The sequence below is a fragment of the Anopheles marshallii genome, chromosome 3, assembly GCF_943734725.1.
Source record: "Anopheles marshallii chromosome 3, idAnoMarsDA_429_01, whole genome shotgun sequence".
In the NCBI taxonomy this organism is placed as follows: domain Eukaryota; kingdom Metazoa; phylum Arthropoda; class Insecta; order Diptera; family Culicidae; genus Anopheles; species Anopheles marshallii.
Genome location: NC_071327.1, coordinates 33,114,659 through 33,186,747, shown reverse-complemented (window position 1 = coordinate 33,186,747; position 72,089 = coordinate 33,114,659). Strand labels below are relative to the sequence as shown.

Sequence of the window (72,089 nt, the reverse complement as noted above, 5' to 3'; positions counted from 1 at the left end):
TTACCGGCTGTTGGGCTGTCGAAACCCCCCATTCCTGCGGGCGCCATAGTGATGACCGAAATGGCTTACGGTGATTTCAATGGAAAGTGAAAACTGTCTGTGGCTTGGGTTTTTTTGTAGTTGTTGTTACAGAGCTGTTTGATTTCGCTGTACGTGCCGGCCATCAGTTTGCAATAACACCATACTGACATTTCAGTGATAATGGGCTGCTGACCACTTTTGGCCAATGTATGTATCCAGCCAATGTATGGATATGCCTTTTTTCGTTTCTTGTATGCGTTTCTTTGAGGATTATTTTTTGTGTCTTCATTACCTTGCTTTGTTTTGTAACGATCAATCACGTATTGCAAAAAGGAAGATTTTATTTTTTCCACTATTCTTCCACACTTCTTTCAAGGTGTCAAACCTGTTACAGCTGAACGCACAAGTTCAGCTTCTTTGTTTAGTACGTGAAAGGGAGTTATGGTGAATGTTTCGGAGAAATTTCCCTTAATTATCCCATCCCGCAATGGGATGAGGAACAAAACCGTAGAATTAATCACAATTGTTCGTTTTATCAGCGTGAATGATTGTATTAACCCCCGTTTACGTCACAATATTCACAACCAGTTTGAAACACAGTGTCTCATCAACCTCTCACCATCCAAATCATGCTATTTAAGAAATTCGCTTGCATGGGTTTGGAGATGTTGAAAAGTGTAAAGTGTTTGTAGCTCCCTGAACTGGCATTTTTTTATTGGTTCGCGTTAAAACCGGTTCATTCTTAAGCTCTGCAACAATCACATCCACCTTCAAGACTCGGAGATGCCTGAGCATGTGCTTCGTGAATGTCCTGTTTCTTATGAAAGTATGTGCCTTTTTGTTGTTTTACTGGAGAAAGTTGTACCAAAACAACGTGGAACGAATCCAATCTAGACATGACTTGCCGGTTAACATTTACAATGGGCAAAACTGCAACGTAACGAGTGCTTTGCATGTTCCTGGACCGTTCTCGAAGCATGTTGGATTAATACCGACAATCAAGTGGCCTTCACAACAGCGGACAGCATCGAATTTATCGTCCGGAGTGGGATATGAACAGTAAACAGTAATAGAGAATAAAGATGGAACAGACCCAACTTCTAGCAAAAGGGGATGCACCATTGATATCGGTTTTATTACTCTTTGATAAACCTGTCTTGGTTTATTGCTTACAAAACGGGCGCTGCCTTGTGGTGTTCGAGAGTTCACCGAATTTGTTCCTGAATGTAATGTAGCGAAGCACAAAGCAAGAAAATCAAGAAATTGAGATTATACAACTTTATTACTTTCGATTTGGGACGCATTCCTGCAGTTCAATGTAGGCACACTCTTGAACTGTTAGTAATGAGTGTTTCTTAGAATTTTTTTAGGTTTTTTTGCGAGACAATGGCAACATTCGGCAAGGAAACCATTGAAACGCGCATTTCGTTTAGGGTCTAAGTTGTTCATCCCTCCAATGAATTTCCCTTTCATTACTCGCTCTCTAACGAGCAAACGAAGGAATCATCCACTCTTACACCACTCACTCGCACATACCAACACTAAGCTCTACGTCTGAGCTTTCCCGAGCAACTTGTCACAGATCTCCGCTGGGACGTAAATAAAACTCCAAAAGGCAACGGCCTCTAAACACACCCACCGTATGCCTCTCCTACCAATTGTTTCACTAACCTACATCACCACACTAGTCGACGCGGCGTGGATGACCGAAATCATAAACCGTCAAATCCACCCCAAGACCGAATTTTCGTGCCAAACAAAACGCACCAGCCCCAGAAGATGGTGGAAGAGGGAGAACGAACAACGAAACATTAAACGGATCCGCGTCGCGCGACCCGCTGACACGCCGGCTAACTCCATACGTCGGGTTCGTTGTCTGCACCGCTTTCGGTGACCGGATTGGTTAGGAAACCGGAAAACAACCAATTCAAGGTAGCGAGTGTTTTAAAAGTCGGAAAAGACAAAGAAAAACCATCGACCATCGTCAAAACTGGGGTCTCGTGATGTCCGACCTAGGCTTGAAGCCATCCGCAATCGTGAGCACTGGGTGATTTGAGGGAACCGATGCAACCGACGGATTTTTCCAGTTTTAGCACGGTCGAGGCCACCGGGTATAAACCGGGTCGAGGTTACGGAAGCACCGATTGCTGCTATGAAAAACATTAAAAATTTTATGCCATGACATGAAGTTTGTCCAGTAGGGCAGTTGTCATGTTTTGGGCACTATTGCTGTACCATTTTTGCCACTTCCTTCCTTACAACACAACGGTATGGCTGTAGGGTAGACGGTTATGAGTTTTTCTGTTGTTAGACTTCTTTCGAGCACTGATTGCACCACAGTTGATTTTTACAGCCAGCAAATGAGCTTTTTCCCACCAATGGAACGGTACCGAATGCCTCACTAGGTCCATCAAAACCGCAGCAAAAACGATCAAACGCGTCATTCGCTACTGCAGAGAGCTTTTTATTGTGTACGTTTTGGCACGTTTTGAGTAGGTAATCGATTTGTTTGTCACGTCAAATTTATTAGAACGCTTTGTTCGCAATTTCATTTAATGAGATCATAAAAAGCATACTTACAGCACTCAATTCTTGAAGGATTGCATCTACCATTTCTACCATGTTTTTGTTGAAGCTGTTGAAGCTGCGGGTGATGAATTCAACTAAATCTCATTTTCGGGATTTCCAAGCATCTTCAACGGAGGGAAACGGTCTCATTAAGACCTTAGACTTCTTATCAAATGAAATTGTAATTAATTTAAATGTATACCTAATTAAGTACTACTTTCAGTGGAAAGTAAGGCACTAGCTTTACTTCCTCTTTATGACCGTGATCGATTTGTGATCGAATTTCTCCTCACTATCTTCCATCAAATGTTGTCCAACGTACAAGGACGTGTGATGGGTATAGGAGAAAAGAAGTAGATACCTAATTTAGCTTTGCCCCAATTCTGTCAGCTCTTCGACGAAAAACGAAAAAGAAAATTCACTTTTCTCCTAACGTTACGGTTCGCAGTGCACATCTATTTTCACACCGCCACTAGCATGAAAGTGAACAAAACTATACTGGGTCTCGTGATCGTGTTCACCCCCAGAAGCAAGATAGTTTTAATACTACAAATCCTTTCGGATTGTTCTTTCGCACCAGTAATGCGCGCACCGTAACGCTTTCTAACGTTGAAAGGAAAATTAAAAGTATCTCACAGCCGTTCAGAAAATCGAGGTTATTCTGACATAGTATTGGCGAAGAAGGATAGACATAGAAAACGTTCCAAACGAATGGATTTTCCCACAAAACTACAGCGATTGCTTTTCCTTTCATTTCGTCGATGTTCTTATCGTTCTCGCATGATTTCATTTTCCTTTGTCCAAGCTTATTCCAATCAAAACTATTCCATGCCGAGTGCTTTGGGTTCCAAAATATCATAAACCGAAATTATGTTAATCATTAATTGTGACAGCTTTCGACAGTCGATGCTGCGCAGTGTCCAGCGCTTCAGTATTTCTGCATCCGGTCGGAAAACTGTTCGCTTGAATGAAAAACGCTAAACAAACATAGCCCACCGGAGCGTGGGTTGCGATCCCCGGGTTTTGTTTTTCCTTTGCCCAGTGAAGCGGTTGTAAAATTAGCAACCGGTCAATTTCCGTCTCTTTATGAGTTTGCTATTTTCGGAAAATAACACCATTCCACTTGGCATCCGTCGTAGGGTTTATCGCGAGAGGGAAAGTTTGTTTTTTTTTGGGGGGGGGTTCAACAAAATTTGGGGTTTTTAGGAAGTTTCGCTTCGAGCTGCTATTTATGCTGTGCACCTGACCAAATCTGTGCTCATTTCGCATTCACCGGTCACCTGGGGGGTGGGGGGGGGGGGGGGGGGATGGCTGATGAACAAAAAAAAGTGCAGGCGTTGCGGTGCTGTTTCACAAACGCTTGCTCTATATCGACTTCCAGTCGGGACCGAGATACGATACTGATGATGGATATTATTTTGCTACGGTCTCATTGCTCTTTTAAGAGTTAAAGTGATTGCAGGTGTCCATTTTCTCATCACTCTTTTCGGTACCAGAAGATGGCGTTTTAGTCTCTTTGCGCTTTTGTTTTTCGAACCGTCCCCGCATGCATCTCCCACACCAAAACTCCTTCCTCCTCCTTCGCTTTTGACTAATTCGTCGCATGATCGTAAAAGCAAATTTCGGACCCTACATTCAACCGGTCCAGACACTGTTGATACAGTACCAAAATGGAACGATGACGTCGTTCCTTGCCGTAGCAAATTTGCCATTTTGTGCACAAGCTGCGCAACAAAAGTATGAAATCAATCATAACGGACCGACTACTACCAGTGCGTCACGTTAACGAACGGCATAATAACACCGGCAAAGAGATGACCGCCACCTTTGTTCACGGATAACATTTGGCTTGGATCTCACGAATCGTGGCTAAAACTGGTGTTTTCTCCAAGCGAGTAATCTGAAGAATGCTGCTAATAGAAACAAGAAAACCGCTGTGAAGCGAATGCTAAAATACAAGTTGGTTGTTTGACTTCATTCTTTGAGAACAAACCTTTAATATCGAGCTCTCAAAAACATTACATGTTCATCAATATTGGGTTTGGTTACAACCAATACAATCTCAATTCATGTTAATAAATCTGCATAAAATATTGATAAACGAGAAATGCAAACGTTCACACTATAAACATTTTTATTATTTGTTCTTCTACTTTCAGGTGAGATCATAACCATTGAAGGTATTTCGATAGCAAAGAACCTTTTACACTAACTCAGATGCATATTCTGTGAGTATTCTTAACGACAATATGACCACCGTTCTGCGAAAGCGTCGTTCTGGTGTAAGCTACCAAGAACTCTCTTAGAATACGAATCGACATTTAACGCCAGACAGCTCCGTGTAACTCCGGTGAACTCTAGCGTCCAGAAGCCAATGAAAACGCTTAGGAAATATGCAATTAAACCAGCCAAGAATATGATGCTAATTTAAATGGACAACGGTGGCTCTTGGAAACCCTAGCAATTGAGTGCGCTGTAGAAAGGTTGGCTACCACCCCGTTCCTCCAAACGAATCTGTATTCATTACAGTGTAGAACTGGACTTTGTCCAGACATCTATCTACTCGAGTAAAACATGTCCAGGACACTTCGGGTTGCATCCCATCTAGACGGGTCGCAATCAATCACGTCCGGGATTCTCTTCACTTTACGCTGACCGGACTCGCAACTTGTGGTGATGGATGCAACCAAGCACCGAGACGCTTGCACTGGTCTGCGTGCCTAGAATATATCGAAGCCACCAAAACGCCAACATCAATGTGAGCCACCGTTTGTCGCACGGCACGCAAACGCATTTGCAGCTAACAGTGGATATATGGCGCACTTGCGCCGTTTGCCAACGAAAGCCCCGCGCAGTCCCGCCCGAGCACCGGATTGTCCCACATTTGACCGTTTGGCTCGAGCGAAAACCGGGCAGAGGAATCCAGGACATAACGGGAATAACGAGTCGGGCAAGCTCGGTGTGTATGCTCCCCGGGACCGTGTGCGTGTTAGTGCCCGCATGCAGCACCCCGGCTGACGACCATACACATATGCGCCCGTCCGATGCGCATCGAACGTGCTGAACGGTTTGACAAACTATCACCTTTCCCTGTTGCGTACGGTGACGTTCGTACCATGTCCGGCTCTTCCCACCTGCTGGACGCGTCGTCGCTTATCGGGTTGCTATCATTCGAAATTGAAATCCATTCAAAAAAAAAAACACTCCCAATAATGTCTGCAGGGTTACTCGGTTGTATAAACAATTGAGCTATCAGCTGCAGCTAAATTATGTAAAGCTATGCCCTTACTTGGATTTGCTTGGAGGTTTGTCAGCAGAATCAGTTAGGCAGATTAATTAAGCGATCAGCAACTACTATACATTCTAGAAACATTTGATTCTAATGTGTATAATATGTGTAATTTGACAGTTTTCATGAGGACACTGCTCTTGAATGCTTGTAACCGTAGCTTTTCTTTTTTTTCCTTTTTTGGTATGGCTTAGCTGGATTCGTTGGTATGACTAGAAAATTCTGCTTCTGGGTAATTGCTATGTTACTCTTCTGTACGGACAAATAAGTGCTCAACAACATTTAGAACTAGCATAGATTCTGAACTACTAGCTATACCTATAGGTCTGGCATCTAATATGCATATGTCCTATCATTTTCAATATAAAAACATAGGCATGTAACAAACATTACCCAGGAATTGAACGCAAACATCTCAGGATTACATATTAGAACTTTGAAATAATCATTCAGTCAAACCCAAAGAAATAAACGCCATTAAACCTAATAGGCAACGAGCATAATCTAATGCTCCCAGTTTCTACCATGAATCCAAAGTATGACGATCTTCTTTCGTCTGAAGTAAAATTCTTCAATTAGCGTTACTATTATATATCATAATAAAACACAAACAAAAGAGTGATTTATTGACCCTTCCTGCACATCAAATACGTAATTCATTACCTAATTTAAACGATCTGATGCATATTTTAGTACAAAAATATATTGACTTGCCATCAAGATCATACCCGAAACCACTGCATCATCATCATCATTCATCCCATGCAAACCAACAGACGGTCAAACTAAACAGGTTGCTGTTCGCACGGTATCGTGGACCATCTCTTACTCACCTAGAGCAATTAATTTACATATCTACAATCGAAGTGAGTGAATTTACCGAGATTCAACATCCAAAACCCATCTATCGATTCCCAAAATGGTAAAAGTGGAAACAATACTTGTGCTTCTCTTTCCTAAGCAATTCAAGCACAATTGAAGCTCATTCTTGATAATTTCTTACACGTTGGCACGGTTCAAATCGTTCTCTTCAAAAAGTTATTCTACCTCTCCAGAATCGGGTCAAGACGGATGATGATTGCCGGGAACGGGGCAGATAAGTTTTCCACCCAATTATTCCACCTGCCACGGAATGCAGCTCTATTTATAGTTCGATTCTACCGTTTTGTTTTATGTGGCTCTCCACAATCGGGCCGATTGTTTTGTTTAATATTTAAAATGCAGTGAAGATTTCCTTCCACGCTACGTTTTCCCCTTCCAGCATCTTCGGGTGGAATTTATGTTTCGAAGAAATTCTTTTATCGCTTCCCAACTAGCACACGCGCTCAGCACATGCCCGCTACACACGATCTCCGGCTTTCCATCCAATATGTCATCAAATTCCCGTTTCGATTCAATGATATTCACTTTCAGCAGCTCAGACAGGCTGGGAGGGGTGACCTAGAAAGGAAAGCAACCCGAATCGAACCCTCCCCCCAACCCCCCGGGAGGGTAGGGTTGACTTAACAATTTTCTAATTCACGCCAAACCACCCATTTCTTTCAGACCGGTAGAAATGGACCGATGAGCTGTTGTGCAAATTATCACACCCAATTCGTCTACCCTCCCTGTCTCTGCCCAATTCTGCCCAGGATGTTCTCGGTTGACCTAGTTTCTTGCGTACTTTTCTATGCTTGCGTAGAGCAGGGATCGATTTACGATCTCTCCCCCTTTTGCATAGAGTCGCATTATTCTAATCGCTTTTCTGCCAGAGTTTTGCAACGGTAAAACCCTAGAACCTCCCTCATTTTGCAATCTTCTCGCTTTGAGTTCTCGGAAAATTAAAGATGATAGCCCAAAGCTGCTCTCATGGCAAGTTCGCCCATACGCCTGAAATGGTTCACCATAATTTTAACGCTAAATTTTCACATAACTCACTCATTAGGGACTTCACCGGTCGGATCCCAAGTTCTGTTCGTGCTCAGTATTGCAAACCCACCCTATCCGGTGTGAAAAGCCATCCAGCCCGCAATATTATACATACCGATCGATCGTTCACCATCGAACATACAGTTAACTTCTGGGCTAAGGAAAAAGTTTCGCTACGCTTGCCGGGCAGAACATTTTTGGGGTTGCAATTTTGAAGATTAGTTGGCAACATTTAACCGAATATTCCACATCACTGGTGCGTTACTAAATGCAGCAATTTAGTTAAGAGATGGCGCTAATGAAGCATGAACGACTGCCCGACTCGCGATCACTTCATTATGCTGCCCGGAATATAAAACATGGCGCTTGGAATTGGGATCAAAAGAAATTGGAGAAGAATATCTTATATGGAGAAGAATTTTGTAATTATTATTTCAAAAGAGTTTATCTCGCATACTATCAGCAAACACCGTTTTGCCATGAGTAAACCGATTCAATTGCTCTGTTTTGAAGTGCCGAAACCGATTCATCTGTTGGTTGATGGCCTTAAACAGTTTATCGGTTCATCGGTATCAGTACGATACCGCTAACTGGTCGGTATAATCTTCTTTCCACACAATCAACGATCATGATAATCCCGTAGAACGAACCTTTCCTCCAAATCAAACTCAAACTGGGATACCGTTGTGATAACACTACTGCAAGAATAACATCCTTCTTTATCGACGGAAAGCACGTGGAAGAATTTAAAATTTGGACCTACAAAGATTAAACGCACGTGACCCAGTAACGGATGGTGCATCGAACTGGGTCAGTGGATTGACGTGGCGAACGTTCTAGCCGCGGTGTGATGTAATCGCTCCGGTACGTAATGGATCAATTTTATGGGAGATATAAAGCTGCGTGATGCACAATACGCTCATCAGAAACTACTGTTACTAGCAGCACTCTTTTACGATGTGTACGTTTTTTTTTCTCCCGCTGTTGTTATGCCATTCGATCGCACTTCCCAAAGCAGGAAGGGTGAATAATCGTTCTATTTCTTCGTGTGTGAAGATTTATTTTGTTGAACACAATTTAAACTGGACCACGTGTGAATGAAGTGCGGTGTTATTAACAGCTTCATTAGGCCTGATAACAATGGTGGCTAGTTAAAACAAAATTAGGCAAAGCGTTTAGCCCCAAACATTATAATTCCTCGTCAAATCAAGCCATACGCACGAGGTTTCCTTGATTAAGATTTTTAAGCAATTAAGCGACGGATAAAGATAAAGGTTTATTTTAAACAACAAGTTTAGTTTTGATCGATTAGTAATTGAAAAACAAGAAATAAAGAGAAATAATATTGATTTCTCAGTGGAAGTTTTTTTCATATCTTCAATTTTCTAACTTTTATTTTGAAGAATTTAAAATTTTAAACATGTGTTTTTTGCGAAAAAAGAACAAAATTAATTCCCAACCGTTTCGCTTCGTACATTTTTCAACAACGTTCACTCTCATCATTCACTAACGAATCCAAGCAGTTGTATTCACTTCAGTAGCAATTAGGTGAACATATGTTCGAAAAATTCATTACCAACCCCCTTCAACAAGCTCACCAGAAAGGTGTCAAACATTATGCCACTGCGGATTATTTAAGTGAAGATGATGATAATAGGTCCCACCTCATACCCCAACAAAGGTTTGAGAAGGACGAAATTATGCTTAAACTATTCAGACATCCGACTGAAGATGGCATATCTCTCTTCCTTCTTCACTCTCTTTCTCTCTTTCTCTTCCTAAAACTCATTCCCCAATTAGCCATCCAACTCACACAGCGGACACTATGTCCACTCTATTCCGGACCGACCCGGTTCCACGCACGCATGCCGCGTGTGAGTGTTGTGATAACTCGGTCACCGGCCGGCGTGTGAGCTATTCCACTTCTTCTGACCAAATGTTGACCCCAATAGTGTACGATGCGCGCCGCCTGGGTTGCCTCGAGCATCGTAAATTAGTTACTCTAAAGTAACCGATCCGTCCGAGTGGCTTCAGATAAGGGGTGCGATATGCTCCAGAAGCTTCACGCAAACGTTCGACGAAGGTGCAAAACCTCAAGATCAAGATTATCACACCTGCACAGAGACGAATGATCGTTTCGTTTGGAATTCTTCGACGGAGAACATCAGCAAACGTTGGCGTTAAATTTGGCACCAGCGACTTCCTGTTTCCGGTTTGTACGATCGTTAGTGAGCGATAACTACCCATCGCCTCACCTTCTCTCTGGACACCCAACGAGACAAACGTACGTCAAAAGAATTCGAATATTTAACCAAACCACCAACGATGATCAAAATACTGCACAACACGATGTATAATTCCTCAGTTTGGTCCACTTTATTTATGACTTCCGATCACACTGTCTAGATAGCCCACGGGGTCAGTCAGTCAGCTGCACGCACAGGTTATCCTAAACTCTGCCTAGATTAATTTTCCACAAAGACATCAAATCGCGATCATCACGCAACGCTTATCATCAATTATGCTTTCATGCACCGTACATGGCCGCAGGTTTTTCAATTCGTAACCCGTCGCGTCTAGTGGGCAGTCGATCGGCGATGATCTTTTCCTCCTCGGCTTTTTTTTTTTGACGGACAGGTAACGACCCCTGCTTTAGCTTCTGTACAGTGGGTGGAAGGTTTTCTTTTGATTTCATGACAAAACACACTCCCGCTCGATTGTTCGGGACCGGCAATCGAAACACGGATGGCCGAAGATGGAAAGCAAAATAAACAGAGCAAGAAATGACGGCAAAAGAGAAAGCCGCTAAAAAAACTAACAGTTGTACGAGTGGTTTGAGTGCGTAGAAGCTTTGCTATGGTGGGGATGCGTTCGGGATACGGTTGGGGGTTCAGTTTTCGATGGTGACCGTCAAGGTTGCGCTTCTGATCGCCCAATTGACTGGCGGTGACGAGCCTGGATAAGCGTGATGAATGTGAGGAATGTGACTGCGTTCCTTTCTGTTCCAGTCAGCTGCTTGTTTTAGGTCGAGAGCTTTACCACACGATTCTGAGAGCACGTTGGAGTTCAACAGTAACAGTATATGGTTTTGTTTTGATTGACTGTTAAAATTTATATTCACTATTTCAAACTTGTTCCATCAACCGAGAACTCCAAACAACAAAAGAATTCCTATCTTGAAGACCAATTAAACAACTTATTAAATGGTTAATCAAGCGACAAATCTAATATGATTGCCATCAGATTCATTTGTTGAAATATTATTTAAGGTTCTCTTCAAAATAAACAATGCATCCTGGCTAATCTTTCAAGGTTATCTACTAGCCACCAATTACAAACCCATTCTCTGTTGAAAGCATACCCAACAATAATAAAACTCAGAGCAGCGCAGTTTCAGCGCACAAATAGCGTTTATGCGACAGTAAACGATGCAACAGTGCAAACATTTATTTTTAGCCAGCCGTCGACGATTAATTTCGTCTGCCCAACCGCTCAGCACCACATTAATTTTCAACGTGACTAAGCCTCTGTTCGAGTAATGGTTGGAAAAATGGTGTTTCTCTTAGACCCTACTTGCTTAAAAAACAATGGCGAAGAAGCAAAGGTCATACTAAGGGAAAGAACAAACCAAACACCTTCGAAATAGAATGGCTCTCACACGAAGCACTGTAATTTTCCGCATCATCTTACCACGATTCGAACGATGCGGAGGTATAAAAGCGTCCTTACTTCATTTGCTTTACACCAGGCCCAGGGGACTACGAGTTGAGAATGGTAGATAAAGAAGCATTAAATGAAAATTTGAAAAGGTCCTCCGTTTTATGCTGACTTCGTTTGCTGGTGGAAATCTCTTCTGAATTGTTTTTACAAACTGCTTGTTTCGGTAGCTTGTTTCTTGTAAAGAAAAATGATTCGTCTTCCAGAACTGCTACAATGACCCCAAGGACAGGAGATAAAACAATTTTCTGCTTATTCAAACAAAAGAATAATCATCACCTAACCTTCGAGATGTACGATTAGATTTTGTTCGTTCAAAAAAAAAACTGATGTCCAACTAAAACAGCTAATCAAAACAATTTTTCTTTGGACCACCAGAACACACCTGCCAGATGGCTAGAGTTTATCCCATAACTGGGGAACACAAATAACACGGATTACTACAACTCATCCCCCACAGACACCTACACTAAACCTCGAGCATCTCTTTCAACCTTCCAAGGATGATGGTGCAGTTTTCGCATCTGTTTTGCCGACTCCGTTTTTAAAGCTCAATGTGTCCCCCGGTGGCTACCGGTGTGGGCCCGAACAAACAAAATACAAATGCACCATTCTGGTAGGTGATACGTACGCCTGGACGGCCCCGAAAACGCTTCCGAGGCGATGGCCGGCCCCGAAGAATGGGACCGATTTTTCAACCTGTGAACCCTTGGCCCAATTACTCGGGTGATTAATGAACCTCCGGCAGACTAAAACCGTCCACCCAAACACTGGCCCTGCCCAGGATCAACGCATGCCCGTACGATACAGTGCTTTAAGTGGATCGTTTTGGAAGAGACTTATTATAAATTTGCTACACCCAGCGATAGAAGCTGTGGGAGGGATTGAAATAAGACCAACTGTTTGATTTATTGTTGCTTCTTTTGTAACATTTTTCGTAATATCTTTATATCGGACAGTACCTACCTTCGGACCCTAATTACTTACTCCATTGCCATTGCAAGGTTGCTGCTGAATCGTTCTCGAGAAGTGAAATGATTAATAGACCCCAGGTACGGTACGAATGTTACGTCTCTAGGAGGTCCGTTCGGGTGATTGGGAGAGATTTTGAGATTGATTTCTATCACTTTCCGATGATTCGTCTCACCTTCCATCGAGAATATTAGAACCGAGTGCATTTTTTTATTTCCCTTTATTAGATGCACAGTTTCTAGGAGTACGTGGAGAGGGAAGGAAGTGAAATTAAATCCCTTATCAATGACCAAATCTCAATTCCAAGGAAAAGTTCCAAAAGAATAGCAACAACAGCTGCTCTGGGCAAAAGTTCAATAGCAAAATGAGTTTACCAGCCGGAAACGATTTATTGTCGACAACATGAAAAGCATCCATTATGTAATTTCCCCAGTAAAATCTAATTTAAATCATTCATTATTTCTCGGTTTCTTATCATAATATTCGACGTAACACAATAAAAAAATAATAATTGGCTTCAAAAATATGTTGCAACCAAACCGTTTATCCACTTTATCTTCGTCCCAATAATCAACGGCTCACCCGTAACGCAAAAGCGTCAACCGGAAAAGGCGGGATAATTTGCTTTTAAACGAGCGACCATATCTCCCGGTAAGGACCCTCTCTAGCATTTATATGCATTGCACAAGCAAATCGTTTCCTCAACGACAGGCAGGAGGCGCTTCTGGGTAAATTGTTTTGGCACCGTGCCAATCGCGGAAAGCCGTTTGATCCTGCTTTGACTTCGACTTCGACCCAACTTTCCCGGCTTGGAGTTTTGTACACGCAAAACGTTCAAGCTGTCTCATTAACAGCCACTTTTGCTACTTGGTTCACCAGAACGAAATTTATACCTGTACAGTTGCAGGGGAAAATATTTATTCATGAAAGCCAAACGATTATCGTTAGGCTACGTTTATCAAACCACCTAGCAAAGCGATAGCCGTACCCGTCCCAGCTATGGTTCCATCGTTCGTTTTCCATGGAACGACGGTACCAACAGTAACTTTTCCTCTATTTTGCAAACAGATTACCACGAAACATTTTGCCTGACATTTGCTCGTAGACGAGAACACACCGGTTACGGCACAAATTTTGGATTATACGGTAGGGATTTGCAGATGAAGACAGATCGGAATGGCATTTAAACGTGTGTAAGGAAGGTATTTCATCCCCAGGGCCGTCGGGTGTAGCTTGGCACAGCACTACCAACAACAGCACCAACCTGACTGTGGATCAAAATTAGATCAACACCGCAAAACACTGCAGAGGCTCAGCTGGTTCCTCCGCAATTCGGTGCGAGCGTTCGTATCGGTGTAGGTGTAGGATGATTGGGCTGAAAGGACAATCGAAAAGCTCTACCTGGTGCACACGAGTGCCGGCAATGGATGCAGGCAATCGAGATAATGAAAGCAAATTCAGGTCACCACAGGAGGGACTACCGGGCTGCCAGTATCCTCCGCTAGTTTCATTTATGTCTCGGACAATGTGCCATTGGGGACTGTTTCTCGCTGGGTTAGTTTAACGGAGCTTCTATGGAAATTTGCTGCCATTTTAAGGTGATAATCATGCTTTTGAATGTCATTTTGTGGGAGTTTTAATGAATTAATTATAGTTGTTCAATATTAGAATATCCATGGCGATGTGATATGCAACCGGATTTTTATAAAGATGTCATCGTTTGTCTGCCAAATAAGATACGAATTCTTTTTTATTGCTGCAAACATTATCTAAATAAAGTTTATGATGTTAGATTTATTAACTCTGGAGTAAACTCTTTTCAAGATGAACTGCTATGTTTTCAGATAGATATTGAATTGTTCCCACTTTCTGGAACTTTGGCAAGATAAAACCTATTTTGTTCTAAGTTTTCACTACTAACTCCAACAAAGCTTTCCAATGGTCTGAAATAAGAAAAAAATGCAAAGCATTCCAAAGCAACCTCGACAACTCGACATTCGCAACTACCAGGACGAATTTCAGAAATTGAACTCTGGAACTACCTGGAAACTCCGGAACTATTCCAAAAGTTGCTCAGGATTTACCACTCGAAAATCCTACAACATCTGAGACTGACATGTTTTCTGGTTTATGCTTTCGGTGGCACTAAGCGCTTAGTATTTATACCTGCCAGAATACCTTTATACCTGCAAATAAAACACCAAAACACTCTAAACCGGCAATCAGTTTTTGCATCCATAATCTAACGCTCCCAATGATTACGCCTCAGATGGGAACAAACTATTCATTACACGAAATCCGTGTAAGCTTCCCATTTCACTTTCGTACGAGATTTCACTTTTCACCCTCGCGCGTCCACACGTATATAAAACAAAGAATGTACATTGAAATTAATGATGCGCAGCACTCGCTACGACATTGCGACCCGCTGCTGCTGCTGCTGCAGACACATTCCTGCAATTCCAGCATATCAACGTTACTCCGAGATGCTCCGACATTCCTTCCCTCATGATCTCTCCCACTGCCTGGCTTCAGGGTCAGGCCCGGGTGCTTTTATTTTTGCATGGCAAAAGTCAAAAATTCACACCGTTGCGACGGTGCGCGTACAAGTGACGAACATTAACGATGTGGCCAAAGCACACCCTACCATTGCGAGGTTTGCTCGCTCCAAGCTTTCCCACTTTACCGAGGGGTGCAGAATTTACACTCCACTTACGCGGTGTACGCGAGTGAAATGAAGCGAACGCAATACGACCCCGAGAGGGGAAAGAAAATTAATTGCCTACGCCCTCTGGCACGCGATTAAATGTGTTTGCAGGCGTCAACGGGCAAGCGCCTTGGGTTGATCGATACCATCTGCCTCTCGGAAGCGGGAGGCCAAACCCAAACCTCCGGAGCTGGTTGGGAAGTTGCTTCATTGGCCGCAAAACATCATGCGTCACACACATTGACGATTTATTAATATTTTCGTACGATTCTGATACGGGAGGCACCGACACGGAAGAAAGTAAATCCATTTCAAGGCTCAAGTTATGCCAATATTTAACAAACCATCAAGAAGCGATTCAAAAAAAATAATAAAAATCAACAGCACTTTCCAAGTCCCTGTTCAATTTACATCATATTCTAGGCAAACGACCATCTTCGTGTGGAATTAATCTTGCGCCACATCAACACTAACGTATGCACGCCATGACGTCAAAGCACACGTGTCTAGAGTAGACTGGTGTGTGCGAGTATGTGTGTGTCTGTGAAAGTTGTTCGTTGATTGTAATTCTTTTACCACTGGATCACCTATTCCACCCTTGACGACGCCCACTCAAACAGGGCGAGGTCATGCCCGTTCTTGGCAAACATTTACCTTTGCCATTTCCGGTTCCGTTTTTTTCCTTTTGGGGCGAGAGCGTCAGTGACGAGAGGAGGGAGGGGGGCATAAAAAGGGTAGAATAAAATAAATACGCAACGCATATCGTTTGAATTACGCCGGGGATCACGACATTCGCCAGCAGGTGGTACCGGGCGGGTGACTTGTTATGCCCGACAAGAATCGCTGTCCGAAAAGCACCACCCAGCGCTGTTGCCATTTTATTACACGGTTGGCGAGCGGTTTATTAATATAGAACGGTGTTGGCACGATCTTGACACGTACTGCAAACGTTGGGTGGAACAGTAAAACACGACTCGAAGGAAAGTAAGGTTAAATATTGCACGCATTTCCGCCCATTGTACGATTGATTGGGAAAACGGTAAATGGTTTTCCGCTTCCAGGTCCGATAGGATGGTAATGATAACGGTTTTGTGAAGGATGTCTACCCACGAAACAAGTCATTTGTTACTTTTTGTTATTTCATCACGATAAAACGAACAGTTTGCTGTTGTTCCTCCATTTTATTGTTTCCTTTTTGTGGCAACAGCGTTTAATTTACTTTCACTTAATTAAAAAGACACACTGTTTAATTTCATTTTAACTACAGAAATTGATCGTACTCTAGTGCGTGCCATTGCTCGCACTGTAATCTGGTCGTCCATACAGCATACAACTACCGTGAAACGTGCAAAATGCTTAACTCCCCCCCGAAAAAGCTTCCGGACGTGATTGGAGCAATCACCGATTTTTCGCCCACGCTTTGCCTCGACTACGGTGCCCGCAAGCATGGTGCAATATTCTACGTGACCATGTCGGCATCAGAAATTGTGCTGTGGCATTACACTACGCCCTGAGAACAACCGAACACACGACCTATACGCTCTACACATGAACCAACCAAATGCCCAAGAGGTGAAAACCCGAGTTTCCCGGGTGCCGGCATCGATCGAACCTTTTGCCACCCGCTGAGTTAATGGTGGCATTTGAGTTTTGGTCCGTAAGTTGTGTTGCTCGTTTAGTTTCACTTCTTCAACATACCGATTTCAAAACCGGTCACCAAACCGTAACAAATGCAATCCGATCCTTCCCAACCCAGTGCTTTTCTGACGCCCACGAAAAATCGATACTTTTTTTTCAAGAACACAGACGCTGGAAGATAAACGCCACTGACGAGCTTGCGAAAACGGTGCTGCAAGTGGGATGCTGCGCACACAGGAAGCAGCATAGTACATTTCGTGCCGTGTTGAGAAAATGGGCGCCGTGTATGTGTATGCATGGAGCCACCTTCTCGCACCTTGTTTCCTTTTTGGGTGAATAAAAAACTGGGCAGTAAAATTTACTGTTTACCCAGCGCTGCACCAAAACACACTGCAGATAGAATGGCAAAGAACTTGTGCTAGATTCGGCTCGTTTCAGGTCACGTACCTTTTTCCCGCCTGTCTCAATCCAAAAGCGACCCTTACCATTTCTCTTCCGTTCCTAGCGTTGTGACAGCTTTTCAACATCCCAAGCGTTGGAGTGCAACGAGTTTTATTCTTTATATCTTCTATTCGTTCCCGTTTTTTTTTTTTAACCACCTTTTTCCCGTCTTCTCTTGTCTCGCCCCAAAACAGAGAGCCGAAAACTTTTCGGTGGATACCGAATTACGCCAAAGTTCTGCAATGCTACGCGGTCGCTACTAAAACGTGAGCCAGGAAGACGTGGTCCAACGATCTGCATGTTCAATCACGAATGTTTCCAGCGCCAGGGTGAAGTTGTGGGTGCCTGTATGGATGGGTTTCTGTTTGGGACCTGCTGTGAGTTACCCCTCACCAAGGATACCCTTGCCACCGACACACTGATGGAGCAAATCAACACCACCGAGCAGACGGCCCAATCGTCACTTAGTTCGGCTATTGCAAGTCAGTACGAAAAATTCGGCAGTCAGATTTCGAGCGGTGGCTATGGCGAAGGAGTGGTGCATATGGAGCAGAGCGCTTCAAAGCCGGATTCGCTGGAAACCGACACAAGTGGAGGATATACGGCGAGCAGTGAGAAAATAAAGCCACTGTTCACTAAAATCCAGAACAACAATTACATCGTGAATGACGACCTGGACGAGGACATCGTGCTGAACAGCATCAGCGCCAACAAGTACGATGTGGCTAGCGATGCGGTGTCTGTTTATTCGCCCTCCACCAACAAGATTAAAACCGAAAGCGATGAGATGCCTGCATCTTCGCTCGGATATCCTTCCACAACGGAATCGGATGAAACGCACTACGTACAGGTGAACAAGGATAATGTCTACAGCGCGGAGATCCCTTCATTGCTCAGCGCGTACGGTGAAACCAGCTCGAGCGAAGCGAGCGGCACCGGTGCATCCGCCATTTCGACGGAAACGAGCACCGATATTACTGCGACCGGTGTCCAGCAAATTGCCAATCAAATCTTCCAGGAAAACAGCCAGTTCTTCGATCACAGTGACATTACACATCCTGCCGCCGAAACGGATCTCCTGAACGAGCACGGCGCTGTGGACCAGAGCTATGCAAACCCGAATGACTTTTCCGGTGTACCACAGGCATCTCAAGCAGTGCCCCAACCATCCACACCTACGGTAAAGCCTGTCAAGGTGACCTATCCTAAACCTCAGTTTAAACCACGTCCAAAACCAACGCAACCGAGTTCCAATGAATCTGGAAGCAGTGGCCAGTACGTTCTGGTGCAAACAATCTCAAATGACACTAAAAATGACACCCAGGCAAAGCCGACCGTTTCCATGAACAACATACCCTCGATCGAGTCGATCATTCTTATGCTGAACGATTCCAATGTTGGCCCTCAGTACGAAACCGATGATGCGAATGCAACGAAAGCTTCGTTTGAGGCTTCTACCGTCCCGTCCACTTACGGTACGGCTTCGATCGACTACGACAAGTATGGACCGACCAGTTTCTACATCACAAAACCTCAGAAGACTGAGGCACCTACGGTTACTCACACCACAAGCAATGTTCCATCGACGAGCTACGTCTACAGTCCGAAGCCTACAAAGCGGCCAACTTTAGCACCGGTTGTAGTACAGGCCACACTGTTGACTAACAGTGCCGTCTCCTACGGAGGATCTGCTGTTCCGCAAGGTGAACCTCAGCCTTCTTCGACGCATCGACCACCACCGACAAAGATCATAGTATCTTCGAGTACCTCTAAGCGACCTGTGCTCATCACAACCGATACACTTGCTAGCAGTGGCTATTACACAGGTCCGACGAGACCAGGCTCAACTGTGGCCATATCTTCCGTACAACCGACGAAGAAGATCACAACAATCGCCACTAAACGTCCAATTGCCACAACGATCAAGCTTCCAGAGTACATCGTACAATCGTCTACTCTATCCCACCAGAACCCATCGACATTAGCCAACGTCAACTACATTCAGATTGCAAGTGCCTCTGATAATCCTTCGCCTACGGTACACATCACGCCGAAGCCTGTAGTTGGCTTGGTTACGTCTTCCACGTGGAACAACAACAAACTGGGCTCGTCGGTAGCACCGAGCAGTTCGCGGCCCGGTTTCTACGAGAACACACCGCCCGTGTATATGTCCTCGATTGCTGATTTCGAAGACGAAGGGTACTTCGGATCGACTAACCGTCCGGCCTTAGACAATACTGTTACCTCTACCGCCATCTACACACTAGTGGACAACAACAACAACAAGATCAGTAACTTCGCGTCCTCCACATACGCTCCGTATGGACCGACAGCTTCATATGGTTCCACTCCAACATACCCGGTCGCAAACCGTGTCCCACCGAATCAACCAAGCATGCAAACGTATGGACCACCGTCTGTTGTAGAGGCATCCACACTCAAGAACGAACTCTACACGACACCTGATGACATCAACAACTTCCCGCCGGTGCGCAATCCTAACCTCAACCTAACGGACCCAACCACCATGTCAAACATTACGAAGATCGAAAACGGGCTTTACGGTACGCCGGCCAGCGAAGAGGATAAGGTAAACATGCTGGTCAACAAGATTGTGCAGACATTCAATGGAAACTTTGAGGAGTTGGAACAGATTCTTAAGGAACGTAAAAACCTAACAGTCACCAGTACGGCTGGATCTCTGGGCGCAACCACTGTGGTGGGTCCTTCATCGGGTTTGTCCACCAGTGACGGATCCACTTCTACCTCCAGTACAACTCCAAAGCCGAAAAAGAAGAAGAAGCGTCCCAGTGGCAACCGAAAGCCTTCCAACGGCACTACCTCAAGCTCCGGAACCTCGACGAAGAAACCCACCGCTAAACCTACGACACTTGCTGACAGTGCCGTCAGTAACGGAACCTCCGTCAAACCATCGTCTCGCCCTTCGAAGAAACCAACCAAGGTACGACGACCAAGTAACTCCACCAAACCAACCACCGGTTCCAAACCTACCACTGCGACCACGCTCACTAAACCGATCGCCAGCGATACTCCCTCGAAACCGGCTAAACCATCCAGCACGAAACCGAAACCTTCCACATCCGCCAGCAGTGGCAGCACTGCAGCAGGTTCACGCCCAAAGCCTTCCACGTCTCCAAAACCATCGTCCGCTGCCAACACAACCAAGAAACCGGTTCGCACGTCAACTACCAAGCGACCAACGCGTAAACCCAGCACCCGGCCCACACTGGCCGATGCCGACCTGACCACAACCCAGCTGACGACGACGCGCAAACCCACCAAAGTAGGTTCGATTACCAACTAGGCATGCATGATAAAAAATTAGCAACTCCATTTTTTATCAGTTGAAAAAACCACTCTTATAGGTCACGAAGCGCCCCACCAAACGCCCATCCTCGACGACGACCACCACCGCCGCCCCACCGGAAGACGAAACGATCGACGAGGAGGAAAACGCCGTGGACGGTGAGGACGAGGAGGAGGAAGAGGACGAGGACGTTGGTGAGGAGACAAACGAGACGGTGGACCAGCAGCCGGCAGGAGGAAGAAAGATTCGTAAGCATGCGAGACACTAAGTGTAACCAGGGGGGGGTTTGGGTAACATTGGGGGAGGGTTGGGAGGAACGAAGTTCAGACGGCGTGATGATGATTCTGATACACCTTTCCTTTTATAGTTTGTGGCCAGCGGCCGTTGATGAAGAGTGGACGCGTGGTAGGCGGTAAGGCATCGAAGTTTGGCGAATGGCCCTGGCAGGTGCTTGTACGTGAGTCGACCTGGCTCGGACTTTTCACCAAGAACAAGTGCGGTGGTGTGCTGATCACGAACGAATACGTCATCACTGCTGCTCACTGTCAGCCTGGGTAGGTAGTGCGATTTAGATGAAATAATATCCCTAAGTACCACAGAGAAGCTTTTAACTGGGTTTAAAGAAGCGAACAAACGCAACACACTGCAATAAATGCGTTATGGGTTAAAAGCATGTCAAGAAGCATCTCAAGGAATTCCCAGGAATTGAAGAATTTCGTCAAGCAACGAAATGCATCAAGAAAACAATATTTCCTCCCCAAATAAGCTTTGATGATGGTACTATTTCACGTAATTGATTCATTTTTCAAAAGGTTCGCAATAAAACACGAGTGTCCTTCCATTCCGCAGCTTCCTTGCCTCGTTGGTGGCCGTGTTCGGAGAGTTCGATATCTCCAGCGACCTAGAAACGAAGCGTTCCGTCACGAAGAACGTAAAACGTGTCATCGTCCACCGGCAGTACGATGCAGCCACCTTCGAGAACGATCTGGCCATCCTGGAGCTCGAGAATCCCATCCATTACGACGTTCATATAGGTGAGCTTCCTGCTTCTTGCGTGTCACGTCCCATTCTTCCCCCAGCTTAGTTAGCCTCGATCGGAAAGTTGTGTTCTTCGGTTAAGTGGTTTCGTTTCGTGGAAATGTCAAATACGTACCTCGTTGGTATGCAGGACGGTGAAACTCCGGTCTTCATAATCAAGTTTCCCTATCAGGACGCCTACACAGTAGGACTGCTCCTCGTAAGAAACTATTCTCCCCACACAACCGGGATGCGTTCTCACTACTTCCAACCTTTACATAATCAGCTTAATCCACTCCATTACGTGGGCAAATCACAGCAACTGCCAGCCATTCGGTCGTTACTGATTGCTGCAACCATTAGCCAGGCAAGGAAAACTCCCCTTTACGTTCCAGTCTTACCCATTGACCCATCGCTATTCGAAAGCGGTGCGTTTTCTCGCTTGTCTAATGCCTACTCTCATTCTCACCCGCACAGTGCCAATCTGTATGCCAGGTGATGAGGCCGACTTTACTGGGCGCATGGCAACCGTGACGGGATGGGGTCGGCTGACCTACGGTGGCGGTGTACCCTCCGTCCTCCAGGAAGTTCAGGTAATTAAACATTAAATCATCTCATTCGCAAACAACAACTCGCATTACAACTAATGAGATTTTCTTTTCCTCCTCCCGTTTCTGTGCTCCACGTCTCAATCCATCCATCGGTACCATAATTTGCATACCGGGTCTGGCGTCGGTGTCGACAACGGAAATGAACTGACTCGGAAATGGTGTTCCAATCGTGGCCCTCCTCCACCGTTCAGGTGCCGGTCATCGAGAACAGCGTCTGCCAGGAGATGTTCCACATGGCCGGACACAACAAGAAGATCCTACCATCGTTCGTCTGTGCCGGTTACGCAAACGGCAAGCGAGATTCCTGCGAGGTACGCTGTTTGGGAATTCCTGCCGGGACCACGTCTCACGATTTGATGCATTCCCCCATACCCTTAACAACTCGCCTTGTTCACTGGGTACACCGGGGAGCTCAGTATTATTGATTGGGAGCTTCGGTTAATTAATTTCCATCATCTTCTGAAAGTATTTCATTAGCATAATCAACAAAAATTGCTAGCGCTTTTGTTGAATGGTACCACGCCGGATAGAATACGTTCCCAGGAACCGTGGGAACTTGCGATGTACGTGCTCTCTTGGTTCGGAAGTATACTTCCAACAAGCTCCGGCACAATGTGCTGATGCGAGCACCACCAAAGGATTTGCCACGAATGACTAATTTATGCGGTTGCAGTCGTGTGCTTGCTTTGTATGAATTTAATGGCACAAATAATGTTTCAACAATTATTTGCTTTAGAGCTTATATAATTTGTGAGCAATGCTATGTTGCTAAAAAAAAATATAATTACATTCGAATAGAAAACTTATTTGTGTTGGAAAAGGTTCAAGGAAATACGATGAAATGTAATCCATCCTCATTTCCTTTAAATTGTGATACAATGGTTGCTATAAAACGCGATTTAACGGCATGATGGCTTTAACGCATATTCACAAAAACCTTCCGCTTGTACCTGAACAATGTTGTGTTGCGCTTCAAAATAGATCCAATTACCTCTTCATAATGCGCCATCGTTATTCTGCTCTAATATGATTCCGGTGCACCTAGAGCCTCTAATTACCCAAATAGACACCCAAAACTATTGCGACATTTTGGAACTTCATCCCACACAAACACGCGCGAAGCATGGCGCGATAAAAATGTCATTATGCTTATAATTAAAACGAATCGATCGTCAGCTGCAGCAGGCGGCGCACCGTAAAGGGGAAACAAAACTTTAATGTAATTAAATACGTACCTTTCTCCTTTCTCCGCGCACAGGGTGACAGTGGTGGTCCGCTAGTCCTGCAGCGTCCCGATGGCCGGTACGAGCTGGTCGGTACCGTATCCCACGGTATTCGCTGTGCCGCCCCCTATCTGCCCGGAGTCTACATGCGGACGACCTTCTACAAACCCTGGCTACGAAGCGTTACTGGTGTGAAGTAACATCCCCCAAAGCTAGAACAGGGTGTAAAAGGCGTATGAGCTAGAGCAGTGGTGCTAGTGTGTGCATCTCTTTGGCACAGGGGTTATCTGCACCATGGGTAAACGTGTTTATATGTGTGCATGATTGGATGTGTGTCCTTGCGTATGTATGAAGAGCAAGATCTACCAAGACTTCTCGTGTGAACGTTAGAAGCTGTGTGTACCCGTTTATATGTATGTATTTGAGTCCGGGATTTATGCTCCAAGAGGAAAAATATAAAACCACCCCACAAACTCGGAAGCATCCCGTTGAGTGTGTGCGATAGCGACGGTTAGGAAGTGTGTAACACGTAGCAGAAAGATTAGGTTTAACCTGCTTCAACATTAGGTACCAGGAATGCAACAAAGCGATATGAAGCGTAGTGGCCCATCGGCTGTTGCAGCCACGAGACGGCACAAAAACGGTTTTCAATGGCGCCTGAACGCGAAGCACACATGTAGTGGTACGAAGCTCGAGAAGCGAACCTGCGCTATGAAGGGTGACAGGAGACAAATATGCATTCATAGAGATGTTAGGATGTGATTCGGTGAGTCATTGTTAAGAGTAATTTATACTAATTTATTACACATTGTTGTTAGTGGTTCAAACTATTTATTAATGGATATATTTATTTCTGCCTGGGAGCCTACAAAGGTACAGCGGCAAAATGGAGAAAAGGTGGTTGTTAGTGCTACTCATGGCTAAGGTAGCCACGAACAGGGGACATAGAGAAATGGCTATCGGAAAGAATCAGAAGGTGCGAAACAAATTCAAACTGGTGTAGAAAAAACGATCATGTGATTATTTTAATTTAACATACAAAAACAAAACAACGTTAAAATATAGAATGGTTAAAATTGTAGAGAAGTTCAACACGCAACGCCTAGCACTAGAATAACTTCACAATTCATCCGAACCAATGCGAGAAATTGGCAAAAAAAATCCATACTAATCAACATTTGATGGTTTGGTTACACAACTTGGTTTAAATATGGCAAAACTTTCCCCGTGCACAATACCGTAGTACTTTTCTTTGCGTTATACGGTTCCAGGCAACAGGTAGCATTTCGCAGCTGAGATACAGCAGCATTCTTGACAGCTCCCGGGCAGAGTACTCCCAAGGACCCTGGGCGGTTGCTCGGACTTTAGTGTTTTGCATTAACTGGCTACCGTGCGATTACTTATTCACGACCACTTGCATGCTGAATAATGCAGGATTACCATTTAAAACAATGTACGTTCGGGTTGCGCCTGGGCCGTGTGTTGTGGCTGTTGATCACCCGGATGAAACCTGGAACCACCAGCTCGGTAGCGCAGATGGTTATCGGAGGGCTACAGGTTCTCCCACGGGGAAAACTAAGTGAAGTTGTTGGTGCAACAGCGACGCTAAACCTGTTGCAAACCATGCTGCAAAAGGTTCTTTCGGAAGAGATTTAATAGATTGATTATGTTTATTGAATGATGTAAAATAGGAGAAGCATATTTCTACGGACTCCCCACAGTTTAAAAGTTAAAAGAGTGAACAAATTAAAAGCATATTTTAATTTCAAACGGTAACGATATGCGGGAATCGGGTTTTCATGTTCTTCGCTTCAAGTGGCCGGCAAACTTTTATCGCTTCATCGCTTAGAGGCAAAACTTGAACATCACTTGCAATCAAAACCCTGAAGCAGCTCGAAAAACCAATATTTAAGTTGTATGCAGAGATTTAATGAAGCGTGAAGCTTCAATGGCGACGATGCAGATTTTGACCGAGGTACGACCAGTACGTACCGACGACTACCGATTGCGGCAATGCATAAACGTTTGCTCTAGTTTGCCTTCTTGGTGCTCGCCTGGGAAAGACTCCCTTTCGCTATTCGAAGAAAATTGAGTAAAACAAAAAAAACACCAGTCAAACGCCACTGCCACTAGCAGCTCGAATTTCGTTCACGGTACTATGTTTCCCACGGAATCATCGACACCATCAACTTCGACCGTGTAGACCAAGACAATGGAACACCATCGATTAAGCTTAAGGCGATTTATAGCTGCAGCTGACACAACCGCACGGCTTTTCTCACGAATCCTTTTGTTTGCGCAGGAAGAATCGAAAGACGGAGGATATCTTAAGTGGGATGAAAGTTTAAAGAAAATTTATTCATTTTTGTTCTTTTGGGGTTATTTGACGATTTATTTAGCAGACTTAATTAAGCGAAATTAAAATAACGATCAATTGTTACTCATTCCTAGTTTCGAGTTCGATTGAAAAACACGTCTAGCTATTGGATGTATCTTGCTTAAAATTATTTAACGACTACTTGGCTTTTTCTTTACATTTTCAAGATGCATTATGCGCTTACAAAAAAAGTATCTTATTTCAACACTTATTCACCCAATTTTCTCAAATATAACCTCATTACACCTACACGCACATATCCGTGGTAAAATATTTACCCAAGCTAAAACAACACCACCGATAATGCTTCGTGTTGCACACGGCAAACTCAGGCGGGAACATTTTTGCATAAATGAAAAGTTTTACCCTATACCAGCTGCATTCGAAGCGTAACGTATCTGCATAACTTGTCCGAAAGCTCTTACATACGAGAATATTTTCCCACCGAGCTCTACTTGCTGCCTGGGCAGCTTGCTCGTTTTCAACCCACATTTATTAACACCGCATTAGCGCTAGAATACTTGGTATTCTTGCCCGTTCGGGATATGACTTCCCGGTCGAGAGTAAAAGGTTCGTTTAGGATCAGTTTTTTGGAAGGGAATGGAAACAAAATGCTTTGAGCTGGTGTAACCTTAACCTCGATGGTTCTCTGACACAACCGGGAATAGTTGCACAGCCCGAAGTACTGACTAGCTAATGTTTTCTCAGGTAGCTCTTGCAGGTTCGGCTTGATACATAAAATTATACATGCAAGTTACCGCGCATCAACAGAAGCATCAGATGACAACGCGTGCACTGGAGGATGATACCATCGACACGTGTCGTGTCGTGGTCAGTGGAATCGGCGCTAATCAACACCAATCCAACGGAACCGTGGAACTTAAACACCGTAGGCAATATCGGCGCGATTCGAGCAGTTTGAGTGTAGCAACCAACCTTAACGGATCGCTTCAACAGATAGGGAAGTTTTAGGAAAAAAAAGCCTTAGCCCAGCTCAAAACCATCCTTGATTTGGTAAGTTACACTATCGTTTGGTTGGCATTTTACTGTTAAACAGTCTTTATACCGCAAACTATCTTTAACCTAAAGGCGTTCTGTGTTGGAGCAATGTTAAAAGGAACGGAATGTGAATGGCGTTGATTATAATATTTATAGTTTAAATTATTACACCACTTACCATTTCGAGGGTTAACGATACTATCGATAACTTTCAACAATTTCAATCAGCGTCCCGCTCTTATCGTGCCTGTACATCGTGTTTGCCGTGCAGAACGTTTTCAATTTTAAAACACCTACACGATAAACACCGAAGAAAATGTTTTACCGACGTCACAACTCCATCGTCATCGCAATCAACATTGCCAAGAGATCGTTATTTACTGTGACGCAAGCAAAAAAAAACTGCACCTTGTTGGGTTGTGTCCCAGGGCGAAACGACAAAATTGTCAATCGTTTTAAGTTGAGATACGGTCGAAGACTTACGAGAACTAACGATATCAATCGACAAGAGCTAACGTGTAAAATTACTTGTAGCTCTAATCAGTTCAATCCCAAATCATCTTCAAAATTCATTCTTAAAACTGAAGTGTGATGAAAACACAATGCTTTAGTACAGTTTATGAGCGATAAGTTTTATGGAATGGATTGGATTTAAAGTATTTTCAGCCAGTTAAATATCACTATTTCCTTGAAAAAATGTTCGTTTACATGCGGTAGTTGTTGCCGTTGGATATGCATTCTTATCGTTTGTTTGACGAACACACAAAGGCAATTATTTGCGAAATGGATTATCAAAGAGATTTTACACGAATCGTGGACGTCTGCAATGTAAAACAAATTTTCGCTTTTTTATTTTAAGTATAGCACTACTTATCAATTTCTATATAACAACAGAGCCCCCCCTATATTCGATATTCGATTATCTTATTACTCGTCGAGGCTAGCGCTATCGGGTTCAGGCTACAGTAGCTCAACAAATAACTGATTAGGTATTCTTAGGACCTACAACTTCCGTACTCCATTCAATTGATCATCAGCCGTCTGCTACTTTTTTCTAATATCCGTCCAAAAAATATCCGTCCTTGGTCAACAAGTTAACCACGACTCTGTCTTCCGGGAACCATTGCATAGCTGCCCCCGAATACCTGCACGCAGCTTCCCATATTTGTAGGCTCTTCCAATCAGATCACCCAACTAATGATTCTTATATCCTACCCCAATAATTTTCTGTAATAAACATAACGAGAAACATTTTACAACATAACCACACAAATAGCCACAGCTAAACTTCTTCCGTTTTGTTGCGTATCTGTGCGTGTCCAACGGACATACGGCGTGTTCTCGTGTTCCGAGAAATAGCCAAGAACCTATCAACCGCCACCTAAACCGTAAGCATTTCCCATCATCACACCAGTCATCAGTTATCGCAAACATTACGCGTACACGGTAAAGCGCCGTAGTGTGGTTTTTGCGTGGGGAGTTTGCGCACATCCCTGCCACGAGCATGTTTGTGCGATGAATCGAGCCAAGATACTTTCGTTACTAACACACTAACGAAGAGCACAAGCTTCGGTGGAGTTACTGACGCCTGACTCTCACGTCTTTTTTTTTGTATGTTGGTTGGACAATTTTCCGGCCAACTCTCTTTATGTTCTTGATGCTCATTATGCGAGTGCCATTCATTCGGCCACTTGCTTCGGATGTATACTTGAAGTCTACAAAAATGTTGTCGAATGCAGATTCTCAAAACAAATCACATCAAATTGACTATCCAGAGGGTTCTTACTTTGTTTTGACATAGTCCACCGTCAAGGGTACTCTTAAATCTTTTATAACCGGAGCCATCAACGTGACTGTTGGATTTTTTTTTTATTCTTCAAGAAAACGTTAGTACTTATTTTAACTCAATTTTGTATCCCAGGTACTAGCAATATACTTAAGGAAAGTTATTAACCTAAAAAAGCTATTCTCACGTAGACTTAGCTCTGCTGGTCGAAAGGATGAACAATACTTTTTTAACAGAAACTTTTCTCAAATTATGCGATTCAGGGATTCGAGATACGCGAATACCAAAATTTTGAAAATTCGTGTAATTTTGTATGTGGAATTGAAGTTTGTATTTGTCAAATTTCAAATTTTCCCAACAATACGTTACACTTTAATGTTAAAAACATTAATTTTGGTAAAAACTTACTCAAATCATCGAAATAAACGTAAAAATATCAATTATTAATGTGCTGCAAAACATGAAAATAAGAAATCGATCACTGAATACTAACTATAAACGATATTACTAACGGAATTCGTGTTACGCGAATTTCTCTGGCACGCATTATTCGCGTAACTCGAGAATTCAACAAATAATTATTAAATTCCCCCTTCTCAATTTGCGGAAACAGAACGAAACAGAATTTTGCGGAAAATCGCTAATATTCAACCTTGTCTCCTACAATAGCTTTGGGAACGGCCAAATAAGGTATTTACGGTGAATGATTCAAAGTTCTCAACACCATTGTTGGGTTTACTATGCCGAATTGTGGATTTACGGTGGCAAAGTTACTGTTGATGACGACTTTCTGTGGACGGTTTACGGTGACTGATTGGCTGCGTAAACCCTGTGAACCTAATAATGAATTGAGAACTCATTCATGGAATCCCCACTTTCTTGTTCTTGTTTCCAGCTCTCACTCTTTTACGTTTCAAAAAGAGCTTTCCCGCTTGTACTGAGCAGTCGAGTTACCTTTGGTATCCTGGAGAGTTCTCTCCTGCAGTCGGTCGCTCTCGGTTCAAGGATATTTGTTGTATGCGAGCTCTTCGGTTCGTCCTCGGACAACTTAGCTCAGCTAGCCCGTGCCATTGACAAGCAGTTCACTCTTGACCGTGGAATCGCTCGCTTGTGGCAGAGCTTGCAAACCCGAAATCCCTCGTACGCGCTCCAGTTGGCCAGTTGTGAAAGTGAATCGAATAGTGCAGCAGCAAGGATACAACACAACCCGCCCGGAAGTGAGTCTGTGCGTGAAAAAAGGGGCCTAGTGCAAAGCGGGGCATATAAAGGGCATCTAGCAAACGAGCACGGAATATAGCAGAGCACCCATAGTAAGTCTCGCATCCCGTTAACTCGGGAACATCCGGTACCGTGCAACCGGAGCGAGTAGATTCACAACCACCCCCTCGTCCTTGCTTCGTTTTCTTGGTACGCTACGACGGTTTTGTCCGTGTAGCGAGTGGTGGTTTTTGGTTAGGTACCTTCTGTGTCGACCACGTGCATGCGTGTGTTTGTGTGAGTGTATGTGTGCGTGTGCGTGCGTTAGAGTGTATTCGTGCGTGTAAGTGTATTAACCGTCCTCGAAAGTTTATTTATTGTGCGTCTTCTTTTCGCTCGTTTAGCAAAGGAAATCGTGGAAATTTACCTATAAAAAGTGTCGTGCAGTGGATTTCATTCTGGCGCTTTCGCACTGTAAACTTGCGATTTGCTAAAACGAACATCCAATCGCGGAAGAAAAGCGACCCATTTCTTCAACACCACCAACGAACGGTCAGGAACTTCCGGCAGCCAGAGCCGTTTGGCGTGACTTGGAAGCAGATAGTTCACACGGAATAGAAGGTACATTACGACTAGAAAAAAAAACAGTCCTTTAATTACATAAAGAACTACTACCAAACAACGCAATAACTGCCATACTTCGGTTGGTAGATTAGACTACTCACTACTACTCATTGCATCGCTAATGCATCGAATTATCCGCTAATAACTATCTTACGTGCGCAGAAAAAGTCCTTCACCGTGCATAAACTCTAAACGAGACCGAAAATAAAACGTATAATTAACGCTGACATTTACAATACCTTCACGCGAAAGGGCAAAGGTAATGCAGGGACACAACAAAATCGTTTTGTAAAAGTGACAACGTCCGCTAACGGCGTCTCACCCATACCCATTATTTGCATCCCGAAGTAAACTGACCACGGCGGAAAGCATTGTTCTTATTTATTCATGCACAGTTCTAATGGCAGAATCGATGCACCCCTGTTTCCATTATCGTTGATTGGGTAAAAAAAAGGAATGGAGTGCAAAATTATATCAAATACTGCATACCACAGAATGGAATAGAGATGTAAAATTGTAATACTATCGGTTAATGCATCGTATTTTTTTGTAAAATTTTATTATTTTTACAAGCACATGTGAAGATTTGTACCTACCACTTCAATTATTTCCCAATTAAGTACTGGATGTAATAGCTCAGTACAGTACATAAAAAAGAGTGAGTGAGTTGCACCAGGGAATTAACTGTTTCACTCACTATTCGAAGAGTTATATAATGTGTGTGACTTGTTAGTCGCCGAAGAGTATTTCGTCACAAATGATTTAATCAATATGAGTGTGTTACAAGTATCTGCGATGAGTTAAATTACAGTCTTACTCACACATTTTTATCTAACTCTCACGCGAGCTTTATTACTAAGAAGTAATATAAACTCACTCTCAGCTATATCGCCAATGCACATAATCTTCACAGAGATTCAGAATGATTCACTCAATAGATTTATCTCGCTCATTCGGTCGGATTCGGTTCGCACACCACTAGCGCAAATACTTAGCACAGTTTTGATCAGCGAACCATACAACCATCCAAACAAATACTTCAAAAAGCTGCACATCATTCATCATGACACACCTTTTCACTTGTTGATGATCCGTGTCCTGATGTATGCACGTAAAACTCCCTTGTCATTACACAGTTCTTTTTTTTTCCTTGAACCGGGTGATTGATGAGTGGACTCTTTGAACAGACACATTTATTTTTGGGGCGAGTCCTTTCCCATGATACCGATCAGTAACGGTGGTTTATTTGCGTTCATGCTTTCGTTTGATGTTTAAACAAAGTAACATTTCGGACCGCCCGGCAGTTCTAGTAAGACATAATGAGAAATGATCATTAATTCCATGTTGCTTATAAATGTCTTTGCCATGTTTGCCATTATCACAACGTAATTAAATTGATTTTTTAACGGTCCAGAAGCTGTCAAGATGGTTTCCATCCCAATGGATAGTCCGACGGCAAAACACACATGCTTCCGAAAAGGCTTTAACGTGTTGGTGCTAAATTTGAATTTCCCCTAGCAGGCTATTATTTTGCGGAAGTCAACAAATAACCGCCACAGCCAGAAAGTTCTCACTCAGAAGGTAGTGTATTAGATTAGGTGCGATTGTAATTAAAATACCCATAGAGCCCTCCAGGTAGCACGTTTCCATTTGCACGACGACACCCCACGGGGTGTTTATGCCCGGGTGACGATGCAAAGGTCATAATGGGTTCAACTTTCCAAACGCTTCCTGCGATACTTCCGGTGCACTAAAATCTTACCACGTGCATCGTATACACTTTCTTAGAATGAGTCACAAGGGGATTGGGAAAAAGTTGCATACACAGAAGCAATTTTTGCCTCCCTACCTCCGCAAATGTACGACCACCAAACACGGTCGATATCGTTTTTAGAGCTGGTGAAGGCAATAAATTATTGCACAACTTTCGAAGTGCAGATTACTTTAGTTCCCTCGATTGTGGTTCAACAATCCAAAGGGGCAGAATGAAAATACTGAAGAAGTTTTACAGTAAAAGTTGTGGAGAGAAAATTGACTGGGTTTCAGTATCGTTATGTAGTTATTCATTCTCTCCTTTTATTGCGTTAAGTAAATCAAGATATCTAAGGAAAATTGCTTCCACCGAATATCCACATCTCCCATAAAACGATAGTTTCTCGCATAAACATAATACCATAGCGAGAATAACCTATAAAACTCTTTTCTTAATTTCCAACTTTCCACGTGACAATCATTAACGCAAACAGTTAAAGCATAAAAAACAAGACAGTCTGCAGTAACAGAAAGTTACATCCAAACCGCTCCCAAGTTCCTGTCACAACCGTAAATCATAAATTCCTTTCGAACTTTAGCTTCGTTATGGCATCAACACTTTTCCTGCCACACGGCCCCATTGCATCGTAATAGCTGAGCGAGACACCGTAACGACTTCTAGGATCCTTTTCCTGCAGCATGGTAGTATGTGTTTGTATGTATGGTGCGCGTTCGTGTGAATGTCATTCTAAATCCTGCAAGAAATGTTTTTCGTCCTTCGTACCATTTCAGCGATAGTAGCTGTTGACCGAGCAGCCTTTTTGCCTAGTTGGTACGGGGACTTTTTCCATTTTCCTAGGCATTTACTAGGCTTTTTCACCTGCATTTGCAGCACGATACGAATGGAAGTGAAGGAATAACAGAGAACAAAAAAAAAACAACACGAATTCAAGTTCACTGAGTTTATGGGTTGGCACTGTGTGCACTTGAACGGGCAAAGTCATTTGCATATATTCCGCATAAATACCCTGCCTAACGGTTGACATTGTGCGCCCTGACTACCGTAGCACAGTTTGAAACGATAGCTACACGCTGGACACATAAATCTGCATTTCTTGCAGTGAAAGCTTCGTGTTGATGAAGATATGCATGCAGATACACACACACACCAAAAAGAAAGCGGTCAGGAAAAATCACGATTTGCTTGAGGCTATGAAAAAGTGTCCCAGCTGAATTATAGTGATTGATTGCTGTTAAAAACTGTTGCAAGCTGCAGATGTTTCTGACAAGTTAAGAAACATACTTAGGACAAAACAATAACACCATAACAATATTTGCAAAGTTACGAATGTACTTTGTATTTTATAGCAATTATTTTTTGAAAGAGATTCTAGAGACACCATTATATTAAATTTGGTTTATATTAAATTAAATTAAATTAAATTTTAACCAAAATAAATTTAAATTCATTTTTTTATATCGGTTTCCTGTCTACAAACAGCCTCATTTTCAACATGAAATCTCCTGCCCTGTGGATGGCCATCGGTGCGATTCTACTCCTAGGCGGAAGTGTGAACGCATGGGGTGGCCTGTTCAATAGGTTCTCGCCGGAAATGCTAGCAAACATGGGCTATGGCAGTCACGGAGGATCCTATCGCCCACAAACGTTTCTGCAGGTATGTCATGAAATCAAGCTTTCGGTACCAATACTACTAGTTTTAAGAACGAAGTGCAGTTTGCAAACATCACTAAATGAAAAAACGAATAATTAAAAAAACTGAATGAATAAAAGAATTCATAAATAAAAAAACTAAAACACTTCCATAAATGATTGATACCTCTAAAATAGTTGTGTCATAGCCGTGTTGTTGCTTACCATATAGAAGGTAAAACAATTTGAAATGTTCGTATCACGCTACATACAATATTCAAGCGAAGGCTGTTAAATATTCAACACGTAACGTTATCTCCCATACAGCAGATATATGCAAAAATTAACAAAACAGTCCCATCCAGTGTTTATTCAAGTGTGTCGCTTTTGTACCGATACTTTATCATGCTACATCTATTGCTATCCACATCCATCCAGCACTATTCCCTTGGATCGATGCCAGATCGGGCAGCGAATAAATATTTACACAAGCCCCGTGCTAACAAACCGACCGTACAACAGGACAGCCATTCGATCCTGGAATGTTTATGCACAGTACACATTGACCGTAGATTCAATAAAATGTTATTACCGTATGCTGTGCTTTTTTGGTTACTTTCTCGTGTATTTTTTCTCTCTCTTTCTCTCTCTTTCTTTTTTTAAGTCCCTTCAATTCTAGTTTGATATTTTCCTTTGTCCCTCGAAGTCCTTTCGTGCGGACTTCTATTTTCTACGAAATAAGGTGATAAAACCGCAAGATAATATTCGCATTCAATGCGATCCCACGTAATTGGCTCAATAAAATGGACAGCAAGTGGTGGTGTTTTGCTTGGTGCTGTTTGAGTTTAGGTAGGCGACAGTATCTGTTCGTCTTACTTTTTCCATTTTTATTTACTTGCTTACTGCGAAATGTAGTCCTTTTTTGTAACAGAAACTGAAGAATTTACCTAATATTTGTGCAAAAGGTTGAGGCTCTTGATTCGTTGCAGGCAGCTTAAACAAGGAAATTTCATATCTAGTTATATTTCTGTTTACGAAAATATTTAATAAGGCCTACAAGTTCCGAATTGATCGATCTGCTGTTTGACAGTCAAGTCTTTTTGGTCTATAATTTTCAGAAGCGTGACGTTAATGCAGTCTGCAAAACAAATCAAAATTACCGTGAAAGTTAGATTGTTCTTGCCACTAACTGTGCCGGTGAACTCCATTAAAGTGTTGATTAAAAACCTAAATCAATACTCCTTTTTCGCGACGCCAGAATTTTCCGACCAATTACTTTATGCAACGGCTGTGTGTAGCTCTCTAACAGCCCTTCCGTTTTTTTGCTGCCAAGGCGTAATCACCGAAACCGATGTTTTTTTTCTTAAATTTTTTATCAAATCGCAAGCGAATCGTTCTCGTCGCTGTGTCGCAACAAACGCGCCGGGAAACTATGTCAAAGAATATTCCAACCAGCGGTGGGTTTGAGGGCGAGGGCACCAACGAACGACACACGTGAAGGGTAATAACATTTACATGGTAATTTAATCAACCACCAACGCACATCGCACACCACCCACTGTTCCGCCATATTTTCCGAGTCCCGTATTTGTTGGAAGAAACCGAATGAGAGTTTTGTTGATTGAAGCGAGGATTCTGGGTGTCTACTCCTATGGAAATGGAAAGTTCCTCCCTCCCTTCTCCAAAACGAAACGCTTCCATTACAAGAGCTCAACATTTCATGTTTTTGGGCGATTCCAAATTTGGATCCACCACACACATACACACCATATCTGGAACGTTGCTGGTGGTTCGGTGGTAACGTTGTTCGTAAGCGAGTTCTGGAGTAGCTTTCATTATCTCGTCCATGTGCCACACCTACTCCCTCTGTGCCTTCATGTAAATGAGACACTTGCGTTTAGCTCTGTGTGTGCGTTCTAGTAGGTACTCTCGCGTTACAGTACAAATATCGATCACCACGGTTAGGACCCCGAGACGGGTCGCACGAAGGTTGACTAATTTAATTTAAAGTCTTCGGCAACTGATGAGCTTTTCTTGTTGTCCTTTTAAAAGGGAAAACGGGTAAGGTTTAAACGTGTAATGTTTATTACACGGTTAGTGAAATTTCGTTCCGCAATGTAGGCTTTTTTTCTCAATTCTTCCACCATAAATAATTTGAAAAGATTTCATCACTTCCATCCATCTTTGCCTGTCTAATGCATTCTTCAACCGTCCTTTATCTGCTTACAGAATGAAATTCTTGACGAGGAACAGCAAAGCCCCCGATACGAGCCGGACCCCTGCTATCCCCGAGTGTGCTCCGCTAACGAATACTGCTGTCCAGGGTATATTTGTATAATCATGGACAATGGTAAGAAACATCAACCGACCGGCATTTCGTGGTCTGTGGTTACATCTCTGTTTTTTTTTTGTCTGTAAACCGTTTGTGTCTTGTCCACACTTTTTGAATGCATTTTGTTTACTCTTTCGTAAACTATCTGGATGTTGTTATTTTGTTCGTTAGTATCGTTGCTTTTTTGGTTACATCAAGCATATGGAAAGCGCTTCTTTGTCCGCGAGAAGGTAATGATTTTCCTAATGGCCTTTAGCTTCCAGAGTTAAATGTTGGAGCAGGATGCTTCTCAGCATTTTTTCACCGTTTCTAAGAAGCAAATTGGGAAAACAATCCAATGATGTACAACCAAAAACGTCAGAAATTGGATGATGGATGAAATTCGATGGAACTCCTTCCTTTTGCATTGGAAATCCACCAAACTAAAAGCATGACGCTCTAGTGTCTTGTTTCACTCAATGAAGCTACATCTAAAGCTAGCTTCATACAGCTCGTAACATAATTTTGCTTCCAGCCTTTCTGGCCTCGGTGACTTTTCCTTTTACTACTTACGCAGAAACAGAGTTACATTGCACCAAGACAACCGAAAGCAATCTCAAGCTCGCTGAAAAGTATAACTTCAAAACCAAAGATGTTCCATGATGTCATTCGCACGGTCTGTGGTGCACGAGAGTTGATTAAAATCCCTTACCCCGAATCAGGTCCCAAACCAAATATGCAGCAACTTCACGTGCACGCAAGGAGTGGAAAGGAAGCCGAATTTCAGTCTAATTACATTCTGTCGCTTGCTTTTGGTACAACAACACGAACTTCAATGGCACCTGTAATCAAGGATTACATTTCCTTATCAGAAACCGCCAGACTCAATGCACCAACATGGTGCGAACGTTATAATATTAATTTTGATTTGTGTTAGCGCGAGAAACGATATTTTTTATGAGTCTTGGGGATCAACATGTTCTCGAGGCGCATCACAAACATCGAGCACGAGTGAAGGTAATCCGGTTTCATCAGCGATTGGATTATTGGATCAATTTGCTGTGGTGCCCTTTATTACAATCCCTGAACTTCTTTTATTCGCGCTATAAATAAGGTTAGGAAGAGTGTATTTCGTTGTTGCTGTTTTTTTTTTGCGAGCCCTTTTCTTCGGGGTAGATCCTGGCGTCCTGGATCCCACGTAACAAGGTACACAAATCTCTGTCCAACCCTCTATTCTTGACCCTAATCCTCTGTCATTTTGATTTTCCCTTCGCTGTCGTTCTACCGCCGTGGCGTTTAACGTTCCATTGTATTATTTTTTTTTGTCCCTTCCAAAACCTTCAGCTTGTTTTCCAAACCATCGAAAAGACAATACACCAGGCCGGTTGCTACAACAACAGTCTCCCGGCAAGTCATCGTCTGTAGCACGTCACTCTATATTAAACCTTCATCTTTTAAGCATCATTTCACTGGCTTACTTTGATTTAGCCTTTGGCACAGAAAGCTCAAAGAGAAAGGCAACAGAAGGATAAAGTGCTGGCAGGGCAGACACACGAAAGCCTTCCACAGCCTGTCCAGCGGCTGCAGGGTATAAGGATCGATAGCGCTTATCGCTGACGGGGCAATGCGATACGATGTACGACCACGCGGATAATGATATTACGATGTTGAGCTCGTTCTCGCTAAAATAGGAAGGATAATAATATATTTATAAACGGAATAGAAGGGATCGTAACCTTCTTGCTCTGTAAGGTGTTAACCCGCTAATGCTATTAGCAAGGAAGGGCTCAACATGGTAGCAAATCGGAATAAGTAACAGATTATAGCGATAAATGGTGTTCTGAATTGGATACAATGGGAACCAATTCATTAGTTAACTGAAAATTCTTCAACTTTACAACCTCAAGAGAGTTTCATGAGGAATTTTAGGGAATATTTTCTTTTTTATATAGCATTATTTAAGTAACAAAATGCAAGTTGTTTGTACCTAAATTTTCACATTTAATTTGCTTACATATGCATAACAGCGCCGAAAGGCAAACAAACCGACGGACCATGTGTGCGCTGGGCACGATAAATATTATGCGGCAAAACATTGCCATCCCCATGCGAGGTTGATTTTTATCCTTGTTTTGTGTGCTAAAAACACCCTCCAGAAAAACTACAACAAAAACAAAACAGCCCGAAACGCTACCAAAACAAGCTTGTCGTTTGCCCGTTCGCTCACCCTTTTGCTGCGGGCCAATCAACAACAGAACTGTGCCAGAATACCGAAAAAATGTCTTCACCACCCGGACGATCGTACACAAAACCGCAGCCGATGGAAGTACCCCATTCACCGTACAAGCAGTGACGTTGCGGTACATCTTTCGTATGAACGACTGATATTACCATGGTTTTCGTTTTTTTTTCTTCTGCGAACCAACGAGGCATCCATTGAATGTTTTATAGACCTCCGGCGTAGGACAAACCCTCAGTTCCAACGTTCGTCACTACAAGGCCCCGGGGGGCTTTTAATTTTTTGTTTGTGCTCCATGTCCTTCACATGGAGTATGGATACACTTCACTTTTGCTCCCTAGTCTCGCTGTACAATGCTGGTTTAGTATGATCGGTCGGTAAAAGTAATAAGTCAAAGATTGCACCAACGCACCGCAAGTCCTCCAATGCCTACACGTATGAGCGTGTATGTGAGTGTCAACTGTGTCTACTGCCAGCTATCTGTAAACATCCACGCGGTGGTTGATTTTATTTCGTTTACAGCAGAATATGTTTGCAACGTTGCTTTAAAAACAATTTCATTGTTGTACTTTTTTTTTTTATTTGAGTGCATGCAATCATACAATTTTTATACCTTTTATACCTATCGTTATCTGATGCTCATGTACTAGATATCCAAGAAATTTTTATCTACCAGACGATGCCGCTCACATTATTTTCCAACGCCTTCTCCGACCTGCGCCTAAAGAAGATACTGTGGGCTTTTTTTACACTAACGCTTCACATTGACCATGAAAAATCAAACATCAAAAACCGATCATTCCACAGCCGTGACAGTGCGTTGGCACACCTTTTCTGAGGGACAATGTGCGGAGGACATTCTAAAAATAACACTTTCACCAACCGGGCGCCTCCATCGAAGATCGATTGCATTGTCATTATTGCCGAAAACTGTCATTCTATAAAAAGCGCCCACGTAATACAATTTCATCTCGCCGGAATCGAATTAATTTTTTTTTTTGCGTTACGTAACGTGGCATGGCCGAAATTCAGGCCAAACTTCAAAAATAGGTGTGATGTTTTTTTTTATCCTGAAATGTTTGCTTACTGGCGCCTGCTGGAATCTAATATTGCGAATACAATTCACAGTTCAAAATTCATCAGACAAACAATTGTATTAAAAAAATTCAAAATTTTACAAATTTTTCTTCAATAGCTTAGTTGAATTCTATGCAAGCCGTCCATATATTTAAAATAGCCACATAAATATAAATATACCACATAATGCTGAATGAAATGAATTTCAGGCGATAAATCGAACAGTTTGGCTCATGCATTCTTAATAAGCTAATCAGAAGAAAGGTCGTTACAACATTTTCCAAAAGCTTATAATAAGCCAGGACCCTGAGCTTAGTTTAATCACCCGAGCTGAATTATGAATGTTCTTATCGCCTGGGCAACAAATTTAAAATGCAACGCGTGGCAAGTATCTCTCACGACAGCAACGTTCGGATTTATCGCTCAAGATCTTCTCTCTTCTGCGTGCCATCAAACCAATAAAAGTCTAACGACAGGTCCTCATAAACCCTTAATTGTCATTAACTTCCCTTGCAAAGGTATCTGATATTTGTTTTGTAACAAATATGAGATAATTACAATATAATGTTGTTTTCCTCCTTACCGCGCTTCTTATTTGTTTGCAATTTCTTTGCTTCAACTCTCTATGTATGTGTGCCATTTGTTCCGCATTCGGTATTGGTGTTCTGTGAACCGTTGGTCGTATGTACGTCCATTAGCAGAGTTTTACGCTGAATCAAACAAAATCTCTCCTCCGTCTCTTCTTTGCTTGATCGATCTTTACCACCAACAAGATTCACCTATTTCAGTAAGGGGCACGTGCATGCCACTATACGGTCGAAAGTACGGCGAGCTGTGTCGGCACGATTCTGACTGCGAGTCTGGGCTGGTCTGTGACATCTCCGCGTTGAGCGGAGCGAGCGTCTGCCGACCGCCAACCATCGTGGCAAAGCAGTACGGCGAAGATTGCATCACTTCCAGTGACTGTGATATTACACGGTAAGTGTTGTAATCTTTAACTCAATAAAAATCGGAAAAGTATCCAAAGTATATCTCTCCTACTGTTCCTATAAATCCATCTGAGATGAATCAATGGATTATTACTCGTCAATAAAATCGTAGGAGTGGTTATCCCACTAGAATGATGGAAGCCTCAACGAACAGCTACGCTGCGGTCCAAAGTGATAATGTGAAATGTTTTTATTTTCCTCCTATCTATTTCCATTCATACCTGCTACCACTCGCAGAGGATTGTGCTGTCAGGTGCAGAGAAGACATCGGCAAGTGCCTCGTAAGGTAAGGCGAATCATAACAATAGTTTTTCTTTCCTCGTTCCGACAGGAAATGGTTTCCTTAACGAAGCAAACGCTTCAATTAACCTTTATCACAGCTTCATCTCCTGTCTGATGAATGCCGTACCTGAATGTGAATTGACGATCCCTTTTGCTTAAGCCCATTTCATGGATGATTTTTTCTCTTTTTCCTGTAGGTATGCTCGTACTTCAAAGATCCTCTCCTCTGCGTTGGAACGGTTGCTGCTGATCAGGTAAAATCCGCTCGTTATCGGTGACATTACTCAACAAAGTGGTTTAATATATCATCTTAATCACAAATCGATCATTAGAAGCAATATAGGGTGTCAGGCGTCATCCGTTTATTACGAAACACGAGAGAGGAGCATTTTACTTTAAACGTGATGATTTTTTACACATGCGGTAGGAGGGATTAAGAACATTAAAAAAAAAATTAATCAAAAAGTTCAAGGACAAAGTGACATCATCGTTACGCGAAGAAGTTGATAGATGATTATTTAAAAAATGCAAACCCCGTGAAATCTATTTTGAGTTGAAGCCTGCCCAGTAGACGAATGGTTCCAGCATTCAAATTTGTTGAAGTAGCATAGGGAGTGGGTCGAAAGTTATCCAATAACGTTTCGTAATAAATGGATGATCCCGCATCACGCTCTTCACGATCAATCAGCATACAGCTAAAACCCTTCATTTTCTTCTGCTACACCAACAGGTGAAACACCAGATTGAGCATACTGCAGGTGAAAAGCGCATCATTTACAATAAGCACTAAACATGCACGAAACCCCCAACAACGATCACACCGGATCATTCCGATAGAGAGACAACCGAAGTACTTGTGCGTGCGGCGTACATGGCATCTACGGAAACAGCAATTGATTATGATTCTCATTCCTGGCAAACCCTTTCGCACCCGACATACGCTGGAAGCGTGTAAAAAACATACTTATTAAGTCCTTGTATTAAAAAAAAACTCATTTGCCCTCACAGAAACGTAGCTACCGGCCAAAAGCGATCAGTAAATGGCAATCAAAACAATTCCGCAGATGGTAATAATAGTTCAGCAAATCAATCAAATGGAAATTGTGTTATTAAAAAAGAAGCATATATCAGAAGTACAGAGTGTATAACAAACGGCTAAAATACTGAACGAAAAAAAACAGACGTAAAACAAAGCATATCCAGCAAACCAGTTAGTGCATTCAAAGGAAAAACTATCGGAACGAATACATATCAAATATATACTTTTAAGCAGACCGAAAGAGAAATATTGTTAAAGAGAGGAATTTCCACATTTCGTTTCATTTGCTTGCCCAAACCCAATTATCAATTGTTTGCTTATCGAATTCCGATAAAAATTCCATGTTCTTCAATGATAAAGTGCACACCGCTTACGGTTATATTGCAGGCAACAATGTTTAAGAGCTCTTATTATTTGAGGTACTAAGACGGATATCAAGTGTACAAGATTGTTCATATTTTATCATCTTCTAGACGTTCCACACTGTGATTGACGCCAAGTGTACAGTCCACAAGTATGAACAAACACAAATCAATGAGTAACAAAAGAAAAACAAGCATTATATTACCATTTCGCGTAACATTAATCTTCTTCTCTTCTCGATATACCGCTAAACGTTATGCAACATGCATGTATTTGAACGCCTGGTGTCGTTTATCATTCGTCCTGGTAATTCCAGTTTTGGCTTGTATGATAGCAGATAGAAGTGCGAAGATAAAAAAAAGGTGAGAGCAATTGCCCGGAAGCTTGCTTAACTGTTTTCGTCCATTACCACTGCATTTACAATTTACTACCGACACATTACATTGATTGAAAACAATACAATAAAATACCCCTTGCTGATATAATCGGTTCTTATGCAATGAATACATATCGTTATACATGAAATATAAATATATTATATTATATATATACAGAGACACAGCAAAACACACATCTATACATAATGCTGCAAATGGTTAGAACCGTGCGGCAAAGAGGATTAATAAGACCAGTCAAATCCAACAGTTTGCAAACAATCCACAACTAGTGTTAAGGGGGTGCAAAGCATGGGTAAGGAACATCCTACTGGTACTGTAAGTTATCGAAACACAATTAATTAATAACACCCAGAAAATACCACGAACAGCGAAGAAAAACCCAAGAAAACAAAACAAAACTGTTTAACCAAAAAAAAGAACAACACCTTTACAAATATATTCATACTGGCTGAGGCATTTTGAACTTTTAATCTTCTACACATACATGACTTAATGTAAAATGTTTTCCCACGATGAGTTGTTAAGTGGTTTTAAAACAAAACAAACACAAAATTGGCGTTCAACGTTCAACGTGAAGTGAGTGAAAATGATTAAGCGTTCGAAGAAGTTATGGTTAAATACGATACTCTACTATACTTAGACGAAACCCGCACAAGCTGTTCAACATATGTGTAACACAAGAATCGTTCCAAAGTATAGTTGAACCAGGGGGGATCGGAAACACAAAGAGAGAATTCTTATGAGACATTTCCCATCGTGCACACCACCTTTAACCGGTGCGAAGGTGAACATTGGTGATGGTTGTTCTTGTTGTACCTTCTCAAAAAAGGCAAATGTTGATAGACCACCGTTAACGCCACCTGGGGCCCTAGAAACCTTTAAGGATGGCTTCGTTTCCAGGCCGGCTGTTTTATGCCGTAATTCGATAACGCTCGAAGGTGGTATGTCTTTAGACAATGATTTTAACTCGCGTACATGATAACAAATATTTCCATTCAAAAACGATCGACACGCGTATGACCCCATATGCCGGCGCATTCGGTCGCGACCCCCAAGAAACGAAGCGGTCCATTAAAGTGGATGCTAGAACAGCTCCTGTGTGCGTTCGGCGACGGATCAGATGTTATTACTCAGTTCCGATTCCGATCGCATCCTGGGGCCTCCCTTGCTGAGCGCGTTCGTTGCACTCACGCAACGCGATCTCCATTCGGTCGAACGGCATCGATTTCCCATCTCGATACTTTCAAACCTACTAGCGCCCCACCCAACAAAAAATAAAGACAAATCCAAAATAAAAAGATCGCCAAATGGACCCGACCAGCGAAGGAGGCGCTTAGCGCGACCGGAGTTCAAAACTGAGTGATCCTGCAGCACGACACACTACGAAAAGAAAATTATCCCTAAATCTATAATCATGAGTGAGCCCTTCGGATTGAGAGACAATTGTGGTTAAAATCAAACGACATATCAAGAGCATGTAGAATGCATGCTAATATACACTACTCACCATACACTACACACTACACGACACATGCTGCTGTTGCTAGGACTAGCAGCAAAATTAATGATCGCCCTACGCAATATACATATCAAATACATCTACATGCAGAGCAAAAGGAAGAACGAACGAACCGAAGAAGGAAACAAATATTTCAATTCTATTCCAAAAAACTGGCTTTCTGCAAGGCTAACAAGTGTGACATGAAACTAATGAATAGAAGTAAAATCCCAAAAACAAAAAACCGCACGCAGAATACATATCAATTTAATATCTAAGATAGGACACATCAGACAAAAGATTCCCTACGAATCACAGACAGCGCTTCGATCGAGAAACCTTTGCTAGAGGAATGGCAAACGTTATACTTACCGTGCAAACCTTGCACCGACGTTCTACGCACGAGTCACTACTCTGTCCGTTTTCTGTCTTTCAAAGAGATATTTGAAACACATTGTACAAGTCACTGGAGTTCCTTTCGCTAAGATCAGCCTACCAAAATTTGTCTCCTACTTTTTAAACACAAAGCTATTCCCTTAACAAAAATTCCTCTTACCGATTGTTGCGTGATTCATGCGTACAACGTGGGCACAGCAGACGCATCCCCTAAAAGAGATAACAAATTATGAATGACAACAAAAATAGAAACTATATGTGTACATCTCTTCAACTACCGGTGTAGTTTATTTCGAAACAGTGATCCGAAACTAAAAAGTGTATCTTTCTTATCAGTCGGCCAAACTATTCAACCCTAAAAAGAAACAATAATTGGATGAGAACGTCTGCTAAAAGAAGGAACTATATTCAATGGAATAATTCTTACCACATCAGGCTGTTACGAGGAACTCGTTCCATTGATTGCGGTGGGGTACTTTTCTTCAAAGTTCCTGATAAAATCGATCAACTCTTCCGTCATCTCGTTCAGATCGTCAATAGCACCGGTAATCGTTTGGCGCTTCAGAACCCCAGACTGCTTGGACTGACTCGACGAACGGATGCTCCACGCTGTGCTTCGATGTTGTTCTGGCTGTTGTGGTGTTTCATTCACAATGCATCGGAACGCGGATGGCGATGTTTCCGGTACAGAAGGTTTCACGAAACTGGAACTTGAAGGAGTGACCCGTAATGTATAATTACTTTCAGGGGTCACCAGATTCATCGTGGGTCCATTTCGTTCAACCGATTGTTGAATCTCCAACGTCATTCTTGCTCTTTTGGGGGAGGTCAGCGAAAATAATGCGGGTGATGTTCGGCTAAAGTCAAGATCCTTCGTAACATCGTTGTCGTCATCTTCCGCCAGGAGTAATTCATTCTCCCTGATTTCGCCACTATCATCCATAAAAAATGCATTTTCGTCTAAGCAGATGCCTTCATCGGGCTTTGCGTATTCCATAGCTCCCGATTCGTTTCCAACCGATGGCGTTTCACTTGCACGACTTACACCACTTTGTAGTGAAACACATCCCAGATGCGAACTGCTCGGCCCATCTCCTTTGTCAGCTGCCTCATCGATTGACCCCAGAGATGATTGTATTGTGCTAGATTTTGAGGCAGCTTTTGCTTTCCGAACGACTGAAATGCGGTTTCTAAACATCGTTTTTCAACGCTTTGCTCACTACCACCTATATCGACTTCCTCGTGCCTTCTGTTTTTGAGGAAACTAACGACTTTTTTGTCGATAGTTACGTTAGTACCACACAATAACTCGTTGCCATGGACACCGGGTACAACACCTGCTACTGTTTATTAGCAATAAAGAGCAGAGTTCACAACAGTTCATCGGGGCCCGGTACATCGGTGTTGGTGCAAATCTAGATTTAACAGGTGGTTGACAATTTATAGCGAAGGATCAACAGTTTGATAAAATTTTGACATTGTTTCGAATTCTGGCCAAAGCTCTTTTTTAATGAAAGTGAATCTCACGAATTCAAGTAAGGCAAATTTATTCTTTAACATCTACTTCTATCCATGGTACAATCCTGCCAATGCTTCTTGAATAGCCCGTAAACAAGAAATATTTGTTTGGAAACCACCCGCTTTTTCGGCCAAATTTTCAGGTCTGAAAATTGAACAAAGCACATTAAATCATTGCACTTGCATGTCTTTTGTTACAATCCAAAGATTACATACCGTATATGAGAAATATAGCCGCTATCAATCACTTCCTCCATCGAAGGTGGTGCCGGACCATCCGTTTCGAAACCTTGAGATTCATACGTAAACAAGGGGCCCTCCTCTAGCTTTGGAACGGCCAGGAATCCATGCTGACCCTGGAATCCGGTCGCAATGCCCGACGAGAAGTGTGTTTGCTTTGCTACCGGTGGTGGAGCGACCGGTTTCGGCAACTGCATCTGCGACTGTTCGGCTTTCTGTGTAAACTTATCAACAATCGCATTCGCATCCTCATAGCTTGCCATTAGCGAATCGATCAGTTCTTCCTTATTTTTCGTCTTCTGTTTCCTATTTTCCGCCTCAATCATGGCCAACTCCTTGCGGCGCTGTTCAAACTGTTCCTTCTCATACTCGACAATCTGTTCCAGCTCCAGCTCGTCCTTGCTTAGTTTGCTCTTGTTCTTCATAATAACGTCCCGGTTGTCCCGCTTGTACTGTTCAATCCGTTTGTTCGTGTTAATGATGTCGATGTTGTTGCAGAGGTTAAACACGAGCTCTTCAATCGTTTCCAGATAATCGTTGTACTCGTCCAGCGATGCAAAATCATCTTCCTTTTTGTTGAAATCCTTCAGAATGCGCTTGCGGATCTGTACCTCCTTATCGACGTTGGAATCCTCGAACAGCTGCACGCGAAAGTTGCTTCTTCGCAGCGCCACATTACACTCCGGACAGGAACCGGACCCTTTGAGGAACAGTAACTCTACGCAGCTTTCGCACAACGTATGGCCACACACGTTCACCATCAGTTTTAGCGATGGATTCCGATATTTGGTCGTTTTGCAACGGGGACAAACTTGATCATCCATAGCGATGTTTTGTTCCGGAAGGTTCGCAGGTACAAATTCGGATTTCCACTGCACAATAATCCCAATATAGTTTCCTATCTTCTTTTACTTAATAACGATGTAATAATCCTTTATTTGTAACACAATTTTTTTTTACCGAAAACAGGAAATTAACCATCCGCAAGCACCTTTACCGGGCAGGGAAATTTGTTTACGTTTGCCGCCTAAAGAAATCACAGGCAAGAATGCAGTGCGTAACGTCAAACGTCAAATAACAGCTGTCATACAAACTCAGGCTGTGGTCATACCAGCATTTCGATTTTTTTATTATTTCCGCAATTTATGTGCTTTATACATCTGTAAACATTTAATAAGCGTAAAATAATGATTGTTTAATTTATATTGGTTGCTTCACAGCACATTCCATCGAACGCACCCGTAATTTTCCATCGCAGAAAACATCGCAAATGATTTCGGTGAGTTTGACCTGGGTGCCGCTGTATTTGACGCATTAGTTTTGTTACAGCGGAATTGTTTATTCTCTTCCCTTCTCTCCCATAGCGTTGCGTTTGCTTTAAATTGCCGCACGCAAATAATACGCATCTAACAACAACGACCGCAACACACTGCTGCAAAGGAAGGTAATGTGAGGAAAAGGATTATAATCGCTGTTGGTAATGTTATTTCCAGTTCTTTGTCAACAGTTTTCTTTCCTCTAATCCTCTCATTAATCCGCGACAAAGTGAGACGCAACCAAACAAAACAAAACAAATTATTGGAGTGATGGTCGCTGCAGAAGCTTGGTGTGAAGGACAAGGTGTAACCAATTTCGCTGTTGTTATCAAATCACGCGTCCCGTGGCGGCTTCCCTTGAGGGCCAATCGGCCGTTTGTTATCGCCATCGACGATGCTTCCTTTTCTGCCTCTGGCCAGTCACATTCGAGAATTCGCCCGAGCAAGCACAAATCAGGACAAACAGACAGAAAAAAAGCCGTATCGCGTGCATTGAAGCCGATTTCGTAGGGGTTTTTGCGCGTTAAGCATTTTATTTTTTTTACTGGCGCACATAGCAGTCGCGAAAGGTGAAGCAAATCCGCCTATGCTGGTGAACATTCGAAACTTATCGATTGGTTTTTGGTTGCCTCTACGTATTACTTTCCCTCGTAACGCAAATCGATCGCGGAATCAGTACCAAAATATTAAATTAGTGAAAGTGTCCACACTCTGATAGTATTCATCCATTTTTAGGTGTTTGAAGTTCGTTCCGAGGCTTTGTTAGCACTTGCAGTAAGATGCATACACGCTTGCTGCTGCTATTTGGCGTTGTGCTGTTCGGGTGTTGCTCCCTATCCGCTGGAGTGTTCTTCAATCATGGTGGCACCCATTTGGGTTCATTGAAGCATATTTTCCGAAAGTATGCGCATCTGCTCGAGTCTGATCGTCAACTATCGCCTGTTATTTTTGGTAAGTATGCTGTGTTCTTTTCTTCGCAGCACACTACACAGCCATTCTTTGTGTAAAACGTAAAAAGCAAGAGGTAACGGTATGTGATTGTACGGGAAGGTCGCTTATCAATAAACTCATGACAACGGTCAGCGAGTGAACTTTGCGTAAATGATCGTATGATGGTCGTGCCACCCTGGGACACCCTGCTAACCAACTGTAAACAAGGCACGATAGCCTTCATCAACACTTTGCAATAAAATGCTCATTGAGAAACTTGCTACTATCATAATCCATCATCTTCTTAATCATTTAATATATTTTCCGCGTTCATATTTCAGTACCAGGCGATGGTGGAAGTCAGATGGATGCAATGATCGATAAACCCAGCAAGGTGTCGATTCTCTGCCAGAAGCACACCACCACCTTCTTCAACATTTGGCTTAACAAAGAGCTGTTGCTGCCACTCGTGATCGACTGTTGGATCGATAACATCCGGTTGGAGTATGATAATGTAACGCGCACCTCGCGTAACGCTCCCGGCGTTGTAACGCGCGTACCGGGCTTCGGCCAATCGGAAACGGTCGAATGGATCGATCCGTCACACGCGTCGGTCGGTGCGTACTTTGTCAACATTGCCAATGCGCTCGTCGCAAACGGTTACGTACGGGACAAATCAATCATTGGCGCTCCGTATGATTTCCGGAAGGGACCAAGTAAGTGGACAACTTAAATAATCATTCCTTTTGTATTCGTGCCCTTAATTTTTTGTATTGCATTGTTTTTACCCCAAATACAGCTGAGCATAAGGAGTATTTTCTCGCGCTAAAGTTCTTGGTCGAGCAGACGTATACGCTGAACCATGATACACCGGTTACGTTCATTGTGCACAGCATGGGCGCTCCGATGACGTTACACTTCCTGCAACAGCAAACGGCCGATTGGAAAGCGAAACACATCAAGCGCGTCATCTCGCTAGCCGGGGCCTGGGCGGGCAGTGTCAAAGCCCTCAAAGTGTACGCGATCGGAGACGATCTGGGTGCGTTCGCACTGAGCGGCAAGGTGATGCGTGCCGAACAGATCACTAACCCTTCGCTGGCATGGCTGCTACCGTCACCATTGTTCTGGAAACCGAACGAGGTGCTCGCACGTACCCAATCACGCACCTACACGATGAGTCAGATGGACGAGTTTTTCGACGATCTGGACTTCCCGAACGGTTGGGAAATGCGCAAAGATGCACTTCCGTACGCACTTAACTTTACTGCACCGGGGGTCGAGTTACATTGTCTGTATGGAAGCAACATTAACACGGTCGAATCGTAAGTGATGATGTTTATTTTAATGCTTATATAATGACTAGTGATATTCTTTAAAACGCTTTCTTCTTTCACCACAGTTTGGATTATCAAAAATCGTACGATCTTAGTGGTACTCCTGTGTTGAAGATGGGCAAGGGTGACGGTACGGTAAATGCCCGTTCGCTCGAAGCTTGCCAGCAGTGGACAAAGCAACAGAAGCAACCGATCGTTTCCAAAGAGTTCCCCGGAGCCGACCATATGAGTATACTGGCCGATGTGAATGTTATCGATAACATTGTGCAGGTGTTGCTGGCGGATCTGTCTAACTAAACACAAACCAAAGATGAACGGTGTTATCGATGGAGGAGACCTGTGGTGCCATAGATCATATCCCGTAGCTCAACCATGTTCAACCCTATACCGATGGATGATACTCACCAAGAAGACTTTAATCCTCGACTCGAAAGACTATATAGACCAAATGTGATTAATAATTTTTAAACGCGTTCGGACGCTTTGATTGATTGAAGCAGTTTGCTAGCCGTCACGAATCTCATCCCTCCCTGTTTTGCCGTTGTGCATTTACCGTTCCGCAAGGTTAAATAAGTTCAATAAAGTAAACTTAAGTTTAAGTTTCAACTGCAACCTATTGTCTGCGTATTATGTTTCGAGACGACAACTGCAAACTCGATTACGATTGCACAATTCGGTAACTGTGATGACGTGTGTGCGTGCATTACCGTACAAAATGGCCAAACCTAATTGGATGGCGACGGGGAGGTTTGGATGGGAAATAGTCTGTCGATATTGACCTTTTCGATTGCGAGGTTTCTCTGCTAGAACTTGCGGGATGTAGAACCTGTGTACCGGTGACGGTACCGGTGGGAATATCAGAATGAGATAGTATGGATTGCGTGCAGTTTACGTAACATATCCGAAAGCCAATTGGATGTTTCCTGGATATTTCCAGAGCTGTATGGCATTTAAAGAAACATACACGAGCTGATCGTCTAATCACGAAAAAAAACATTTCTGTTTCGAGTACGACATAACGTTAAGATGATATTTAAGAAATACCTCATGAAGTAATTACCGAGACACTTTTCAAGGGACATAAATTTAAATTGACGAAATACTATGTTCCTAACTCATGAAAAGGTTTATAGGAGAGTTTAAAGACCTAACAGATCCGCCCGATTACGGCAGTTCTACTCTAGCATAGCTGCAACACGATTACCCATTAATGCAACGGCAGTAAGTGGATTGAATTGAAGCAAATCAGCTTCCACAAAGCTTGTCAGTAGCTTCTGTGTAAAGCAAAATATCCAAAACAGGGAAAAGGGGGAAAAAATGTTCCCAAAACCACGGGAAATGAAAACATCCCCTACACGTGGTAGATTAACCAGAGGATAAAAATATCACAAGTGTGCATGTGATGACCTATTAGAGGAGTCAAATTTATGGAAAGTACGCTACGTAAATGCTAGCAACAAATCCAGTTAGATACGAACACGTGTGGAAGCGCAGATCAAACATCCTTTTACTGCGTATGTACATCTCTCTCAAAAACCTGCCGATCCTATTGGGAATCAGAGTCTCGGCTTTTAAAAAATAAAACAAAAATAAATTCATGTGTGTACTACATCCTCGGGTCATTGCCTTACACGCAGTCAAGCAAATGCTCGAGGCCACGTGTTCATGGGCCCGCCGGATCTGGCCAAGTTACCACCGGCGTATCACGTGGGCTGTACAGCATCATGCTGGAAAGCAATTTTCACAGCAGTTCCCCGAAAGCCCATTCTCGTTCACTGATAACCCATCACTGCACTGCTGGCGGTCGGTGGCCGCGTAATGAACCCAGCGAGTTAGTGCGCATTTTTACGCCGTTTTGCGTGCAACGTGTGCGCGTAATGGATGTTTCATGTTTTGCTGCGGTCGAAGAACTTCCAATCCCATGCACCATTCCCACCAAACTGCCTGTAGAATGTACATTCCTATCCTGAGCGTTCTTTTTCGTTTTTGGATAGTGCAGACTGGAAGGTTTACGTTTTTGTCCTATCCACTAAATACGCAACAAAGCGGGATGAAGTTGGGGAAACTCTTCAACGAAGCTTCACGCACATAACAAAACGTATGTGGTAATGGTGCACAAAACAATAAAAAAAGGCCAAAATGCACCCGTAAACAATCGCTTTACCTAACTGTCTGACTACTTCCAGCATCCTTGGTCAAACTTTCCGCAGGACTTGTAGACGATTATGGAGACCAAATAACACACCGCAAAACAGCAGTGGCTTCCGGGGCAAGGATAAAGTTTTTCGGTTGGCAAAACATGGAACTTTCTCCCTTTGGTGACTCTGCCCCAGTTGATGGTACGTTATGAAACGTACTTCCTGCCTTGAGTTGCGAGTTGTGTTTTTCTGTGCGAACACTTGCGAAGCTTGCTTCTTGGATCAGCAATGAAAACACATGATTCCGTTTCATGTTCTTCTCAGCTACACAGCAAATGCTACACATTTGCCAAAACAAAACACAGGACACACACACGCTTACCACGCGCCAACTCAACGGGAAAAAACAGAAGTAATGCGTAATACGAAAAGTTTTCCATGCCATATTTTCAACGAGCTTTCCGAGGTATTCGAAGCCTACCAAAGGTAGCGGTCGGGGGAAAATTGGTGTAGAGGGATTGCTATGGGCTTACGTGATATTGTTCACGATCGTTCGATTCGCGTTTCAACGATATATGTACGAGACCTCCCTTTTACGCCGTAAGACGTAATCGTCCAATGTTCTCGTAGCGCTTTGATATATTTTATGTACGATACGTAAAACCCCATAATGGCGTCGTAATGATATCTAAATCGAAGCGTTACTATCGTAAGAATTCTGCGCATTATCCACCGTCCATTCAGGCTTAGCTTGATGTGGACTAAATTATGTTCATAAAATAAGTATTTTTTGATAAAAAAAAAACAGGGCGAGCCTCCAGAATAATGTCTCCAGAATTATTTCTCACTCAGATTTAAATATAGGCAATATATTACGCGAGTTATATGTGCTACAGCAAAAAGATTCACTTTATTATCTTTACTTTATTATTCACCAAAGGAAATTGATTAGGTAGTCTGGTGTCATTACCATAACGTGACCAATTCGCAATAGTCTAACGGCTGTAACTAGATGTTCGATGGAAACGGCTTCGTATACTTTAATATTTATAACGTGTTCTCTGGACAGCTTCGGGTATCATCCTAACGACATGATCAATCCATATCTAATTAATTCTACGGGTCTATCACGCATACAACTTACAGCACTCAGCATTGTGTTGCAACATCGAAATTGTTCTTCGAGAAATACTTGGCCGAAAAACCTTCTGAGCAATACCGGTCTCGAATGCGACTTTGACTCAGCCTCTCTCTCTTTTCTTGGCGTACCAACCTGCCATTTCTGATTAGCTTACTTACTTATCCAGCGCCACATCCGTTGCGCGGTCTTGGCCTGCTGCAGGAGTCCTCTTAACCGTTCACGGTCGAGTGCCTTCGACTTCCAAACCATTATCCCGGCCTTTCTGGCGGACGCATTAACTCCATCACTCCATCTCAATTTGGACCTACCACACCTCCTCTGTTCATGTGGACGACGTAAAGAGACTTTACGGGCTGGGTCGTTCGATGTCGTTCTCATGACGTGGGCCAGCCCACCGTTCACCTCCCCTCTACACCGCTCACGGCCGAGTGCCTTCGACTTCCAAACCATTATCCCGTCCTTTCTGGCGGACACATCAACGCCATTACCTCATATCAATTTGGGCCTACCATGCCTCCTCTGTCCATGTGGACGACCTAAAAAGACCTTACGGGCTGGGTCGTCCGGTTTCATTCTCATGACGTGGGCCAGCCCACCTAGCGCTGTGCGACAGTAAGTTAGCCGGACAGCTCATAATGCTCGTCATTGTACCGGCTCGTCCATTGTCCTTCCACGCATACGGAGTCAAAAACCCTTCTGAGCATCTGCCTTTCGAACGCCGCAAAGAGGTTTTCGTCAGTTTCGGACAAAGTCTATGTCTCAGAGGAATATGTGAGTATTTCTGGCTTGCTAGACTAAATTTTACCACGTAGCCGGATAGTTAGTCCTTGCTACGGGGCATTGGTCCGGATGGGATTTTGGCCCTCTCCTGTCGTGTGAAGACCGATACTGTTACCAATACACCATCGGTCGCTTTGACTTAGTCCGATGTAATTTAATGTATGAAGCACCTATTTAATTGCTTACTATCTTACCGGTTTCGAGTTGAGTCATTCGATAGCAAAGCATAACATTTCATTGACGTATATACTCCACAAACATAATAAACTCGCCAGCCTAAGTTGTTTTTCACGTTTCCTCACCGTGCATGGAAGTTTTGTGGGCATGTATGCTACAGGATTAAAAGATTCCCCTCAAACTTGCACTAAAGAATTAACAAAACCATTTAAACACATAACCGACCCTCAAGGATGGCTAATGGAACCGCATCACATTATTGCCATTATCTTCCGGTCGAAATCACGTGGTGGCACAGTGCTACTTTCGATTATGCAAACACGTGGTTCGTTTGCACTTGCACACCAAATACATTATCTTTGCCCGCACACATCCACACACACACACACACACACACACACGCACACTCATGCAGAATTAAATATTTATTTTTCGACTCCATCATTCATCCCGACGGTTGACGTGTTGACCGCGCTGATGTAGCTCGCATAATGAACGGTCATCACGGTTTGATGTGACCGATGACGAGGCACACGCATACTGCACTAAAGTCGATAGAGAAGCGGAAGCAACGTGACGTGGCAGTGACCTAGAGGCAGTTCAACAGGTCTTAGTTCATAACACTCGATATCACGTTTGATGTGACCTCGATGCATCCGTAAGTACACCAAACATTTGCATCATTATAAGCAGCATGTTCCACGGCCACAGTAAGAAACGTTTACCTTGGGTGAACTATGAGTGGATTTTAAAATGAGTATGGTTTAACATTAACATTACATAGGTTAAAGGTGTGATATATCTCTCGGAAATCCAGCAATGAAACAGTGCACCAATCATTCATTATTCATTATTTAGTACAAATTCTAAACTTTATTTCACCGATATCGAACGAAAAACAATTATCGATCGTAAAAGGGACCAGTGTCCTTATTTGGCCACGCAGCTCATAATTGATAACACCGTCTCCTACCACCTTGCACGACTACAACACTTACCAGTTAATAATACAATAATAGGGAACGGGGACTTCAGTGGGCAGATGGGATTGAGATTCTTTCACCAGCAAAACTTATCATCGTTTAAGGTAAGGGAAAGAAGCAACACATCAAATCGATCGTGCAAAATGCGTTCGCGCTCATTACAGAATATTCTCACTTGATTGTTGGACATTTTACCGCAGGAACTGTTCCTTCGGCGGGCCGGTATATTAATGCTATCAATCACCGCTCACCTAACTAGATCAGTTCTCCATCAGCTCTGCTCGGGTTCGTAATCAATTATCGAAATTACTTTAGGAGAGCGTGGGGTCTCAGTTCGTTGGGAGTTTACTATGCTTTGGAAATATTGGGAAAAAGGGACTTTTTAATCGTTAGCTTAATCGATTCGTTATCGAATAAGGGTGCTTAAATTATTCAACAATAGTTGTATAATTTCTGGATGAGCATCAATACACGATTATATTTCTGTTGTTTCCTCTGTAGAACTCTTTCGCTTTTTTCTAGCTATGGTTGTGCTTCAGTTGTATATTGTTATAAGTAACGCTTTTTTATATATGTGTGATTTTTTGTTTCTTTTTCACCCTAGCTTATGATAACAATAGGCTCCAGCTTGATCAGTTAATAGTTTTACTATCCTTCACTATGATGGTAAATATAATTTGATATCAGGCTCACGCTGGCACACTGGTAAACAGTGCTTTAGTATCGTTTTACTATCTGCACCACCCTACTCGATTACTAAGTTTTATCAATTAATGTTTTGCTCTCCTATTCTCGTCCTACTTTCTGGCACGAGATAAATGTGTTTATGCATCACGCGCTGAAGCAGACTATGTGTTAACCTTACATTTCATTTCCTGTAGTGGGAATTGTTATCGCATGTTTTTTTCTTTTTTAACATTGACATCCATTAGCGAGAGTTAGGCTGGGGTTGTGTTAGTGAGTGGGATTTGGAGCTACCCCACGGAAACTTACAGTGCGTATGAAGTAAAGCAATGATACAAAGATGCAAGTACTGGTTTGTATGGGCATAAGTTCTCAAAAAACCTCTACAGATTTACAGTGATCAAACAGGAAGTAGTGGGGAAGGTCTTCCGGACGAAAGAAACTTAACTTTACTCACAGCCTTACTTGACAATTTTCTTTATCCTTCCCTACCGTGTCTTGTCCAATTAAAAACACACACACACAAAATGCTTTCGAAACAAACAAACAGCTTCAAAAAACAAAACAAAATATCAAATATAGAAAATGCTTTCCAATCGTTTGTTGATCATTTGCGAATCTCATACCATCATATATTGAGAACGTCGTGCTGTTCTCCATCTTGCCAACCAGTTGATAACCTTTACACAACCTGATGGCTCGAGTTTTATGAATGGTTTAAAAACGCTCATCGCAAAAACAACTCATTCATCTCGGTGCCTTTTGCGTGGCACCAAAACTACAAAACAAACGCGTCGGCGGTAAGATCGAGCGAGAAGATCGCTGGTCAAAAGCAGTAGAAAATCGTTCGAAGCATCTTTTTTTCGTTTCAAGCTTCCCCAATGACGTCTGCGGGATGCGCTGGCACGTCCGTTCGCACTGGGGGCGAGGCAAACGAATGCAAAACGAAACAAATAACGCCATCCCCATCAAGCATAACTTTCTGTCCGAGCGAAAGGAATTCAAAAATAGTTAAACATCGTCACCCATCGGGCCGATAGGAGGCCCGTTCAAAAACAATGCCGCTACGACCGGGACAGGCATGACGTACGGCCCAGCATATGCTGGAATTAAACACTCACCCACTGTATCTCCTTTTATATTTTCTTCCTTGGCTTCTTAGTACTCTCAGTTTCATCATCGGGCCCGGAAATGCCAATACCGTACACCCGGCCAACCTGGCGCCGCCCGCCACCATACCGGCCCCGGCTTTACTGCGGCTATGACGTTTGTCACACTGTGTGTTTCGCGCTGCGTTTCACCGATCGGTTCCGGTGAAGCAAAAAACCGGCCCAGCCGTTAGGACCGGCCAAATAGATGGCAATAAGAAGAAGCAGAAAACACACCGGCTGCAGGTGTAGGTGAGGGTTGGGATCTATTTTTACGATGAGTCAAACCACAGTCGAACTCCTCGCATTGCACCTCTAATATGCCGCGGCCACACAGAGACGCGTACACCTTCGCGTACAGAGCGAGAGCACCCCCACCAGACGAAGCCGAATCCGGGCAAACGCAGGGGACTGTGGAAATAGAAAAAAGATCGTCTGCCACTGACAGGGCTGGGGTTTTGGTTTAGGTCCTCCTCCCGTGTATCAACCTGCCCCAGGTCTTGACGGATGCGCGCACTTGCGTCAAACCGTAAGCTCACAAAGAACCGACGAAAGCAGTGCATCCCATCTTCGAGAAGGTTTTCCGCAAGGGGAGTCGCACTTACACCTCAGAGACATTTTTATTCGCAAATCTTAGTTTGATCGTTTTGAAATGACGTTGATTGTGTGCAAATGTGGTGCTAAATTTATTGCACAGTTTGATCAAACAAATATATTTGAAAAGCAGCAAAGAGGGGTAGACATCTCGGTTATTTCAGCTCGTTGTTGGTGCCGGATATCGGAAATAGATCGTCGTTACGGTATCGTCAGATCATCCCGCCTCTGCCTTCACTCCAGCAAATCACATTTGATTTGCGGTTTATCACATACGAGTAGGTGTGCTTTAAGGAACGCAGTTTAGAATGGTTAAATACAACTATTGGCCTAAAAATACACCTGAGTTCCTATTGCGGGAGCGTCATTCGCGGGAAGCTCGTCGCCGGTAGTAAGAGTGCGTTCGGTGAATAATAATCAAAACGGACGACAAAAGTTCCCCAACACAGAAAATAAGCAGTCGGATGTTTTTCTACCACTAATAACAACAAAATATCGACAGAGTTCCTAAATTTTCCCCAGGACAAAGTTGTTAATTGGAAAACAAACTTCACGCTGAATGAGCACTGTTTGGAACACCGAAGGCAATTCCATCCTCGTCTCTAAAAAAAAAGCATTACTACTAAACAAAAGCTTTATCGGGTGGGACAGGATATTGGTTTATACCCCGAGGTATAAATTTCCATTCCAAAAAACATTTTCCACCGAACCATTTAGGAGAACATCTATCCCAGAAGCGATTCGAACGTGCTTTTCTAGTTTGATTGTTTATTTTTGACCCGAATTTGAAACACCACTGAGTTTGTAATTGTAACAGTCACTTGAGGAGTGTATGGAAATAAATTCCTACCAGAGATGAGCGTCCGAAATTGGCTATCAAATCAAATTATTTGTCGGAAATCCTGATACCAAAATGCCTCTTCAGTGACTGCAGTTTAAATTAATTTTGTGTTGAGTGATAATTGTACTCCATTCGTACATTATCTCCCGTTTTATCCATCTCTGCGAATAAAACATGCTATATAGTGACGAAAAACGATGGAAAGTTTTTTTTATAATCTCCTCGATTTAAGGTGTCTCCCGTACGGCTCTGATGTGGAAAATTACAACCGCCCACATATGCTCTGCCATCCGACAAACACATGCACTTGATTATACCCTTGGGGACAGGGAAGGTAATATGCTTCGGGTTATCTTATCGTTGTCCTCCCCAAGCAAACCTTTTTGCTGAGCTAATGATGCGAAAACAACAAATAACCATAAACCGTTTCGCTCATCCTTTACTTTCATTATTGAACTAGGCGAGCTAGTAACGCAGACAGGAATGCGAATGAGGAAAGCAAAAAACAAATAACATAATTACCATCGCCGTACATCCGAAATGAATGCCACGTGGAATATCGCTTTGCCTGCCCAGTTGCTTTGGGATGGAGTTGTTTTTTCTTCCATATCCTAACTTTTCCGATTGACTGTACGTGGAAAACAAAACAACTCATCCCTGCAAAACCCGCATCATACGGTCTGCATCCAACAGCAACACTAATGAGGCTCGATTGGGTGGAAAATCCCTGCGCCCTGCGTGAAGGAAATTTTCCATTCGAAAGGTCGCTTTTTTCCTTCCGCCGCGAAGTTATTGCTTGCTGTTTTCCCTGGAAAAGCTCAAGATTCTACGCGTACGCGCCAATGTTATCGGTTCGAAAGCGAGATGGTATCGATTCCGGTGAAAGGATTCGCAATTGATCAACATGTTCGTGCACACACATACAAAGCCCCTTGCATCCTGTAGATGATTGGCGAGGAGTCAATACCTTTAGCTAAAACGATAAAGGCGTCCCCTTCGAGATGATGAAGCAATGATGAGATTAAATTGGATTAAATCAAGAACGGAAAAATAGATGCAATAGAGCGCTACGAGTAGATGAGACGGCTAGGCAGAACCGCATGAATCGACACGCAAATGAACTCGACTTGACTTGCCGTGTTCTACGACACGACTAGCAAAGGCCTTCACAACGGGATGGGACAGGATGGAGCATAGGATCACTTCCAATATTATTTCTATCATCACAAATTTTGTTAGCCCCAAACATCCACCCCGTCGTGCCATGGTTTGCGTATCCCCTCCTCGATCATCTCCACACGCGTGAGATTGAGCGCACTCTGTCCGTGTGTGCTGTACACCTGCAAGCACGCGTTTTGCTTTGTTTAATTGCTGTCCTCGGCCGTGGTCGACGTCGGTCATAGGGAGGCAGTCGCTGTGAAGGCCTGGCGCCGCTTCATCACTCGCGACTTGTGCAGCTCACCTTTGTGACATGGTACAACCGTGCCCTGGCTGACCGGGGGTTGCCGTGTGCCATTGTTACCGATCAGCGTACCTGCAGTGCAGATAAACAGTAAAGAAGAAACAAAGAAATAAGTTTAAAAAATAACAAAATATTCTTAAAAACACAATAAACTTTACTAAAGGGTTACTTGACTATGGTTAGATAAAGCAAACTTACCAAACATTTTGCTGACGGAAAATTTGCGTGGCTTCACTGGACGGGCCCGGGATTCTACCAGCAGACGCTCAAAGGCTTTGTAGAGTGCGGGTGTGTTGTCGGCGACCGAAACTTCACAGAAACCGATCGCGTGCGATGCGGCCAACGATGCTCCTTCCGTTTCCTGAACCTGGGTGAGAGGAGATAATGATGGATTTGTTATTATTACTTTCATTAAAAAAACAAATTCCTCACAGCACAGTCACGGAACCCGGAGCGGAACACCAACACCGGAAACTAGGTTAAGTGGTTTTCAGTGTACAGCACAAGATATTTGCCCACCTCTCGATTCATTTTTGATATTTTTTGCATATTTCTGCTCTCCGAATGTCACTTTTTTCCGCTTGATCTTTGATAAATGTATGTTCCAAACATCGCCCCAAGCACCCGCCTAGTGATGAGAAATTAATGGAGCACTGTGCAAATGCTTGAAACTTAGGATGAAAACAAAACATTAGTCAACCGCCGTGCCCGATCACGATCCCGTGTTTCTGTCGCGCACTAACAAATTGGCACCGATTGGCCGTATCCTAAGACCAAGGTTAACGAACTGCCACCCCGAAAGCGTCCGAAACTGGCCCGCGGACAGTGACAGCCTTCGGTGACATCTTAATCGTCTGCGAATCTTGCGACGTACCGACAACCACAAACCTGCCTCGCTGTCCTCAGGTACGTTTGCCCAACGAAACCAGCAAGCGAATCTGGGTCAAGCTAGATAGCACTCTGGATAATGTCGCCACCGCCACGGGTCCGACCGGGTTTTGCCCGGTTGTCAGTACTCGTTTGACGGTGGTGTTCTTGGGCGCGCGACGTTTCAAGTCGTCCGGACCCGATTGGCATCATAATTAATTTCGATTAGGCCACTAACAAGCTTCTTTCGCGCGCTGCCCGTCGGCATTGCAAACCCGACATCGACTAGGCCGCTTGTTTGTGTCTTCACTTTTTTCGTTGGTTGCAAAATCGGTTGCCAAATTACACGTGTTAATGAGAGTTCTTGTCCTCCGCTGGTTAAGAGCTGCTTAGCGGCAACCTGTCTAGCGCTGATTTCACACGAGTACTGCATTCTGTGCCGTACACCGTGACTAATGAATGCAGGGCGAGCGATGCAAACAGGTGAACACACCACGCCACTGCTCACCCGTGCTCGGGAACGAGGCCAATCCGGTTTGATGCTGTTTTCGTCTTCATCTGCGGAGGGGTTAAGTTTTCGCTCCTTCAGTTCTAATTCTACATGCCGCAGGGGATTGGTGAGCTGATTTTCGTATTGTAATCGATCGACAGCTCACCAGCGCTGCCGATCATGCACGATGCACATGCACACGGTGCGGCTGTGCCACTCACGCGATCACGTACTCATCCGTGCATAAATAATTCCCTCTGGGTGAATGTGGGCTTGTATAAACAATAGCACATTCCTTGCTTCAAAAATGTTCAACTGGTACTCGTGGTTGCGGTTATTCGTTTTACTCCCTAAATATTTATCTCTGCTGCAGAGGCGTCCTGCTGTACAAGTCTTCCGCAATGGAAATGGATACAAATGATGCAACTAAGCTACACATCCTTTGTGCTCTTTAAAAAATATAATTACTATTACTGTTACAAAATATACAGTATTTAAATAGAATAGCAGCTCAAGTGTCAAGTACATCACAATAACATTATTCCACGAAAAGTTTAACAAACCTGAAGTATCTCTAGCATTTCATTGACCCAATCACATGGGATTGGAAAGGAAAAAGCATTTGCCCAGGAAAAAAAAATCCATCAACATTTTCATGAGTTGTCGACGGCCGCGTACTGTCCATTTCGCACCAGCCCAGCCCAGATTCCAGACCATCCGCCACTTTACAGCCAATCGATAATAGATTTATAGTCAAGTGATGTTCGCCCACCACCAGCGGTCAAAATTTCGGGTTCGCATTCGGTCAAGATCATCACGGCTCGATCACGTGTAAAGAAGTTATGAAGAAGGTGGAACATTCCTTCTTGGGGTTTTCCCCGGGTTTTTTTTGTGGTTGCTAAGCACTCCATTGTCCAACACAGTGATTGGAACTGTCAGTGGAGACGCATGGTGTTTTTCGCGAAATCAATAATAACTCGACGACCTCCAACTCCCTTGTGTAGCATTTGTACACGATATATGGCACGCACGATGTTGCGTGAATGTTTATATCGAAGCGTGGAGCATGTTTCAGCCAGCAGTTCCGTTTCCCATCGTTAATTGGGAGGAATATCAAGATCCAGTTGTGCAGCAAGAAGCAGATGTAGTAAGAAAACTCATTTTGCTTCGCGATGCTTCGGATTTAATGATTCGGTTGGGGGAACCATTTTTAATTTTGAAAGTAAAAATAAAAACCAATCTACAAAACGATCGAATGATCAGCACCCTGTTCGTGTAATGTTATGGCTTCAAAATACGCGAAGGTAACCCTTACCTCTGTCTCGCTCACATTACCATCATGTCAGATGCGAAGAGAAAAATGATTCCAACATCACAGTGCCCCCTTGAAATTCCTCGCGGGAAACTCTCCACCGTAATACGTTTCATTCTCAGGTTCCATTCAATTTCACGTCACGCTCTAATTGGCGTACGCATACACAGACGTTTGGCATTTTGTTTCTTCGTCTCAATTTTCTTTTCCATTGCTCTTGCTACTTTTACTCTGCCCATCACGGTGAAACGGTGAAAAATGAACTTTTTCGCAACATAATCCAGACGCTACCATGAAGGTTGAGTGCTATTTACCTCGGGAGAAGCAACCGCAGTAGACGAAGAGGTACGAACATTCAAGACTCGGCAAGAGGTTGTGAAGTTGGCAGCGTTGCAGATGATGGTTTTAAGTTAATTATCAATTTCTACCGTGCAACAACAGTAGTCACAGCAGTGAAGGTTACGGGAGTCAATTCTTTTAAGACCAACCGAACCAACATCTCCACTACCGAAATGCAAATGTCGCTGGACTGGCACACAGTATCCTTCGGAGCGACAAATTGGAAAACTCCCATAACGTTGGTGCGAGATCAAAACGCGTAGGTTTCCACAGCGAAAAGGGCATCGAGCTGGACATTCAGAGCCAGAAGTCGAATGTAGGAGTGGTAGCGAATTGCTATTGCGATATCATTACGGTTGGTGCGACCCGGTACAACAGTTACCATGCGGTCTTGCATCACTTGATGCAGCCAATTGTCGCCTTCGACAACATCGTTCGATGCGAACTCCATCAACACGGCGGTGGGCTCTAAGTAGTTTCGCAGCACACATTTTCATCACTCACTCTATCTCTTCCGCCTTCCATCGATTCGTGTTAGCAACCCGAACAACCGGGGCCCATTTCAAAGTGGTAGCTCTCCAATTAACCGGCTCCGTTCCAGGTACGCACTCAAGTGGGTTCAATGGCAACCGTACACTCACCTCACGCAAATGATCCAGATCGGCCTTGTTACCGACCAGGTAGGCCGACGGTGCATTCTGCAGCTGCCTCAGCTCGGCCAATGACCGCTGGGCGTACTCGTAGCTGCCTCGGTCGGTGATGCTGTACACGATGAGACAGGCGTCAGCCCACTGGATCTGTTCCACCGGGAATCCGTTGTCGTTTTCGGCGGAAATGTCGACGATTTCGACATCCAGCACACCGCTGTCGAGTGTCACCGTTTGCTTGTACAGCAGGTCCGTGTTGGAACTGTATTCGCCGATAAATCGTCGGGTTAGGTAACGGACGGTGAGGGCTGAAAAGAGAGCAAGAAAATGTCACATCAATAAACCAGCAGCCTTGGGATGGTATTTGCTTTGGCTGTATCCTTTCTGCATCAACCGTGCTGAAAATGGGAACACATCCTGCCATCGTTCTGCCTGGCAAGTGGCTGTTACTGCAATTTTCGATCCATTTCCAAAGCCTTCAGCTCCGTGCATTGCATGACCCTTGCGGAACCGTGTGTACTGCTGGAGGGCACACGTGCCAGCCAGTTACTGAGCACTGTCTACCGACATGTGGCAAACATGAGGTTACGCTCGCCACTGTTGCAACACACGCTGCGGGAATTGCAGTGACCGGATTGAAACAGCTCACAGTCGCTACTGTTCTTCTTCTGTATCCATGGAAGATTGATTCTTTTTCCGCATACTGCTATTTACTTTTCGCAACAATAAAACCCAGGAAACAGCTCGATGAAACACACTTTCATCTCGAAATTATAAGCGTGCGAATGATCGTTTCATCACTAGCATCTCATGATCGAAGGCTAATCGTAGACATTTCAATGATTGACTTCGAGGTCGTGCCGGGAAAAGTGAAAACGACACCGCATTAGTCACGAAGCTTATGTCGATTACGTCCGAACATGACTTTCCTTCACCTCAATATTTGCTGGTATGCTTCACCGACGTGTACATCTATAATGCGCTGCGCCTTTGCAATGTCTTCTTCCTGCATACTCAGAGCCCTGATTGCACAAACCATGGCAAAATTTGACCACTGCTTGCCCAGACGGTGTAAGATAAAAGAGACACAGTCAATCCACCGAGATTAACTCCCAATTGCGAAGAGCGAAGAGATGGGTGGGTGTGATGAAAAATTTCCTACTTCCTCATGCGAAGCTCACGCGCAAAGTGGTCCGCCACTTAGCCATCACTTCTAGCGTGTCGTACAATATCTCAACTGTACGTTTTTACGACCGTACGATGTACGGCCACCCAAGTAAAGAAGAAACGCGTGGCGAAGAAATCGACCACTGACAAAATGTGTGGACCCAATCTAGGTCAAAGACGCGTCGATAACCAAAACCGACGGTCACCTATTCTTCATATCATAAATTTCCATTGCAAATACGTCCACGCGGTTTCCTTCTGCCAAAGTACTCGCCCACAGTGCCCGCGGCACCGTGGCTGGTATGTGTTTACTCGCAATGGCCGTACGTCCGGTTGGTTTGCAGCTAATTGATAAATACGACAACCATCTGCCGGCCGGTTGGTGTGACCTTGTGCAATTTGCTTTCATGTTGGCCACAAAACGGCCATTTGCAAAAGAAAGGGGTCGTCAGGGATTTTGTCGGACTTTTCTCCAAAACATTGGAGGAAGTGGTCTAAACTCCCCAATTGCGCTCGATGCTAGTGAAAAATGATACACCGATCATGTAAGTGTGTCATACATCGGAATAAGATGTGGGGAAGCTCCAACAGAAGAAGGACAACGCACAAACAAACACACACAAACAAAGCTTCTCGAATGATGCTGATCTTGTAGAATGTCTGAACCCACACTATGTGTATGTCAACGTGAGAATCGAGTTGTCAGTCATCCGAAACCGTTCGATGGTACACAACCGTTCGCAAAAAAAAAAAAATGAACGTCTAGTTTTGTGCCCAAAAAGTTTGGATCGCCATCAATCTCGTTCGTGCGAAGGAGCAACAGTAATTGAGGTCGACGGCCGCATAGCTGTCAGCGAGAGGCCGCCCCGGCTAGTGTGAAAGATGGATGAAATGCCCGGTTCGATCAGTAGCGTAAAGATCTTCCCAGGTCGAACGACTATGAATGAGTTCTTATTCGAATCGGATGCGTAGGCTAGAACTATCCAACTATAACAACTCAACGGAAGTTGTCACAAGTGTGACACACACGGACACATCTTGGACGTCCTTCATCTCCAAAACAACGGAAATAGGTGCTGCGTGCTCTAATCACACTAATGGACACCTAATAATTCCCTAGTCATCGGCTCAGTTCGTTGTCCCTAAAAGACGTTTAGACAAAGGACGGTTGACATGTCGAGTTTCAGCACATTTCGCCCTCGATTTTTTCTCATCTCCAGCGGTGACATGAAACCGCCACCGGATAAATCTTTGTCAAGTAACGCACCACATCAAACCGGAAGTAGCACTTTAGCTGGTGCCATTTTCTTCAGGGGTGCGTAAAATGTCCGGTTTTGATTTTGTTGTTGCTTTGCGATTCTGCTGCGTGTGTGTCCGATGACAACGGTACACTTGAGTAGGCCATCGAACAAAAGTACACAATGTCATCCTCCCCGTGGAGAACCGGATGGTGCCACCATCACCAGCGAACGACGCTGTGACGAGACCCCTTGCTGAGGGATTGAATTGCGTTTGATCCGGGGTACGTTCAATCCGCCCCGGAGTACTGCAGCCGACTAGTGTTACGTTAAATCAATTTCCCCTTTGTATTACCCTTTAACGAACGATTGAACTCCAGCCATGGCTCTGAGGTTGGGGAATAAAACCTTCCGCCTTGCGCTTGGAGCAAAAGCATCTTCTCACAGCGTGATCGCAAACTAAGCTGCTCATTCAGCGCGAAATGTTTACTATTGCAATCGTTCCGGTCGACATTTCTGCAGTCTCGATCTCGGGTCACGGGGAAATGGCGTAATGTAAGTAAACCATTCGACGCGGGAAAAATCGCTGCAATTCAAATCGAACATTTATCGGGATTGTTTTGCAAACGCAAGTATGGCGCTGTACGAATTGGAATAGAAAATAAATACATCCATCGACACGTAAAAGAATCGTTAAATCTCTAAACGATTCCACGCTTTCGCAAATGTGCGATTTAAAGCGTAGTTTGGTAGAAACGTAGTTTTGTATAACGTTCTTCCGTAATATTTGTTTCAAATAATAACTCGCAATATGTTAATATTATTAGATTGATTTGAAAACTTCTCTTTTCGCACACGATCGCGATACATACATTTGTATTTACCACGTACAAGCATCGACTTATTACCATCATTAAATTGCGCCATACTCTCCCATTCAAACAGCCGTTTACATTCAAGATTCAAAAATTATTTCCGAATACATAAAACCCGGGCAGCTTCATTGAGATAAAATGTGCACACATGCAGCGTAAACAAACGCACCCCGAGCAGCAGTAAAACAAATGTTACCGCTGTTTATTAAGGTGGAACCGGGACGGATATCGCAGTGTATTTCCGCCTAGCAAACGGTCGAATGAAACAGGTAGCGATGGAAAATTTCTACGCTACTTTCCCACCTGCATATTAATGCACAATTTGATGCATCATGAGAAACCGGTTCGAATGGGGTAGTTTATTTGTTCGACTGTTTATCCGATACGGCACCATCCATAGACGATACATCTTCCATCCCGGAGCTCAAGAGCTGCTGACAGCTTACAACGGGACGATCGAAAGGCAAAAGCAAACTAAATCCACGCGGGTTTATTCCGTGTTGGCCGCGGGGTTAGCAGAGAGCATATTTATTTGCTATCCTTCGGTCATACTTCACTCTCACACTCCCGGATGTTGTGAGATTTCGTCACAGAAAGTCATTACCTTCAAACAGATCTCAAACATCTGATCGTTTTTGGGAAGATATCCCCCATTTAGGTCCGGTTTTTCAAATCCTTCCAGCGTTTCGTAAATATCAAACCCCTTTTTGGTAGCAAAGTACATAAAAAAATCTTAAGAAAATAGACAAACACCGGCAATGCAACTGCAACGACTGCAATGGATTTTCTTCGCTATACGCCATAAAAACCCCACCTGGTTAAAAATAATCTTTGCTCCCCGATCTAACCCGATATAGATGCAACTGCTGCTACTAGCGCACCTTCACAAAAAGTCATCCCACAGCACACGATCCCCGAAGGTCGCTTAGCTATCGCAAAGAGTCGCAAACCCTGCGCGGCTCACAAGAATAAATAATATTCCGCAATGAAATGCTCCCTGCATTGCCCGCACCCAATCGGAAGCGAAATGAAAAATTTCCCTTCCAATCACATAAGAGACAGCAAATCGATCAACTTATTTGGCACCGGTTACCAGATTGTCTGACGGATCTCCCATTTTTTTTTTTTTGTTGGCACCAGCTGTTTTGCTTGCCAGTAAAAACGACGAGTAACGATGAGTGACAGTTTCATAATTGTCGCAAAATGGGATGCGATGGGTTGGGTCAACTGGTTCGAGGATTTTTTTCCTCGAATTTTCCCGACTTTTAAGAGGAAGGAAGAAACCTAGTACGTTTCCTTCGCAAAACGATGCCAAATCTGCCATGGCAAATGTTTTGTTATCTTCACTTGAAAAAAAAAAGCCGACAAAAAGCGATTTTCCCACTCCAACCGCGCGAAACAATATTCATCCACGCGGTTGTATTGAACGGATGCCAACTCGTTCGCTCACACACAAGCTTATGGTTTCTTTTTTGACACTTCTCATTGCTCGCAACCGTTAGCTGTGTATTTTAAAGGCGTCTAGTGCCCTTTTTAAATAACAGATGGACACTGGGCGTACCGTGTGGCACTATCTATACGTTGGCGATGATTCACGGCACGGTCAACTGTAACGAAACGTGAAAATCCAGCGTGCCAAAAAGCCGATCCAACGCGGCAGTGCGCTGTTTGTCCGTTGCGCGTTTTAAAGTCACATCGCAAAACCCCAAACAAGTGGATTTAGTCGTGGGCGGCTTCTCTGCCGGTCACGTTTGCTTCTTCGCAGAAGTGACTAAACTTGTGTACCGTCTTCCTCTCAATAGGCCAACCCGAGAACAAAAGTATTCTCCCGGAGGAATGCGAAGTGTGCTTGTTCGTGTCAATAAATGCTAACCCACCCTATCGGTTTGGATTTCCCATTCACAATCCGGTACAATAGTTCTGTCGAGTGGGCAGTATTAACACAATAAATCAAATCCATGGTCCTGTGAGCATCATCACCAAGTCCACGGTCATACGAATCTCACGGATGCTCACAGCAGCTGAAGGGCACAACGAACCGACACTTCGTTTTTGGAAGTCCCACACCAAATCATGCGCGATTGTTTAGCAAATGGGAAAAACTAACAAGCGGTTTGAATGGTCCCAACATTCTGGAGGGCACGATCAAGGTCTGATGCGTTCGATCATGACTTGTGATGCGATTAGCAGCAAAAGCATCGATCGTGAATCGCAAAAACATCTTGCATCCATACGGTGGTGTGAGAATGAAAAACCGGGGAAAAATACACAAATGCTTGCTTCCGATCAGGAACTCGGCTTTCATCGCAGTAGAGAAGTTTCGATGTTCACGAATTCACGAACTTGATCAATTGTTTATTATCAAACAAAAGACTTTGCACTAATTGATCAAGTGGAAACGGAGAAACTCGCAAACGCTTGTATATTGGTTTAGCGAGGCCTTTATACCACTGTTGTGTATCTGTTTACTCATTTTTGTTGATCCGTACACATCGGAATGGATTTTTCGGGTGAAATATCACGCAAATGCAAGTTTACAACTTTGTATGCTGCGTTTGTAAAACCTTCTAAATTAACCTTCGTGTCAGTAGAAGACGATTATTAAACCAAAAATACGAAAAACACTGTCATATTACTCACCAGATTTTCCGACGTTCACGTTCCCGAGCACAGCTATCCGTACTCGTGGCACGTTTGTTTTCTCCTCTGTTTTCATCGTGGCCACACTTTGCGGGAACGACTGGTTCGTGGTATTTATTGTTGTGCTCCCAATAAGATCAAACTGGAATGAAGAACATCACAAAAATAGGTAAATCTTATGTAAAAGCTGAGTTAGTTGAGAGTATTTCTTCTCTAAATACAAATGTCTATTGTTCAAAGTAGAATCACATTTCTTTACCAATTAGAATCAGAGTACAATCAAGGAGCATTTGTATTCCTTCAATCAGTAAACAATAAAAAAGAAAAACCGAAGAGAAAGCCCCACTTACTTCAAGCACGATTACAAAGAACACATCTTGGACACAATCCAACATCAGCATCGCAACAAGCTCGTGTTTTCATTATCAATTGCGTATGTTTGCACATCTCGATTCAAAAGTTATTGTTTTAACTGAAGCGTGAACAGTGAGATACCAATGGGCGTCTGCCAATGGGTGTGTTTAATTAATTTTCCACGGTCACCCAAGGCTATTTTATGCTTTATGCATGTGCTGTTGCCACGCGAACTTTTCATTGTGATTGAAGAGAGGTTAGATTTTTTTTCGTTTTTTTTATCATCAAACATCATATGAAACCGATATACATTTTATAAATAGGTCAAATAATTATTTCCCTTCCCAGTAAAACAGTAAGGCGAATTAAAAGAAACCCAATGGAGACGCATGGTGAGTTGTGACCGATTTTCCAAAATGACATTCAAAATATCATGAACTATTAGTTTGTAACCCACTCATCCATGTAAAAGTTCTATAACTTTGAAGGGAAAGCTAAATTATTACTACTTTAAACATTGCCCTTTGCTTCATTACTGTAAAAACACGTGCTCATTCATTCGTGCCTGAAGAACTGCTTGCTTTAATTTGCCATCCATTTCACTTCATTCAAGAAAATGTACTATTCAGCAGAAATTACACCATAAACCAACCCACAAAACACCAACACATCAAACAGCAAAAAAGGCACCACATCTACCATCTGCAAACGGTTTTCGCTTCTTCACGGCATTAAACGAACGAGAGTAATTGTTTTATCAGCGTGGGCCCTAGCCACAAGCCAAACCAAACCTAACCCACTCGTACCACGTACTGTCAGCAAGGGGCAAATGTACCAGCAGTACGTCACCGTTGCGAAGTGACGTCATCTGTCCCGGTACCCTTCGTTCCCCGGGATGTGATGCTGTACGATCCATTTCGTGTGACATTTGCCAGAAACGAGACTATATCGGTGTGGGTTGTGAAATGTAAATTTCCTTTTCTGCATTTCTCCGATTGCAAAAAAAAGTGTAACAGCCAGGCTTATCACTTTCCATTCCGGACAATTGTGGCATCTTCCACTTGGCGTATGTACACGAGTCGGAAGATTCCTTTCTTGTTTGCATTAACAGCAATAAATAAAGTACCAAACCAAATTGATCCGACAGTTGCAATGACTAATGTTCGAAAATGAACCAAACGAATGCACAAACACACTAATCCACCACATTCGTGTCACGTGCGGTCTTTGCGTACCGAAAGGCCCTGCTAGTCGAGCTTAGTCGCTCGGGCTATAGTTCCTGCCAACACAAAAGCGCAAACCGAACGGTTGCTACGAAAACGTGCTCTCTTTGTTACAATACACGGATGGACGGAATAATTCTGAGCTCCCGTGTTTCTGGCCTCATTAAGCTTAATCCTTGTGGGACTGGTGAGTTTGCAGTGCCAACCGTGCTCGACACGGGCGATGTTATTATGTTGTCCAGATTTCTGGACATGTCCAATGTCCAATGCTGCTGTCAATTTGGTACCGCTTCTATCGTTCCGCTTCGTCAATGCGGCCAATCAGTTTGAGGCGAGCACAGAACCCGTGCGTGGGTGTGAAAATGCTTTTGATATTGTACTAATCATCGGGCAAAACGGATGGCGTCATGAGGTGCAAACGTAACCACACTCTTCGTTCTGGGAATTTGTTCCGGAATGTGAGATTTCTGTCGATGGAGCTATTGAACGCCTCTTTGGAATTGGTCAAGCTTCCCCCATTACTCATGCGCTGGTTGGTAGAAACAGGCGCTACATGTTAGTTTATTTTGACTTCCATTTCCTTTCCTCCTCAAACCGAGATGCACATCGTTAACCGTGTTTTTTTTTTCATATTAAGAATGTCCACCAGTCCCAGTAAATGATCGTATGGATCAAACGATTTCAAAAATATACCCCATAGGAATTCCGTTTGATGTTTGACGCGTTTGCTTAAAAATAAAACACTAAAAAGTGGTTGATCAACTCGAATGCTTGATAGAGTTGAGTGTCAGTGTCATCTCTTTTCCGGATCATTCGGCATTGTTTTGTTGCAGCAAACATATCCACGTACATGGTCCACCTGCTGTCATCGGGTTGTTGGATTTTTCACTCGCGCTATGATTAACCATCGCCACCCGATGGCCGCTAATGATGATGTTCGCACGAAAACATGGTGGCACATTCCTCGGGCGCATTCCCGGTAACGTAAAGTGACGAAATTTCCACCCCAGCACAAGTGTATCACTCACGACGCAATTTGAATCTGATTTGTCCCGAACGGTAGCAAAAATTTGGCGACATCGGGACGGATCGCGTCTGTGGAAGCGTGTGTTGTGTGCAAAATTTATGCGAATACCATAAACATAAACAAACGCACGGTTAGGCTCGTCGCCGTTTTGCTCGACAGCCTGTATTTCCATACCGCTCTGGCGTGTTTCGGAATTCGTGGGACAA

The 72,089-nt window shown here is 43.4% G+C and overlaps 6 protein-coding genes across 6 annotated transcripts in view; 3 read left to right on the top strand and 3 right to left on the bottom strand.

Annotated features, from left to right (window-relative positions):
* LOC128710798 (serine protease filzig) overlaps positions 1-23,640 on the top strand; it is a 34,804-nt gene extending 11,164 nt beyond the window's left edge. The window contains exons 2-8 of the mRNA XM_053805651.1: positions 17,456-20,565; positions 20,648-20,837; positions 20,957-21,143; positions 21,439-21,623; positions 22,084-22,199; positions 22,409-22,528; positions 23,476-23,640. Coding sequence (XP_053661626.1) covers positions 17,456-20,565; positions 20,648-20,837; positions 20,957-21,143; positions 21,439-21,623; positions 22,084-22,199; positions 22,409-22,528; positions 23,476-23,640 — 4,073 coding nt within the window. The remainder of the gene's footprint in view (positions 1-17,455; positions 20,566-20,647; positions 20,838-20,956; positions 21,144-21,438; positions 21,624-22,083; positions 22,200-22,408; positions 22,529-23,475) is intronic.
* Positions 23,641-33,689: 10,049 nt separating this feature from the next.
* LOC128716159 (ITG-like peptide) lies at positions 33,690-41,514 on the top strand. Its single transcript, XM_053811080.1, has 6 exons — positions 33,690-33,851; positions 36,056-36,176; positions 40,242-40,431; positions 40,680-40,728; positions 40,922-40,978; positions 41,455-41,514. The coding sequence occupies exons 1-6, from the start codon at positions 33,690-33,692 to the stop codon at positions 41,512-41,514; spliced, it is 639 nt and encodes a 212-aa protein (XP_053667055.1).
* Positions 41,515-44,857: 3,343 nt separating this feature from the next.
* On the bottom strand, positions 44,858-45,616 carry LOC128712516 (uncharacterized). Its single transcript, XM_053807406.1, has one exon. It carries the CDS (start codon positions 45,614-45,616, stop codon positions 44,858-44,860), a length of 759 nt encoding a protein of 252 aa, XP_053663381.1.
* A 368-nt stretch (positions 45,617-45,984) lies between these two features.
* On the bottom strand, positions 45,985-47,000 carry LOC128714020 (CDK-activating kinase assembly factor MAT1). The gene is made up of 2 exons (XM_053808896.1): positions 46,153-47,000; positions 45,985-46,081 (listed from the first exon to the last, which is right to left on the bottom strand). Exons 1-2 carry the CDS (start codon positions 46,998-47,000, stop codon positions 45,985-45,987), a joined length of 945 nt encoding a protein of 314 aa, XP_053664871.1.
* A 1,271-nt stretch (positions 47,001-48,271) lies between these two features.
* On the top strand, positions 48,272-50,053 carry LOC128711663 (phospholipase A2 group XV-like). Its single transcript, XM_053806546.1, has 4 exons — positions 48,272-48,443; positions 48,764-49,138; positions 49,222-49,744; positions 49,822-50,053. Exons 1-4 carry the CDS (start codon positions 48,272-48,274, stop codon positions 50,051-50,053), a joined length of 1,302 nt encoding a protein of 433 aa, XP_053662521.1.
* Positions 50,054-59,639: 9,586 nt separating this feature from the next.
* LOC128715029 (ras-related and estrogen-regulated growth inhibitor-like protein) lies at positions 59,640-69,355 on the bottom strand. Its single transcript, XM_053809910.1, has 4 exons — positions 69,280-69,355; positions 63,354-63,667; positions 59,903-60,071; positions 59,640-59,776 (listed from the first exon to the last, which is right to left on the bottom strand). The coding sequence occupies exons 1-4, from the start codon at positions 69,353-69,355 to the stop codon at positions 59,640-59,642; spliced, it is 696 nt and encodes a 231-aa protein (XP_053665885.1).
* Between the last annotated feature and the right edge of the window lie 2,734 nt (positions 69,356-72,089).

Coding starts and splice junctions, on each gene's coding strand:
- LOC128716159 (XM_053811080.1), top strand. CDS start 33,690: ATGAAATCTCCTGCCCTGTGGATGGCCATCGGTGCGATTCTACTCCTA. Junction 40,432..40,679: donor AGTGACTGTGATATTACACG/GTAAGTGTTGTA, acceptor TACCACTCGCAG/AGGATTGTGCTGTCAGGTGC. Junction 40,979..41,454: donor GAACGGTTGCTGCTGATCAG/GTAAAATCCGCT, acceptor CTACACCAACAG/GTGAAACACCAGATTGAGCA.
- LOC128712516 (XM_053807406.1), bottom strand. CDS start 45,616: ATGTTTAGAAACCGCATTTCAGTCGTTCGGAAAGCAAAAGCTGCCTCA.
- LOC128714020 (XM_053808896.1), bottom strand. CDS start 47,000: ATGGATGATCAAGTTTGTCCCCGTTGCAAAACGACCAAATATCGGAAT. Junction 46,082..46,152: donor GGCTATATTTCTCATATACG/GTATGTAATCTT, acceptor TTCAATTTTCAG/ACCTGAAAATTTGGCCGAAA.
- LOC128711663 (XM_053806546.1), top strand. CDS start 48,272: ATGCATACACGCTTGCTGCTGCTATTTGGCGTTGTGCTGTTCGGGTGT. Junction 48,444..48,763: donor ACTATCGCCTGTTATTTTTG/GTAAGTATGCTG, acceptor TTCATATTTCAG/TACCAGGCGATGGTGGAAGT. Junction 49,745..49,821: donor AACATTAACACGGTCGAATC/GTAAGTGATGAT, acceptor CTTTCACCACAG/TTTGGATTATCAAAAATCGT.
- LOC128715029 (XM_053809910.1), bottom strand. CDS start 69,355: ATGAAAACAGAGGAGAAAACAAACGTGCCACGAGTACGGATAGCTGTG. Junction 63,668..69,279: donor CGTGAACGTCGGAAAATCTG/GTGAGTAATATG, acceptor CTCTCTTTTCAG/CCCTCACCGTCCGTTACCTA. Junction 59,777..59,902: donor TTCCGTCAGCAAAATGTTTG/GTAAGTTTGCTT, acceptor TCTGCACTGCAG/GTACGCTGATCGGTAACAAT.